Source organism: Silene latifolia, chromosome 3, assembly GCF_048544455.1.
Source record: "Silene latifolia isolate original U9 population chromosome 3, ASM4854445v1, whole genome shotgun sequence".
NCBI classification, from domain to species: Eukaryota; Viridiplantae; Streptophyta; class Magnoliopsida; order Caryophyllales; family Caryophyllaceae; genus Silene; species Silene latifolia.
Genome location: NC_133528.1, coordinates 124,436,542 through 124,508,630, shown reverse-complemented (window position 1 = coordinate 124,508,630; position 72,089 = coordinate 124,436,542). Strand labels below are relative to the sequence as shown.

The 72,089-nt window shown below is 38.3% G+C and overlaps 2 protein-coding genes across 8 annotated transcripts; both read left to right on the top strand.

Annotated features, from left to right (window-relative positions):
- The first annotated feature begins 25,895 nt into the window (after nucleotides 1-25,895).
- LOC141647966 (phospholipase SGR2-like) lies at nucleotides 25,896-32,135 on the top strand. Of its 5 annotated transcripts, none has more exons than XM_074456355.1 (10): nucleotides 25,896-25,981; nucleotides 27,535-27,607; nucleotides 28,211-28,318; nucleotides 30,046-30,198; nucleotides 30,471-30,663; nucleotides 30,765-30,805; nucleotides 31,066-31,107; nucleotides 31,446-31,487; nucleotides 31,582-31,739; nucleotides 31,839-32,135. In XM_074456355.1, the coding sequence occupies exons 2-5, from the start codon at nucleotides 27,602-27,604 to the stop codon at nucleotides 30,585-30,587; spliced, it is 384 nt and encodes a 127-aa protein (XP_074312456.1). In that variant the 5' UTR covers nucleotides 25,896-25,981; nucleotides 27,535-27,601; the 3' UTR covers nucleotides 30,588-30,663; nucleotides 30,765-30,805; nucleotides 31,066-31,107; nucleotides 31,446-31,487; nucleotides 31,582-31,739; nucleotides 31,839-32,135. The 5 variants fall into 5 exon arrangements, with proteins under 5 accessions (XP_074312456.1, XP_074312455.1, XP_074312458.1 ...); XM_074456354.1 differs by having other exon boundaries at nucleotides 25,901-26,015; XM_074456357.1 differs by having other exon boundaries at nucleotides 25,901-26,015; nucleotides 27,535-27,635; nucleotides 28,280-28,318; nucleotides 30,046-30,145; nucleotides 30,471-30,521.
- A 13,604-nt stretch (nucleotides 32,136-45,739) lies between these two features.
- On the top strand, nucleotides 45,740-53,208 carry LOC141647965 (mitogen-activated protein kinase kinase 6-like). 3 transcript variants are annotated; one of them, XM_074456351.1, is made up of 8 exons: nucleotides 45,740-46,071; nucleotides 46,168-46,252; nucleotides 50,078-50,212; nucleotides 50,569-50,793; nucleotides 50,888-51,070; nucleotides 51,207-51,430; nucleotides 52,805-52,850; nucleotides 52,943-53,208. In XM_074456351.1, exons 1-8 carry the CDS (start codon nucleotides 45,998-46,000, stop codon nucleotides 53,033-53,035), a joined length of 1,065 nt encoding a protein of 354 aa, XP_074312452.1. In that variant the 5' UTR covers nucleotides 45,740-45,997; the 3' UTR covers nucleotides 53,036-53,208. The 3 variants fall into 3 exon arrangements, with proteins under 3 accessions (XP_074312452.1, XP_074312453.1, XP_074312454.1); XM_074456352.1 differs by having other exon boundaries at nucleotides 45,895-46,071; nucleotides 50,108-50,212; XM_074456353.1 differs by lacking the exon at nucleotides 50,078-50,212 and having other exon boundaries at nucleotides 45,895-46,071.
- The last annotated feature ends 18,881 nt before the right edge of the window (nucleotides 53,209-72,089 follow it).

Below are 72,089 nucleotides of genomic sequence, written 5' to 3'. Positions count from 1 at the left end.
AAAACTCGCATCTTTGATTAATATGCCAGACGACATGGTGGAAATGCCTTTATGTATCGAACGACGGTCAGAGCCAGCTTATGTCCACCAAATCACCGACGAAGAGGAAATCGCACAGGAACCCTGGTTCCAAGCAATCCTAAATTTCAAGCTCAACAATACCTATCCACCGGATATGGACAAGAGGGGACAACGTGTTATACGCCTACTAGCTTCCCAATACGTTCTCATGCAAGGAGAGTTATACAAAAGAACACCTCTTGGTGTAATCCTACGTTGCCTTGATCATTCACAGGCACGGAAAGTGATGGAAGAAGTCCACGATGGAGAATGCGGTCCTCACATGAGTGGGCCCATGATGGCAAAGAAAATCACACGTTTGGGGTACTATTGGACCACAATGGAATTCGATTGCATCAAATACGTAATACATTGCCACAATTGCCAAATCTTCGGGAATGTACAACATGTCCCTCCTTCATTGCTCTATACAATGACATCTCCTTGGCCTTTTTCTGCCTGGGGAATCGACATAATCGGGAAGATAACTCCAGCCGGAATAGGAGGTCACTGTTTCATCCTAGTGGCAATTGACTATTTCACCAAATGGGTAGAAGCGGCTTCCTACACTAGTCTCACAGCTAAAAACGTGGCAAAGTTCATACAAAAAAATATCATCTGTCGATACGGTTGCCCACATGAGATCATTAGTGATAATGGATCACATTTCCAAGCTGAGACTGAACAATTGCTAGCCAAGTACAAAATTAGACATCACCACTCTTCAACATATAGACCACAGACTAATGACGCGGTGGAGGCAACAAACAAGAACGTTGTCACAATTCTCAAGAAAATGATTGACAACTATCGAGATTGGCCAAGCAAGATACCCTTTGCTTTGTGGGGATATCGCATATCTGTTAGGACGCCCACTAGGGCCACTCCTTTCTATTTGACTTACGGCATGGAAGCTGTACAACCAGTCGAGTTAGAGATACCATCTTTGCGCATCTTACTCGAAAGTCAAATCCCAGAAGCCGACTGGAAGAGGGATAGATATGAAGAACTCATCCTCCTGGATGAACGTAGGCTACGCGCCTTGCACAATGTCCAAACATATCAAGCACGTATCAAACGCGCTTTCAACAAAAGGGTTAGGCTCAGGAACATCAAAGAAGGAGACTTAGTACTCAAATCGGTTAGAGCTCTTTTACCTGTTGATCCACGGGGAAAATTCAAACCTAATTGGGCCGGACCATTTCTAGTCAAATCCATACTTCCAGGGGGTGCGGTTAGAATCACAGACCTAGATGGGAATGAGTTTTCCAACCTGACAAACCTCGACCAATTAAAACGGTACTATGCCTAGAATAGGAACAAAAACGCGCCTCGCGTAACCTCCCGTATCGCTCTTGTGACACTAAATAAACGGCCCCTGGCCAAGCTGAAATAAGCTAATGTCACTCTGTTCTTGCATTTTGACAAATTTGTCATCCTCATATCATCAAATAAACTAAACTCCACCTTCAGAGTAAGCAAAAGCTCATGCTTATTTTCTAAGTTCATTACAAGCTCTTGCTTAGAACAATTATTCTTTTACATTTACTCGAACTACGCGCAAGGGTTTGATTTCATTTTTTTAATGAATACGTAGGCAATCCTTCACGGGATACAACCCATTATTTTAAAATGTAAATAGAAGGACATTTGCATTGCATTTGGAATTCGACAAGAATAATAAATAGAAAGTCACAACGGTTTCATAACCATTTAACCTTTTTATTTCATCCTTTTTAATAATAGTAATACGCTACATAATAAATAAAATAGGCTAGGATTCTAAAAACCCCACCTTTTTATTACAACAACAATAATAATAATAATAATAATAATAATAATAATAATAAAAACTAGGGCTATTCCTCCATCTTCCCCTTGTCCTTGTCATTCTTGTCATATTTCTTGTCACGACCTCGAGTCGGTCGCTCTTGCGCCACTTCAGACCTAATCACCAACGGTCTTTCTCGAGGCCTAGCCTTACCATTCTTGCCCATCACCATCTCCACGGCAGGAGAAGTCTTCGGTTTCTTCGAAGGACGAACAACTCGAAACCCGACTTCTTCCTCTCCTTCGGTCAGATGCTTCTCTTTCTCCTTTTCCACCTCGCGCACCTTGTAGTCAACGGGCTCGCGCTTCCTCCATCCCTCGCGCTCTTCCGGAGTTGTAGCTTTCCTCCATCGCAGATAAGAATCCGACACCTATAAGGCGTTAGCAGAAGAGTTCAAGAACCACATGTTTCTTTGGACCCATTTGATGACCCACTCCCTTCGACTGTCAGTAGTAAGTGCCACAGCGGTCTGCGGGACGGTATCAAGCTTCGAGATCGTTTATTTTAGTCCAACCTGTCTCATCAGCCTTTCCGGGAAGATGCACACCATGAATTCCAAGCCAGGAATGTGCACAGGTCGGGTAGGATCCAAAGAAGACACTCCAGTGACAGATTTGAGGTGCCACCATGGTACAATCCACCTAATCAAGGGGCCATCATCACTCTTCAGTTTATTCTTCCAGTAATCGCAGACTCGAGTGAAGTCCACCATGTAAAGCCTGGTCCTCATTGCAATCGAACGAGCATGATAGGAAGGAACGTGAACTGGGGGCTCGATCAATCGAAGCCGTTCCATAAGCCAGACCTACCAAAAGCGGGTATTAGACATCAAAAAAAACAAAAACGAAAAAAAAAAGAAAAAAAAAACGAAAAAAAAAAGAAAAAAAAGAAAAAGAAGAAGAAAATCTTCTTTTACCTGCAAGATAACGGGACTTCCCAAATACGGTAGGTCACGATTGGCTTTCCTATTATCCAAGCCCAACAAGATCTCTCCTAAGCATAAACAAGCTGGGCTCCTGCGCAGCTCCATTTGCTCAACAAGGCCCAAAAGACGAGGATCACCTCTCAAGTCTTCATCAACATGCCCTTGGAAGACATACACATGCAACAAGCAAAACCCAGAGGCCCTTCACCTAGCAACATAAGAAACGGTGGGGTCGGCCCTATTAATAAATCGATCGATAAAGTCCAACATTCTCACTCCTTTCGAAGTAGAAGGAATAGCGGGCAAGTGTTCAGGGTCCCACCCACCGATCGCAGCAATTTCTTCAGGAAATGGGCAAATATCGCCTCCAGGGAACGCAAAAACATGATAATTCGGGTCCCAGTAATCAAGACAAGCATCCAAGAACGGTTTGACAACCTTGATGAGCTTCAAACTCAACAATGATCCAAGATTATAGGCGCTCATGTCGTGTTTCTCCATGTTGGAAAACTCGTTGGTCCACTCTTTTAGGCGAATCTCCAAAGTATTCATGATGAGTGCTTGTTTTGAGAATTTTATGTAATAAGACGAAGAAGAGACGGAAGAATTGTGTGAATAAAAGCTCTATCGACGTCTCTATTTATACTAATTTCTGTTTCCTAAAATCGCGAGCGGATGCACCTAGAACAGTAGCGCAAAGACTGCGCGCCTCTTGAAAGGGACGCACTCATGCTGCGCCTCTTCCTCACCAAGGTTTCTGTGATTTTCCGCGTTGGATCTTTCCTAATTCCGTGACGAATAATTTCCTATTCCTACGGGTTATTGTTTTGGTAAATACGTGGAAATTACCATATTTCGTGTTTCCTAATTCCGCGGGCACGCATTTCGAGGCGATATCAACATTTTCGTCATTTTAGCACACTTGTACATTTTCATTTTAGGAAATAATTTTCAACTCCAATTTAATTCATTTCAAAGTTTATATATTTATTTCATTTATATATTTATTTCATTTCTTTTTAATCATTTCATTTCTAACTTATAAGGGTTCTTTTTTTTCTTTTTTTAGGGGGTAACCCTCCCTACCGTCCGGTCATTTTCGGCACATTTTTTGCATTTTTGCATTTACTCTTTGCATTTTTTGCATTCTTTTGAGTCATTCATTTTGCGCTAATTTAGGCCATATGTATATACAAATGTCTGTTTTGCGTGATTTCTATGTAAATTTCGGCAGCATGACGGCGTAAACCGTCATCTACCAAACCTGTTCAAAGCTAACCTGCAGGTACAAGCAACACAACCCAGCAGCAAAGGCACTCAGGCCGTCATATATACAATCAAAAAGGGAAATGTACAGCAAACTGGGGGCTCGAGCCCCAAGCAAAGTCCGAAATGTCCAAAATAAAGGTCCAAAATGTACAAAATGTGCAAAATACAAACGAAAACAAAACAAAACTACTGCCGGTCGCCCTCCAGCTCCGCAACCCTTGCCGCGAGAGCAGCAATCTCGGCGTCTCGAACCTCGAGCTCCCTCAACAAGCGAGCTGTCTCCTCCCAAGACTGGGCCAACTCTCGCTCCAGCTCACGGTCTCCCTGTAAACAACCAAATTGGCTCATGTCAATCATTTCAAGCAATTACAAGGAAAATCAAAATTCAAAAAGGAAATAGGCACAAGGTTCATACCTGACGACCTCGACCGCCGACAAGTGCCTCGACGGCAGTAGCTCGCAGCCGGTTGGCCACCCTCCATAACGCCACGAACCGAGAAGGCGCAACCTGCATTTTCAAGAAAGAAGTTCTCAATAATTGAATAAGTTCAATCAAATGTGTTCTTACACAAAATTAATGCAAATTAGAGGCTCACCCTCCGAATCAGATGCTGCCAGTCGTCCAGGCCAGCATCCGTCACAACCACGTAAAAGTCACGTAGCTCGGAGAGCGTCGTCCTCCCAGTCGCGTCAGTGTACTCGAGGGTCTCGGAGTACTCTGGGGGCTCGATGCCCGCCGCCTCAACCTCCTGCAAAGTCAAATATTTCTCATTAATCGGTGATCTTTCATCATAGTTTTAAAATCAAGTAAAGAAGAAGAGTAAAGATACTCACCAGTACCGGCCAGTACGCCAACCTCCCGTAGAGGAACGCCGAGTAGTCCTCGCCAGAAATAAGAAGGGCGTCACCACCAACGTCAGCCAAGTCAGCCTCCCTCTCTGCCTCGGAAGGCTCCCTGAACATCGTCCTAGGAGGATCGATGGGAACCGTCAACACGTCCCGAGAGCACTGACAAGCCAAGCGCTCGCCCAAGTACCACACAGGACCCATTGACGTCCTCAACAGCAGCCGGCTCGAGCTCCTAGGTCGAAGGACCTCAGCCACAAAAAGAGGCGCTCCCGCGTACTCCGCCCAAGGCCTGGGCACCCACTGGGACAAGACAAACAAAGAATCATTCTTATGATCGATTAAAAGCAATGAAGAAGCAAAATGAATATAAGTGAGATGCTCACGCTGTCCAGCTGAAGAGCGTTCACGTCCCGCCGGTAAACACCGTGAGAGGAACGCTTGCTCCTCGTCCTGAACATCACCCAATCCCTCACGACGGGATAGGCCCTCTCCAACGGCTCCGTCCTCTTGGGCGAGAGGCTCGGAAAGTAGGAGTACACCCACGCCTGTAAAACAAGATAGTGAATAACGATCTTTCGTAATTTGATAAAGAAAAGAATTGATTTGATAAGGAAAGGAAAGGAATTGATTTTTAAGTCTCAATGAAGGTTCATACCTCCAACAGCAGTCCAGGTCCGATAGCACCAGGAGAAGTCCCCTTCTCCATCAACTCCGGACGAACCATGGCCCTCATGAAGCGGATGAGGACCGCAAAACCAGCAGTGACCCAGTCCCAACGCCCTAGGGAGCTCAGGTCAGAAAGGAAGGGAAGAAGCTTCGTCGACAGCCTCTCTCCCTTGTCTCCGAGGTAAATCGAAGACAGAAATCACCAAAGCCACAAGCGGGCCCTCTGCTCAGCAGTACAGGGAGGAGAAGCCGTCTCCCTCCCGTCAATCGTCACCAGCGCCGGGATCTTCCCCACAAAGTAGTCTCGAACGTAGGAACTGGGCACCAAGCCCGTCATTGTAACAGCCTTCGGCGACAAGTTCCAGCCGATCAACCTCCTCGCCTCGGCCGAGTCCACCCTCATGGCAGTCTCCGGCCACTCCACCGCCTCAGTCCCACACGACAGACCAGAAATCATGCCGTAGTCCTCCAGAGTGACTCCCACCTCACCAAAAGGCACGTGAAACGTGGAATTCGTGTCCTAGAATCGATCCAAGAAAGCGCGGACCAGGCTAAGGTTAGCCCGCAACTTCCTCTTCGCAATATCCCTCCAGACCTGCATCAAGGCACCGAACGCTCCACGCTCGATCATGGCGCGCTCCTCCGCTGACAGCCGCTCGTAGCACTCCATCGCTGTCATGTAACCCGAGAACGACCTGATGTTTCCGGCCTCCTATTGTGATTTGAAACAAAGCTATCTTTAGTTTTGAATGAAAATTGGAAAAGATATGAACAAATGAAATGAAAGAAGGTGAGTGATGAGTAACGAATTCAAAATTACCAAACTCTTCACCGTCCTGTAGGATAGGTGACCCTCTGCAGCTCAGAGTAGGTGCCTACTCTCCCAGGTCTCAGCCTACGCGGGTGCTCCCCTCAGCTGACGACCTCCTCGTCCAACGTTGGCCCGCCTCGGGGCCTCCTCCTCCTCAACAACCTCATCCTCGTGGACCTCGTCCCCAGCAGCCATCACCGCGGTGGTGAAAGCCTGCTCCAAAGCCTCCTCGATAACAGCAGCGTCTATCTCCATGGGAGCCCTCCCAGAAGTAGAAGCCTCATCACCTGCGACATTAAAGCAAATTTAGGCCGCGTCACGTGACGACGATCCTTGGTTAAGGGATTTTCGAGCCTTCGGAAGCCCTGAGATCGCTCTTTTCTCGCCATCTTTGGCCATATTCTCACAAACCCGATCACTCATGTGGTAGTTAGGGTCAAGTCAAGCCTAATTTGAAGCCTAGTTCCGGGTTCGAGTCGAAATTTCGGCAGCATTTCGTTATAACGGCGATTATGCCCTAGAAAAGTGTCCTGAAAAAGCCGTCACAAAACAAAATTCCGAGATGGCAGGAAGTTTACCCATCATCCAAGGATCCCAAATATCAAGTTTCATCGCAAATGGGCAATCCTAAGGCTATTTTTCGAAGCAATTTACGGTCTAGCTGTGAAACCATCTCAATTTCACTCAAATGCTCAAAACTCAACGAAAATTCGAAACAAATACATGGTTATGTTCCTTATACTACCAATTATCCATTTCTAGTGTCAATTTTACAAGGCAAATGCATTTGGGGGAAAAGCCCCAAATTTTCGAAATAATTGGGTTGAAAATCCTAATTTTTTCGATCCAAATTGAGCAAATATAGAAGTTTAATGCAAGAATGAGACACATACCTCGATTAGTCATGATTAATGCAAGCTTTTGGATCAAACCTTGGCGGAAATGGTTGAGATTTGAGAGAGTATTGTGTGATTTATGTTTCGAAACAAATGAAATAATCCCTCTGTTTATCGCGTTTTTACGCAGAATAAACACCCTTGGGAATAGACGCAGCAAGCGCTGCGCCTATTCCAAGAGACGCAGCTCTTGCTGCGCCTCTTCCTGGTGTTCCCTCCATACGAGTTTTCAAAAATTCGTTATGAGTTCGTTATTTGTGGGCCCATCTTTGGTGCGCCTCTTCCCCAATGCTATTTTATCTTTTTGGTCCGTTTGATGATTATCTTTTGTTCAGGCCCGTGTTTCTAAGCCAACAGCAGACTATCATACGTCATTTATCGCTTCCAAGACCTTGCTTGTTACAACGAGCACTTATTTCTTCACAGGTGTTTCAACACGCCTTCATTATATTTCCCAACAAGAGTAAGCGGATAGACTTTCCCTCTTGAGACATGGAGATTAGTTCCCGATTATGTTCCCCAACGAGAGTACGCGGATAGACTTTCCCTCTCGAGACATGGAGATCAACATCGACCCCGAATTCTTCCGAAGTTTGTTTGAAGCTGAACACAAGCAAATTTCTCCCAGCAGTTTCGGATTGTGTCCTGCTGTCTTTCCTCAGAATCATCGTTTCCTCATATCCTTCAGATGCCCCTTTTTAGGAATAAGCCTTCGTATTTTCAGACACCAAGTTATATTCAGACCCCAAAGAGTTTTGCCGAAGCGCCTTCAGTCCCGTTTCGTCCAGAAGTCTCAGGTATGATCTCTTCTTATGGCTGGCGAGCCTCCTTATGTAGTCTAATGGACTTTAAACGACCCTCCCTGATAGTCGACAGACTCTAAAATGTTCCCGACGACAGGTCCTTGACTCAGACCCCTTGAGTCGCCTCGCGTCGCCATAGTCGTCAGGTTGTAATCTTCGATTATCCTGATGGCTATACTTTGACTTTCGCCTTGTCCAAGCCTAAGTCAAAGTGGGGGCTCTGTAGATACCTCATTTCTGCACCTCTCGCAAACCACCCGATGATGATTGGGCCGCATGTTTGCTACGCGGAACGATTTGTGACAGTTCGTAAGTTTGTCGTCAAGTGATTGCTCAAATATTAATGTCTACCTCTTAGTTGTCATCTACGTGCCGATACGGTCGTTTTGACAGTAATTAGAGTACATTTGGAGTCCGGGCCTAAAACCGTCTTCATTTTCTGATAACCGTTAAATCCCGAGTCAGAATGTTCTGGAATGTTCCAGATATTTCTATTCCATATTTTATAATTATTTCACAATATTTATTCTTTGGTAAACAATTTCCCGTAATATTCATACAATATATGCATCACTGCATCTCATTTTTATTATTTTTTATTTTAAATTTCAGGTCTAGAGATTAGTTCCTTAATTATAATAATGATAATGATAATACTGGTCACAGGAATTGAAAATTTAGATGAAATTGATGTTAAAATAGTTTCTATTAGGTTGATTACGACTATCGTCTATAGTTGGGGAAGTTTAATAAGTTTCTCTTTCTAAATTTCTTTTGTAGGTGCCTGGGATCGAAACTCTAATGATTGTTTAAAAGGTGATAATCCTATCATTCACACTAATAAAAATAGGCTTACTTGACATTAGTGTCCTCAAATAAATTTAGGGCATGTTCTTTTTGTTTGATAGGAACTAAACAGAATTAAATAGAGCTGACTTAAGCTAAAATGAACTAAATGAAGCCGAACTGAATTGAATGGAGTTAAACTAGAATTAATTTGTGAAAAAATGAGATGAACTGAATTGAATAAAGCTGAACTCAATAGAACTGAATTGAACTAAAATGAGTTGAAATTAAGTCAGAAAGAACAAAGTATTACTTGAGATTAGTGTTATTAGTGCTAAATAGACATATCTCGAGGTGTTTTACACCAAAAACTAGTAACCTATGTAACGTGTTTTGATCTTTTACACAATAAGCTTATTGTAAGATATCTAACATGATAAGTAGTTATGAGTACATTTTTATTTTTATTTTTAAGTTTTTATTTTTTTGTTTTTATTAGGTTTGAATTAAATATTTGACTTGCATTTGATTCTTGATGTGGTTGGTATACTCGTGTGTGAGTGGCAATAATTATCACTAAACTAGCAAAAGTGACGAATATTTGAGGTTAATATCATATTAAGGAAAACCAAAGACTCTCCGAAAACCCTAATTCCTTCACGTGATTAGTATAAATAGGAGCCTTCGTTCCTCATATTTCTCACGCGAGTGTCCGCCCTTCTCTTCTCCCTTTGCATTCTAGACCTTTGTTCTTACTTTTTGGCGTCTACGTGCTTGAACATTCGACCACGTAAGCTCGGATCCTTCTGAGTACCAGCCTCGTTTGCATGACCGACCAATTTGACCAACTCCACTAATCAACTTAATTAATCTAATCGCTTTCCTCTTACGAGGGCACTTTCGTCTACATTCGAGTTTAGCATCACTAATCGATAACTTAGTTCTTCTCGTTTCGTCAAACATGTAAGTCTGAGGGTGTAAATCTCTCTTTTATTTATTGTTCTTTATCTTTTTGTATCATCATTAATGTAAGGTTTATGTCGAAAACATCTCTTAAAACCGATTTCTAAAACCGTGCTTCAAAACCCCTTTTTACGGATTTCCAGAAGACAAACCGTCGAGAAAGGACGCAGCAACTGCTGCGCCTATTCGAAGGAGCGCAGTTCCTGCTGCGCCTCTTCGTGAGGCTGCCGCAGTTCCTACTTCCTTTCTTCTTCCTTCGTCCTCTGTAATTCGTTCTTCTTTGTTTGTTTTCGTTTGTTCTCTTTAATTCTTCGATACAATAGTCTAATAATCTCATGTATATTGTTTATCATTCATTCACACGTATAATTCATCACTTAAATCCGACTTAAATCCCTTATAATCCAATATTTGCGGGTTTTCGTCATTAAATTCAGTCCGGGTTGTAGAAGTTCGATTCTTTCATATCGGGTTTCTGGAATTCGATCTTTGACATATTTTTCATCTGTTATTATCATATTAATCATATTCCTCATTAATTCATCTTGTTTAGCCTAATAATTTGTTTAGTTTATTAACTTAATTAATCTTTCATTCATGTAATTAATTCGTTCGTATTCGTCTCATCCATGTTTTATTGCTTTTATGACCATTAATCGCATGTAAATAACCTATTAATCACTTTCATCCGAGTAAGTATATTAATCAACCCTTAAAATCACCAACGAATATTAACGATTTGCAGTTCCGGCTTCACAGCCATAACTCACCCTTGGAACAGACGCAACAACTGTTGCGCCTCTTCCAGAAGGCGCAGTCCTGCTGCGCCTGTTCCAGGTTGAGTTCTGCCTCTGAACTCCGTTGTTGCTTGAACTAGTTTAATTAGCTTACGTATAATTAACTATTAACCGTATTATCACCTACTGTTCTGTTCGTTAATTCTTTCTTTTATTCTTTTTTTCAAATTATCCGTTTTAAAGGTATTTTCGACATAGATCAATGAAATCCGATGTAATTATTGTAATTTTATTTATTGTTTTTATCATTGTATTTCGTATCCATTGTATGTTTTCACATGTAATTGAACCTAAATCTCTACTTTGACCCAATTGTATGCTAAACTAATTGTCAACCGACTTAGTCTAATTCTTCACATGCTAGGATTAAAACTTGGATGTTGCATTACATGCATATAATCGACGATATATCGAGTATAGATGATGTCCCTAATCATTAGTAGAGGCCGCTATCGAGGCGGGCGGGATTAGGTGTTCGCTCAAAAGAGCTTCCTAATACGTACCCTCACCCCTTACTCCAGATCTCTGTGAACATCCGTGTTCATTGGCATCCACGAGAGTCATTATAGACATAGAATGCTAAGGGTAACGATTGATTAGTGTTCATATCTCTACTTTGTGTCTTGACATGACACGAGGTATTCGAACGGTTCCAATTTCCCATAAAAATTGGTGGCGACTCCAACAAATTCAAACGCTTGTTCTCTTCCTCCCAAGCGCCCCCGTGGGCCCCCCGTTATCCACAATACTAACCTCGGGAAACCGAGATGGTAACAGCCTTTCATGCTAGGGTAGTCCTTGGTAAGGTACCTTGGTATGAGGGGATGTTACATTAGTTCTGTTTCACTTTGTTGGTTTATTTGCTTTGGTTAGCTTCTTAGGTGTCCGCACTCACTATCCTTGTAGAATGGCTCAGGATCTGTAATTATTTATTCTTATCTTAATATATTCATCCTAACTTTCTGTAAAAAGAAAAAAAATATATAATTAATATAAACATTTAACATGATCAAAATATTAATTTTAAATATGTTTTATTTTTTAAAAACTATTTTCCTGATTGTGTTAGAAACTATTTTTTGACCTATATTCTGACCCCAACCCGACTCGTGATCCGTACAATCCAACTCGTATTTGACCTGACCCGGGACCCAACTCGTTTGACATGTCTAATAAGGATCCTCTCCATTTCTTTTCATTGGAGATTCGTCACACAAACTCATTTACTAATATTCCCCTCTAATCTCTATTAATCCTTTATTTCATACATAAATGTAGAACCGTTTGATGTCGCCAAGATGCAATCCGAACCATTCAATAGAAAATGACTCTACCTTTTAGGAAATGGAGAGGATCTCTCCTCGTCTGTTCTACCCTAGAAACCTTATTCTTTTTAGAGTTAAAGCAAGCAAGTGACTTCCTTACATTTCAGTTTAAATCTTATATGATCGTTAAATTTAGAAAAGTCTACATCATATAAATCAAGTTCAGGTTCAATAAGTTCAGAAAAGTTCTACTCCTACAAATTTTAATTCAAATCTTATAAGTTCAGTTATGTAAAAGTAAAAAACGTATAAGTTTAATTCCCATCATATAAGTTCGGCTCAAAAAAAATTCACAAACTTTTAGTTAACTTATATTAGATTATATATTTTGTTAAATTTGTTAGCAACTTGTTAAGTAAAATTAACTTAGTTAAATATTATATGATTAATATTATTATTATTTAAATTATTAATCCCTCTATTCTAAATAAATTTCTCTATTTTTTTGTCTCCAATAACTTTCCTATTTCTAATTTTGGTAGGTGTTTTTACCAAAAAAGTAGCTTTGATTATGCACATGTTCATATTTTATATAATGTTAAGATCGGTTTATATACTCTAACACGCCCCTCACATGAATGCCCTTTGGGCTTGAAGTGTGGATGCAACTGCAGGCCACCCCATACCTGGTGCTAATTCAACTTTAGAATTGAGGGGGTGAGATTCAAACCCGTAACCTTTTGGTCACACTAGCTCTAATACCATGTCAAGAAACCATCTCAACCACAAGCTTTAGCTAACGGTTGGTGTAATACCCTATATTTTATATTGTATTTTACGAATTATGTTATAAGACGGAATAATAAAAAGAGATAATTATAACGGTAGTATTTAGTAATAATGGTAATAATAATATACGATAATAATTGACTGAAGACGGTAGTAGTTGGTGACGGTTACTAGAAACTTCTACCCACCATCATATCTACAGACTACATATATAACCCATCAACCATCCTACCACTTATCTTATCTCATAATCACAACACACTACCAATTAAGAGAGAGAACAAGGGAGAGAGTGGAAAGGAGATTTGAAGAGAGTTTTTGTCCTTCCGCCTCGAGATCTTAAGCTAAGGCCGTCTTATATTAGCCCGTATCTACCGTTGACCAGCCTCGACCTTAGCCCACCTTGGACCGTTATTGACCACATCTTTAGCCACGTTGACCGTCCCAAATCTGGGTTTGGCCGTGACTTACATGGTTGTTGATACCGTCTTTGGGCTGGGTTTTGAATCTCATTTTGTGACTGACCTGGTTGGTTGTGGGTGATTCTTGTCGTGGGTAGAGAGGAGAGTTGAGTGGTGATCGTGGGTGGTGGATTGGGTGGCGGTAAGGGATGTTTACGCGGGTTTTTTAAGTGCTGTACGGGGTAGTGTTGGTGGTTGTTGTAGCGTGTCGTTGTGTTAAGGCCATGTTACAGGTGGTTGTCACCGTCATGGTTGCTGCTTGGTCTACCGTGGTTAGGGGAGGCCACGATGGTGGCTGGTGAGGGCTGAACTATATATTACACAAGTTGGTGTTTGTGTTGTTGGTGTCGTGTTTCTGTAGGTCGTGTGGTGTATTGTTGCTGTCACGGGTGGTAGCAGGGGTGGTGTCGGAGGCAAGAGATGTTGGCCGTGTCCACCATGGCTGGTGGTGCTAGTAAAGGAGGGAAGTCGTGGTTGGTGCAAGGAAGGTGTAGTGTTTTGGTTACACGGTTTTGGAACCGTGTATAATGGGCTTTGTGAGTCGGTATCTAATTATGGTATATTGGGTTATGAGTCGGGACTTGAACCATGTGGTTGGCGGGTAATCGAGTAAGGATTTGAATTTAATTATATTAAATTATATAATTGTATTAGTAATTAGATTAGTTAGTCATTACGCGTATTTATTGTATTTATTTAGGTGACGATTTCGTGGAAGAATATTATTAATTGGATTGCTTATGGAGCATGCTAAAAGGTAGGTTAATCCTACTCGGTTTCAATAAGTTTGGATGGTCATGTGAGTCGTTATTAAGTGGTCAATGCATTATAATATATTTGTTGTGAATTATTGAAGAATTGATATTCATATAGTATTTGGGAATATGTATCATGATGAGTCGGTAATTGGCATATTGTGTGCTATCTTGCATTTATTGTGTTGCCGTTCATATTGGAGGACATGACGGTTTATGGTTCGTTACTTATTGAGAAGACATAAGGCGGTTGGGAGGCCGTCTCACGCTCGGGTCGTGTAACACCCCCTTCTTACCCAGCCAAGGTAATTAGAAGATATTACCATCTCGATTTCCCGAGGCGGTAAATCGAAGATACAACCAAAAAACATTTATTAGAAATAACAAGTTTAGTGATTACAGAACATGAGTTAATAAATAAAGAATACAACTCGTGATTACTATCTATGTTATCTATCAACTATCAAAGTACTCGACTCCAAGTCCAAAGCGCGACTCAAATCCCAATCACGTCAACAAGCAAAACCTGTACTTAACCTGCTCCCCATATGATCGGAAATATCATATGGATCGACACAGGCTATCCCGGAAATAGGTGACAATTACACAGACACAACAAACGTCAGTTTCAATAAATAAAGTGTGACAGGACTCGAGTGTGTGAATATGCAACATGACTATGATATGAATGACATGATATCAAACAACCACCACAACGGTACCGGGACACGCCCAGGCGTAACGACAACCACACGACTACCGGGACACGCCTAGACATACCAACAACCACAAACAGGTACCAGGACACGGCCAGATGTAACGGGTCCGGAAGCCAACCAGATCCCCTGCCAGACGTCGCGTCTCAACCACACGAGTCCCTCCGTGACTCAAGACATTAATGTGCACATCCTTCTTGGAGTGGGAAGCTCCAAGAGGCAACTTAAGCGTAAGACGATCTCCCAACCGTTTTACGTCTCCTCAATAACCTAGTAACACCACCAAACAATCACAACCGTCATATTCTCCAATATACATAACAAATACAATAATGCAAGATACCACACAATATGCCAATTACCGACCCATAAAGTCATCTTAACCAATATCATGTTATAATGCAATTCAACCGACATACTTATCTCTTTAATGATGTTATTACCCACTAAACATGTTATAATGCAATTACTCTAATTATGTGGCACTAATTACAACATTAACCACAACATATGTAAGGACTACATTATTGAAATCGAGTAGGATTGACCTACCTTTTTGCATTCTTCATAAGAAATCCGAAACCACCAAGCATCGATAACATAAAACCGTCTCATCCTACATAATTCCATAACAAATATCACAAAGCATCCTACAATAACTAATACTACTAATTAACCTTTCATTATTATCCATTAATTACTCCTAATACTAACTAAAATACTAATTAACACTACCTTTGAAAATTCCCCTAATTCCAGGGTTTAGTCTTAAAATGAATTATCCAAATTAAAGGGAAAAAGGTAGTATAATACTCACTAAGTGATAAGCAACAAGAATATGTGAATGAATCTTCCAAATTCTTCACCCATAGTTGTAGATCTAGGATTTAGAGAATGGGGGATTGTAGAGAGAGGTAGAAGGGGTTTAGAGAGAAGGAATTAGGGATTGGAAATGAGGAAAATCAAAAAATAGGGTATATATGTATCAAGGCCCATCAATAGAAAAGCCCACGCGTGAAAACTCAGCGGTCCCGCAACACTCGTTCGAGTGCTCGGTTATTCGGTCGAGTGACGGCTCCACTCGGTCCAGTGAACCTCAACTCGATCAAGTGACCTACAAATCAGGGGCTTTAACAACTTTATAGGCTCACTCGATCCCTCACTCGGTCGAGTGAGGTTTACTTGGTAGAGTACTCGGCCACTTGACCGAGTACTAGGTTTAGAATTTACGAGGTATTACAATCTTCCCCCCTTAAAAAGAACTTCGTCGCCGAAGGTCACCTCACTCACTCTTTTCCTCCAGTCTCATCACTGATTCTCATGCACTCTCTCTCGTCTCACATGCTCGTTTACCGTATACGTTCCTTTAAACATCTTGCTAATCCCAAGGTTCTTTGTTCAACTCTCATTACTTCCTTACATTCCGTACTTTCTCTTTCCTTAGTTTTCAAATTGTAACATTCACTCCCCCTAAAAGAGAACTTCGTCTAGAAGTTCAATTATTAAACCTCACAGTGTGCTCTCACATGATCATTATTAAATTGTACAAATGACTATGATCCGAGTTCAATACTCTCTCTTACTCATTGAAAATCCGTAATCAAATCTCATATAGTTATAATTCCAATGATATAATCCCCTATCTACAAGCCTCCCTGGTCGGTTCGATTTTGGTTACTTGTCGTTAAGAGTCACCTAGACCAAAACAATATTTATAACTTCACAAACTAATCTACTCTTAGTAAAGAGGTAAGTAAAGGTCGGATCCCAAGGGACGGGTATTGATGTAGGATTTTCGATTGCAAATGGTTGTGTCTAAGGGTGTCACAATTTGGGTTGAGGTAGGAGATCAACTAAACTAAACAACAATGTAAATAAAGTAATGAAAACAAGCAAGATGATTAAAATGAGATGTAAATAATTGATTAAAAGCACTAGGGTGTCATGGGTTCATAGGGGATTCATGGGATTTGATCATACAAATATGTTTCCTACTAGATGCAAACAATTATTGTTATGATGGGATCGAATTAGTGTATATCTTACAATCCCTAGGAAGGTTTGGGTCCCGAAGCCTAATCGATTAGATTGTACAACACCTACAAGTCGACTTACTCCTCCCTATCCAACTATATGCATGGTCTAATGAGACTCGAGTTGGTTTATGTCTTACAAGTCTCATTGAAAAGGTAAGTGATGGGCAAAAAATGCAAGGATTCATAGGCTCGCATTTCATCAAACATAACATGTGCATAAGTTGAAATCATAACAAGGAAGTAAATTAATTATGAAAACATATTAGATTAAGCATGAATCAATCCCCATGTTGGTTTCCCCTAATTCCTCATTAACCCTAGTTAAGGTAACTACTCACTCATTATCAAGTTTAACATGCTAACAAGGTTGTCAATCATACTAGCAAGGCAAAACATGATGAACAAATGAAGATGATTAACAATAATTAAAAAGGATTAAGAGAGAATTATACCTATAAAGATAATTCCAAATAATAAAGAATAATAGAAGAACTTGATGATTGATGGAAGGTTGTCAATCCTCCGAATAAACCCAAATAATCTTCTAATTACCCAAAGTAAATGATGAACAATATAGAAATTAAGGAAATATTAAGAAATGAGATTTATATGAATGCTAAATTAAGAGTTGATTACAAGATTAAGAGAGTATTAGGACTTGATTAAGATAAGATTAAGATGACATGCTAATCTAGGTAGTACCATGGGGTATTTATACTAGAGATTAGGTACAAAGATTATGGTTACTAAGGGCTTAAATGACTATTAAGACCCTTAAGAAACTTTAAGGAAGTGCTCCTCTCCAAGGAGATGCTCATCTCCATTTTGGTGGTCTCCAGAAAATCTACTCGTCCCGAGCGTCTAGGCAGCAGGGACGGTTGGTTCTGCATGGGAATCCGAGCAGATCAGGGGAGAGACGCTCAGATATTTTGGCCTCAAGACGAGCGTCTTTGCATCGGGACGCTCGGATCATAGCAGGGAGACGCTCGTCCTGGGCAGGGAGACGCTCGGATCTCTTGTCAGTCACTTCTCTTCTTTTCTTTCCTCAACAATCCTCGGGGATCTTGTTAGGGATGCATGGATCCTTTCATCATTACCTAATCTACTTTATTATCTACATAGGCCTTCTAGTATCGTCTTCCCTTTGATGCTTGGTCATTGAATTCGATCAATTTAGCTCCATTTTGCCATGAAAATGCAAGATTTGCACTCCTTTTCTACCAAGGGATCAAAACCTCAAAGAATATGCAAAACGGGAAACTAAAGATAGTAAATGACCTCATTATGCACTAAAAAGCATAGGAACGAGGCTAATTCGGGGACTAAATGTGCTCAAATATGAGTCACATCAAATATCCCCAAACCGAACCTTTGCTCGTCTCGAGTAAAAAGGTGACAAAAACTAGGACCCTTATTCAAACTAACTTACTAATATAGCCGATGTGAGACAATTAGCGGGTCTCACTCCATTCCTTCAACTCACAACAAGACAACCATGAGGTAGGATGCCTTCTTGCAAGGCAAGGTGGGGCTTGCCAAAATGGCGACACATCCAAGCATTAAAGCACACAAAACAAGTGAATGGATGCATCTATAAAAATGAATAGTCACTTTTCTCATCTAAGTGGCGGAAATTATCTACAAGGGAAGCAATCTAAGGGTACACATTCCATTATAGATATGATTTCTTCAAACTACTAAGCCTAGAAGGATACCAATAAATCAGCTCCAAGTTGTGTCAAGTTAGGGTACCTTTGTCCTCAATCGTTAAATGCTTTTGTCAAGAGTAGACTCCCTATGGTGTTAGAAACACTGAAGGATCGAGGAATTCCCTTTCTTGCCTAGACAAGAAGGGTCGTCCCCTCTCTACCATGCACAAAAGTGGATACGATGAAAAATGGATCAATAGTATTTGAGTTTCATATGGGAGTTTGATTTGTTGTTGTTTTCCCCCCCAAATTTCTTATGGCATTTGAAATTTTGAGAACATTTCTTTTTGCCACTTCTTTGATGTTTGACATTTCAACACTTGACAATTTTTCAACTTTTCTTTGCATTTCTTTTTGAACATTTTCAAAGTCACCCCATTTATAGTGAGGGTGCTTATATTTGAAGCTTTAGGAGTCTATTTTTTCTCTTCTTTTCTTTTGATGCAATTTGTGCAAACTTTTTCAACTTTCATTTCATTTCTTGAACTCAAAATTTTGAACAATTTTTGTGCCCATTCCCTATGATGACAAAATGTGGTAGAACATGGATGATAGATGGTTGCATGGTTTCAAGGGTCACCTTGGAATAAACAGTAGCCAAGGAGTTATCACACCACAAGGTACTCTTGACTAGGCCTTAATCCATGGGTCAAAGGATACTAGCATGACACATCCTAGGGTATTTTACAAGTATTTTAACAAGCAACGTCTTAAGAAGAAAAGGTATCTACAAGGGCCTTATATACACTTGTCAAGCTTTCCAAATAGATGTTTTCACAAAAATTTTCTAACATGCAAACTACATGCCATGATGCAACTAACATTTATACAACCTAATGCATATGATTCTACCAACTAGTATGCCAAGTAAACTAAATTTAATCCTAAATTCACATTGTTTATACCGCATCAATCAAAATAAAGCCACATGGTCATTAACATAAAGAGTAAAAAGGAGATTTGGAAAGATCATACCATGCGGTCTTTTATATCCTCATGTCTCGGATGTGGCGTAGTCGATCAATGTGAAAAAGGATGGACAAACACAATATATACAAAACAATATATATAAGACTATACTACAAAGGAAATGAACATGTTTTAGGTTTTTTTGAATTTTTTTCAAATTTTTATGGGTTTTTATGGTTATGAAATAAAAAGACACGTTTTTGTATTTTTCAAAATTTTTCAATTTTTATCATTTTTGTTTAAAAAGTCATGTTAGAACTTTTCATCCCCACACTCGTATGTGCATTGTCCTCAATGGCCAATACGATATGAAATTATGCAATCTATATGAAAATGCATGATTTCTAAGCTAAATGCAAACTCTATGACATATAAACAAGTGATGCAACTAAAATATACTATATGATGCATGAGTTTTTGTTATGTTGGAGAGCATAATTTAGATTAGCTCCCAATGCATATGCATAAACTTCCCCATACCAAAATAGACACTATTTCTAATGTCAAAATATTGGGGGAGTTCATGCATAAAGATGCTATGCATGAAACTACAATTGTCATTTTGGATTTTGAAAATGGGAACAATAAAAGAAACACCTCTAATGTTGCCAAGGTGAGATAATAGTCCTTTAATTTTACAAGGACACCATAAAGATAGAACAATAAATTATGAAATAAGTTAGCAAAACATGAAATTCTTGTTATGAAACAGAAAGAAATGAGGGGAATAAGAGAAACTTCACTTTGGCCTTGATGGGTGCCTCGTGCCCGCTCCATCTAGCTCATGAAGTGTTCTTCAAGGGTCGTCATCAACCCCTCCCAAATCACTATCCTAAGCTTCCTTCGATGCATCGCTTCCATGGAAGTCCATGAACTCATCCCCTTCGTTATCTAGCTCCACAGTATCTCCACCATTTGAGTTTCCATTCCCTTCACCTCCTTGACCATGTGCTCCCTCATTAGCTTTCTCTGAATTTGGGAAAAGAATATGCATTTGAGCCCAAGAGGGAAGCATTCCCTCTTCACTAATGATTCCTTGCTGAGCCCTTTGGTGAAATTGTGGATACAAGGCATAGTAATTATCCACATTAGCTTCAAATTATCGGAGATGCATATCTTGAAGGATTCCCGTCACAAAATAATCCATAGGGAGGATGAAAGGATTCGGGTAGTTGTAAGGTTGGTATGGGAAGGGGTAAGGTGGTATTACAATCTTTTCATTGTCATTCTTTTGTTGTTCATGTTGTTGTGTTGGAGGTGGTGCTTGATTTGCTTGATTTGTACTTGTTGGGATGAGATATGATGGTATTGGAGAGAGAGGGACTCGTCTTGGTAAAATTCTTACCAATCCTCCAATGGGTAGGTAAATGGGAGTGTTCTCCTTAGTAAGCCATTTGATCCTCTTTTCATATCCCTCATGGGTCATCCAATGGTGTTGCCTAAGGATTAGCTCTTCATTGATCCTTGTATTGCCCGGAAGGGGTACATACTCATTGTTTTCATTGAATTTGGGGTTGAAAAACTTGGCAAGCCTTGTGATAAGTCCTCCATTGACAATATGTTTTACACCATCATCGTCCCCGTTTCGGAATTTAGCCCATTTCTCTAGAAGAACAAGGGGGGAGTTGAAATGGTACCCGCTCCTTCCTTGAATTAAGAGGTAAGACTCCATGAATACAAGGTCAAGCTCATTCACTATTGAGGGATCTCGACGGCCAAGAAGAGTGCCGGATAGAAGTCGGTATGTGAGTCTAATGATAGGATTTTGAATGTGAAAAGCTAGGCATTCTTTGATGTATGAGAAATCCCGACCCGTCATTGCTCTCCAAAGGGGTGCAACGCTATACTTCTTTGGCCTTGATATTCGGGTAGGCGAAACATCTAGCCCAAGCACATTAGCGAATTCAACAAGAGTCATCATCCTAGTGGTGTTTTCCAATCTAAATTCCACACATATGGTCTTGTTTAAGGTAATGATTTTCAAGAAGCTCAAGAAATCAAGAACTAAAGATTGATATGCATGTGAAATAAGGTTGAAAGACCAAACAATTCAAAGAGAGCTTCGGTTTGATGAAAGATTCCAAGTTTCCTCAAAGTCTTATGGCACATAAATTTAGTGGGTAGAATGTTCTTACCAAGAAGACGATGGAAAACAAGTCTTTGAACATCATTGACGAACTCTATGTTGGAAAACTCATCAAGTTTTGTAAGATCAATTTGTAGATACCTCATTTCTGCACCTCCCGCAAGCCACCCGGTGATGATTGGGCCGCATGTTTGGTTCGCGGAACGATTTATGACAATTCGTAAGTTTATCGTCAAGTTATAGCTCAAATACTTGTGTCTACCCCTTGGTCGTCATCTACGCGCCATTACAGTCGTTTTGACAATAATTAGAGTACATTTGGAGTCCGGGTCAAAAACCATCTTCATTTTCTAATAACCGTTTAAAATACCGAGTCAGAATATTCTGGAATGTTCCGAATATTTCTATTCCATATTTCAATCTTTTTATCTTTTGGTAAATTATATCCCGAAATTATATTTTAAATAATAAGGAAATTGAGATCAACCGCAATTCCATAATAGAAACGCGGAAAATCTTTCTTCCGCAAGAGGAAACCCTTGGGGAAAGGACGCAGCACCTGCTGCACCTCTTCCAAGAGCCGCAGTGGTTGCTGCGCCTCTTCCCCAGCTCCTTTCTGCGTATTTTAAGATCTTTTCGAGATTTACTTCTAAAGTTTTACTGAAACCCTAATTCCTCCGTGTGATTAGTATAAATAGGGACCTTCGTTCCTCATATTTCTCACGCGAGTGTCCGCCCTTCTCTTCTCCCTTTGCATTCTAAGACCACGCTCTTACTTTTTGGCGTCTACGTGCTTGAACTTTCGACCACGTAAGCTCGGATCCTTCTGAGTATCAGTCTCGTTTTGCATGACCGACCAATTTGACCAACTCCACTCAATCAACTTAATCAACTTTGTTTAATTCCTCTTAGAGGGCACTTTTGTCGTACATTCGAGTCGAGCATCACTAAACGTTAACTTAGTTAATCTCGTTTCATCAAACATGTAAGTCTGAGGGTGTAAATCCCATCTTTTATTTTTGTATTAATTATTGTAAGGTTTACGTCAAAAATATACTCAAAACCGATTTATAAAACCTTTATTCAAACCCTTTTTACGGATCAACGTGAGATATATGTCGAGAAGGAACGCAGCAACTGCTGCGCCTCTTCGAAGGGCCGCAGCATCTGTTGCGCCTCTTCCTGAGGCTGCCGCAGTTCCTACTTTCCTTCTTCTTCCTTCGTCTTCTGTCTATTTCGTCTGTATATCTTATTTCGTCTTTGCTTGTTCTTATTTCGTTAGCATAATAATTTTAGCATATAATTTATTAGTAATTTATCACCTTTTAATTCCCGACTTGAATCCCAATTAATTAATATTTGCGGGTTTTCGTTATAAAATCAAATCCGGGTTTTAGAGATTTGATTCAACCATGTCAAGTCTCTGGAATTCGACCTTTGGTATATTTTCATCTGTTTATCGCCATCATCATCAGTAGTTTAACATTAATAACCTAACTAAATTGTTTTAATAAATTTAATTCATATTTAATCTTGTAATTAGTCCTTAATTTGTTCTAATTAATTTGAGTCCTTTTTTATTGTTTTTATGACCCTTTCATATGTATATAATCCATTAAACCACTTCTATCCGAGTCAAATATCGATAATCAATCATTAATTCACCAACGAATATTAACAATATGTAGTTCCGGCTTCACAGCCAGAACTCACCTCAGGAACAGACGTCGTGACTGCTGTGCCTCTTCCAAGGGACGCAGCTCTGTTGCGCCTGTTCCGGGTTGAGTTCTGTCTCTGAACTTCCGATCCTGCTTTGACCTAGCCTATTAGTTTACGTATTAATCTACTATTATCCGTATTATCACTAATAAGTTGTTCTTTAGTTTATTTTCCTTTTTCTTTTCCCAAATCATCCGTTTCAAATGTATTTTCGATGTAAATTAATAAAACCAATGTAATTATTGTAATTTTAATTATTGTATCTTATTGTATTCTTTATTATGGTTTGTTTATATGTTTTCACATGTAATCAACCTTAAATCTCTACTTCGACCTAATATATGCTAAATTACGTGTTCACCGACTTAGTTAATTCTCACATGCTAGGATCAAAATAATGGATGTTGCATTGCATGCATATAATCGACAACATATCGAGTATAGATAATTTCTCTAATCATTAGTAGAGGCCGCTATCGAGGCGGGCGGGATTAGGTGTTCGATCAAAAGAGCTTCCTAATACGTACCCTCACCCCTTACTCCAGATCTCTGTGAACATCCGTGTTCATTGGCATCCACGAGAGTCATTCTAGACATAGAATGTTAAGGGTAACGAGTTCTTAGTGTTCATGTCATTACTTTGTGTCTTGACATAACGCGAAGTATTCGAACGGTTTCTAATTTTCCACAATAAATTGGTGGCGACTCCACAAATGCAAACGCTTGTTCCCTAGCGACCTCGTGGGCCCGCGTCCACAGTTTGGCGACTCTGTTGGGGAGTAATGGACTTACGTGTTGCCAAGGGTGAAACTTGAACAAGGTTAGGGAATAGTTTATATGAGACAGTTGTCGGTTTTCATAACTCGGTCTTCCTAGATCGTTTTATTCGGCCTTCCTAGGCCCAACCCAACCCATTCGGCCAATCGTCCCGTCTAGACGGTCCAAATTCTTATTTAGACCTAAGGATGGATATGGATTGACGTCAACCATACCATGGTGCTTACTCCTGTTTGTATCAAGGGCTTTCACTACTCGAGGAAATGGACTAGGAATCGGCCTTACTCCTATTTGGTACGAGCCTCTCCACAGACCCCGGGTTTGATTGTTCGGTAGTTTTCATCCTAAACAGACGGCCGATTTGTTCAATCTAATTCGTCCAAGTTATTTTACATCAGGCTGTATCAAATCTATAATGTTAATAAGGTATAAGGGATACAATAATTGTATAATATATCCCATATATGTTTTATGTATGCTTAGGTAAAATAGTAGCAGCTGAAGTTGAACTTCTTTCAATTTCAGCGGACGACTGGGAATCTAAAAATATCGTTATATCAAATCCATAATGTTAATAAGGTATTAGCGATACAATAATTGTAAAATGTATCCATATATGTTTTATGTATGCTTAATTATATATAAATAAAATAAAATTGTCAATATTTTAACCATTTAGTAGCTTAAATAACTACACTATAAACAACCGCAAAGAAATAACGTTCGATATCGCGTGCGCAGCACGCGAAATTTCAACTAGTATTTTAAAAATATAAAAACTAATAAGATCGGGTGGTGGAATTTCTTCAACCGACCCATCATCCGTTTCATCCATCGTCCATAAGTCATCCATTTAAATTCGGTTTTCATCCATCTTTTAGAATCGGGTAAATAAGATTTTAATCGAGTTTGCTTCAGACGGGCTATTTTGGTCTGGAGCAATAAGACGAGAATTTGAAACCATTTTACAGCCAATTGTGACCATTATTGAAAACAAGTTATCATAAGTTGTAATAGGAATTATACCATTGTGGTTATATTTAAGGATCAATTAATGAAAACACTCTTTAATGTTGCACTTTATAAAACTCAACACCTTATGAAAAGTTTTTTAAAACTTAATACCTTAATGTGCATTTTATTCACATTTTGGTACCTTAAGTGAATTTAGGCCAAAAAAAAGGAATATTCCGGCCATTTTTTAAATACACGGCGACGTATTTATGATGCACTCCGTTCACATTTTCAACCTCTTCCCTCCCTCTTATAAGTACAAGTCACGGTTGATTCAATCTCGGCAGTATTTCACATTTTTTTTGCCAAAATCCACTTAAGGTACCAAAATGTGAATTAAGTGCACATTAAGGTATTAAGTTTTAAAAATCTCTTCATAAGGTGTTAAGTTTTAAAAAGTGCAACATTAAAGGGTACTTTCATCAATTAATCTTAGCATATATTATATTAAAGTAGAAACCGTCTGTCACGTGTCTTCAACAGTTTACTTCTGCGATGTGTCGAAAGCATCACATTCGTACTTATGACGTGGAGTCCAATAGCCAATACAAAGTAATACACAGTAGAATTAAGGTGGATATACTATACTATTATGCGGCATAAATAAATGGAAACAAAAGGAGTAAATTGTGGTAACTTAATAAAATTGTTATAATTGAGGATAAAAATCAGGAAACAAATCAAATATGCCATAAATGAGGATTATTCAAATAGAATATTAGTGCTATCTTTCACCTTATACTAAATGTCCAAGCAACAAGTTACTATTCATTAATGAATAGTAACTTGGAGAATGAATAGTAATATGCAATGGGTGGGCTGGGTTGCTTTTGGCGGGTTTGGTTTTGTGAACGGTATTGGCCTCACTGATTGGGCCGTTTACATTTGTTTCTCGTTTTTACTTTCTTCACTTCACAGCCACTCCTTTTTTATTCCAACGTACTCTGCTTTTCCTCCCACTCTTTCCTTCACCTCTCTCCCTTTTCCTCCTGTTTGGTCGCCTAAACCCGTTGCTGCGCATACCTCGAGGTGGTCATCGTCCTCTCTGATGGTTATTGTATATGTTGGTTTTCCCTTTACAACTCTTTCTTTTTTTCCGTTTTTCACTATTATTACTGTATTCCTGTGGTTTTTTTGTTGCTACTCGGATCTGTGACTGTTTTTTGGGATGGCCATTGCTGAAAATCTCATGGTTTTGTTGTTGGTTGTAGCCGGTTCGATTTGTTTCTACTGTTATTGTTGTTATTATTGCTATTTTCTTAAGATCGCATTGTTTTGTTATTAGTTATTCTTATTACTGTTAAGTGTTATCATTATCGTTCCTGAATATTTGGTTTTGTCTTAACTGAATATTTTTGTAGTTTAATTACGATCCTTAAAAATTAGGGCTTGTTGATTTCCCCTTCCTTGGTCACATTGGTTAATTGTTATTTACATTGTTGTACTTTAATTAGGCGATCCTTACAAATTAGTGTTTGTTCATTTCCCCTTCCGTAGTCACATAGGTTCTTTATTCAGTATAATCCAATTAATTGTTATTTCCGGTGTTGTAGTTGAATTAGGCGAGAAACTAGATAGAAAAATTGCGTTGTTGGTCTTGTCTTTATAACTCTTTCTTTTTTCAATATTTTATGAACATGATGGGGACAATGGATATTCATTCTCAATCCATCCCACAGCTCAAAACTGTCCAATGAAGATCATAATTTCACATGCTTCATCAACTTGCTTCCCATTTCTTTAATCATTTCCATTTTCCAATAAACCAACCTTTTAAATTTCTGTACATTTCTATCAATTTTCCTTAATAACGAAGAAACACAGCTCAAGTTACTTTGGATATGGCTGCTTTTTTGCAATTTAATCAAAATTCTAATGATTCCCCATTAATATTTCGCAGGTTTGATGATCCGGGTTCTTATTTAATTCCTTTTTTTTGGAATTTTTCTCAATTTGAAGATGACTGTTGTTTACCTGTTTATGCAGAAATTACTATAGAATTAGACCGTCTTATATTGGTTAAACGCTCGTTTATTACGGTTGGTCTTACACAATACTATTGAATAAGATTGTCTTACGGTATAGTGTCGGGCTTTTTATTGGTTAAACATTCATTAATTAAAGCACAAAATCTCACTTTAGACGGACACTATCCGTCTAAAGTTGAGACTAATTGTTATTACAGCCGGTCTTACACAATAACTACTGATTTTATGTGATTGCTGCTTGGTTGATGAGGTGCTGTTAAGTTTAATACAACTGTGCTCTTTCATTTTATGATTAGGAGCAATTGTGGGTTATATTATTATAGGCAATTTAATGGAAATTTAAGTGCTTAAAGTGGAATCTTTTGCTATAGAAGATGTTGTTCTTTCATTTATTTATTAGCTTCAAGTTTCCATTCAATTAATGAAATTGGTCCAGTTATTTCATACTTTATCGTTTTGTGACATGATTTATAAGCAGTTTCTCAATTTTTTATTATACGATTTAGTCGATTTAGTGGAGTTTCACATTTATAATCATGTACGCTATTTCTATGATGATATTTGATCTATATATAGTTTATTTTCTTCTTATAGGGCCTCTTATGGTGAGCAATGGTCATGACTTGATAAGACGTCGACTAAGAGACTAAAAGAAGGGCTGATGCAGGTGCGCTACTGCTTGAGAATAGGTCATTGTGAATTACTCATGTTTTTTAATTTTAGGGGTGTTTAAGTGATTCTTGGTTATAATTTCTCCTCTTCTATATGCTATCTAATTTCAAATTCCACGATTTCCATGTTGAGGTATGTTTAAGTTGTCTTTTCACATCTCTCTCTCTTCTTCATTTTTCTCTTTCTTTTGACTTCAATGACTGGACTCACAAACTTGGTTCAGATATACGCTTTTTCTCTAATCGTTCTTTTGCTTTGTGCTACTGCATAAGTCTTCTTTGGTATTTAGCAGACTTGCAGGCTGCAGATGTAAGGTCCCTTAGTTGTTCTGAGAGTAGTGATATTCATTATCAGGTTCAAAATCCGTCAGGATTCTTTAAGAAGGTGTTACAACAAATGCTCTCTTACTTGGCAAAATGTCTAAACTCCAACAAGGAAAATGACATTTGTCTGCTGCTTTGACTATGTCAATTATGACCATTAATCTATTCAGTTTGTGAATATTAAGTTAAAAAGACAAAGCCTTGATAAGTGTTAAGAGTCATTGTTATGGTCATCGTTTAGTTCAGTTGGTCCGATATCAAGTGTGTCACTGCAGCTCAAGAGGAATGTAGTGCAACCAAAAAGAGGCCCAATATTGATGTTTAAGTACCTCAAAATGTGCAAGAAGGAGATCCAGGGTTTCAAGAACAAGCAAGGAATGCAGGTTAGACATCCAACCTTTAAGTGAACTTCTTGATGAAATCCTTTATTGGTTATTTAAAATACCAGTGCTGCTTGTTTTGGTGGTAAGAATACACCATTTGTTGCAAGACATCCAACCTTTTTGTTGTATATATCCATGAAGGTTAGACATGGCTGAACCACCAACTTTAATGTTGTTTGTTTTTGAAGTTTAGTTTTCGGTTGATGATTTAGTTTCTTTGTAGATGGCAAATTAATTTAGGTTTCGTTGCTACGGGGGTTTAATTTGGCAGGGTGGCGGGATTAACAAGTATAAGAGGTTCCGAGTTGTTGGGAATTGTATTTTCAGAGCACAATGTGGTGATTAGAGATTTCAGAAATAATGGACATTAATTGTTTTATTCCATATAGAAGATGAAGGTTGAATATTAGTGGTATTGAATTAAGAACAAGGTACATCAAGTGATATAGAGTTATTGACAACATAAACTACAGTAGTGACGCTACATAAGTTCGATTTGGTCGAGGTACAAAAGTAGGATATGAGCTTAGTAGGGTTGTTAAGTGAGAAATTGGTTTGGCAGAAACCACCTACATTCTTTGATCAACAACGTAACACTACTTAGCAATTCTTTGATCAACAACACTTGGCAATTTACAAGAAACCACCTACATTCTTCAATCAACAACACAACAAAATCGTTCAACTGATCAATTTATTAGCTTAAACCAACACAGACTCTCATAGTCATATTATAATCCGCTATGTCAAAGAGGTAAATGTGTTGACTACACTTTTTCAAGTCCATACAATACATTACATATGTAGGAAACTAGGGCAGAAAATACACAAATTTCCAAGATATATGTTGGTAGCCAAGTAAATTAATTTACAGAACTCCTCAGGTTTGATTATTTGCTTATTTTCATCTTAGAATCATCATAGTTTTCAGATTTTGTAGTGAACATTTTCTATTATTTCCCGCTGTGCTCTTTACTCTTGGGTGCACCGTTTTCTATTCAATGAACATGTGACACAAGAGTAGCATAAAGATAATCGAAAAGATAGACACACTCCGCCTAAACCTTTAGCCAGGGAAATGAGAAGAGAGCCTTTTTAGACTTGGGTGAGCCTATGTTACTCCGACTCGGCTTGAAGGGTCGGCCACGCGGGCGGATCCAAGTGTCGGACACGACTATTTTATGAAAAAATGTCAAATTTTAAGTCTAAAATGACTTGGCTTTTATTCAACCATTTTTTGAATTTAAATGTCTGTACTCGTGATCCAGGGTATGAATGTACTCTCTCCCTCCGTCTCAATTATTTGTTTTCCTTTGTTTATAATACCCCTCACAAAGAATTAAAGAGGTAAACAAACGATTAGAACAAAGGGAGTATGAGTATGTATATTGCATGGAGTATATCGAGACTAATACTCGTCAATACATTGATCATCGACTCTCACTTGAAAATGGTCACATAAGGCTAAGGTCTAACTTAAGATTACTTTGATTTTTTTACTGCATCTACAGTCCTTAAACACGCATTTCATTACAATTTCGGGACTGACGTGATTGATGTTACTTTTTGGGTTTGGCATCGGAGGACTTTTCAGCCATCGGGCCTCTTTGCTGCTAGAGTAGATTTAGAAGGAACTACACAAGTATGATATTGCACTGCCGGAAGTAGAGATCTTGTATCTTGAGCTTGATAGTATTTTTTTTCCTTGTGTGTACATCTCTATGCAGGTACTTCATGCCCTCTTTACTGGAGAGGATCCTACTTGGGAGGCATGGCTGAATGTTGATACTTCTGGCTTCTCTGGCATTGCTAATTTAGGAGGAAATGGTATTAAGCTTAGGCGAGGATATGCTGCATTTCCGTCTCCAAAGCCAACACAGGTTCATTCCTCTTTAACTCTGTAGTGTGCTTTGACGGACGTTGAAATGATCATCACTTACTGAACAGCATGCCAACATCCCTATATAATATTTGTCATCGTTCTCATAAATACTCCCTGTGTATTTATCTATTATTTGGGACAAAGCCACGTGCATTAAGGAAATCATAATTTGAGAGCAAAATGAATGAATTAGCGGTTTAAGTATCACTTTGTGGCTGCTGTTTTGTTTGCTATTTCTGATCATTTTATGTAACTATTCCTTTTCTGTAGGATGAATTGTGTCAGCAGAAAGAAGAGGAGATGGATGACTACTGCTCACAGGTTCGCCAAATTTCATGCTCACTGTATCCATACTTCATATGCCGTGCTTTGTTGTATGCAGCATGAAAAGAAGTCTGTCGAGGACCGTAATGCACGGAAATCAGCTGACATTATTTTATCTGGAAATTCGCGTTTGGATGAGGTGCTCTACTGAAATTTGATTTTCCATGGAACTCTAATAGGAATGGGTTGATAATTTTAAAGCGCAGCTTTAACGTGAGAAATGCTTTGCTGTGATTACAGGTTGAGGAAGCAAAAGAGATAAAGCTCCAGATGGGACAAATGTATATATTACTTAACCTTTATTTTTTTTAGAATGGACTATGAAAAAATACCACTTTTTGTCTCAACTCAGAAATTCTGAATCATTCACAGAAGGCTACAGATTAAGGAATTGTCAGGCTTTAGCTTAAAAGATCTTTGACAGCTAGAAAAACAATTATCATCTGTGAAGGCAAAGAAGTTGATTGTAACTTGCGCACATCTTAGGTTGTCTTTTTGAGTAGAGAGATACCGACAATAATTTTGGTTTTAACTGATGCAGGACCAGTTATTGATGGAGCAGCTGGAGCTCTCACGCTTACAGGTACGTCATATACTCACTCGTGAGTGCTTCACATGTATGATCACTGGATATTTTTGAAGAAGATACAGGCAACTGAAAATTGAAATTTTCTTACGTAATGGTTAGAAAGGGATAAAATATAGTTGTTCACTGGGAACCAATTCTAGGTTCACCATAGCTACGTATCCACTTGTTTAATATTATGCCACATGATTGCTTGAAGTTCAACTAGGTTATGTGGTTAAGTGGCTGGTCAGTGTTGGAGGTCCAAATGCAGTACATGTACGTTAGATTCGAGCCAGTCATTTATGTTCAGTTTACTAAACGTCGCTCTTTCATGATTACTCTGCTTTATCTAGGAACAAAAGGCATTGCTGGAGAATGAGAGCTTACACAGACAGGTGATGAAGTTCATTTATTATCTCATCTTGCACACAAATTAAGTGTGGTTTAGCGAAATAGATCCAAGTATTTAGAAATTTTGGGGTATTGCAGGTGGCAAAACTTCAAGGCTTTGTGACACCAACTGAGAAATCTGAGGAGATGTATCTAGAATACTATCCCATAAAGAGAAAGGTTTCTCCTGACAAAGTTGTTGCTTTAGCTAGCGGTGAATTTGAGAAAGAAGATTCAGATGTTACGCTCCACCTAGGGTACTGTTCTACCCTCTTATTGCCATGGAAATAGATTTTTATCTGTTGGGACGAGAATTTATCTTTCATGATTCAAATTAAATTGATTCATTCACTCAGGCCACCATGTGGTGAAACGCGGAAAAGGAAGGCATGTGAGAGCAAGTCCGGAAGTCCAACAGTTAGTCCCTGATGTTTCTCTCCGTGTCAATGATGGTCACAGTTTTTGATCATGTTTGATCCAGACATTAGAAAAACCAGTATAGCTTATGTCAAGTATTTTAGTGACATGTTAGCTGCCAAACATTGAGATTATTGTTTTATGGAGAAAATTGTGAGAACTCTAACATGTACAAACAACCGAACTAGATCGTATATTTATGTTCGCAACAAAGTTAGATACGAAATATTTATGAATGTGATCTTGTTTGTAATTGATTCGAACATACAAAAAAAAAACAAGAATTTCATTGTGATCGCCACTCAAAATGTATAGAAAACCAAACCAAATCAAGATTCGCTACTATGCATTTGAAACGTAAACAATTAAAATAACTTGGGGGACGGCGCACATCGCGCGCCGTGCAACCAACTAGTCTATTTTAAAAATGTACATATATACTATTATTATTTTACGTACAAATTTTGTCATTTCAAATACATTTTGAAGAGTAATTTTAGCAATACTTGGTTGTGAAACAAATGATATAAACTGCTCAAACTCATATTCCTCCACATTTTCATAAACTTTCTTCTCTTCGTCTACTCTTCTTATCTTATAAGTGCACGTGTTGTAATTCGAGAAATCTCAACAATGTTCATGTGAACAGATGCAATTATATATATATGTTCTTGCCTCTAAATGAGCTTTATACTTGAAGGATGAAAAATATTCGTGTTTTAAGAATCGGATATGGAGTACAATTTATATATGTTAAGGTCTAAATTAAACAAATCTAAACGTATAAAAAGATGTATAGAATCTAAATTCATAGGAGTACAAATTAAAATGGAACATTTCTACGACTTTCTATAATTACAGATATTATAAATTATATGTTTCAATTTTCTAATTAGGTAGTCAATAATTTTTTTCCTTAAATTTTCCATTTAAAATTATTAATTACTTTAGCATGTACCTTCAATTACAATTTACGGATTACATGGGTTGCTTAGGGGTTTCAAACCAACAATATGTGCAATGTTTATTTTAGCTATAGTAATTTAGAGGCGGCAATCATTGACACGGCCCGAAAACACGACATGAATCCGACACGAAGTTAGTGGGTTAGAGTCAAGACGTTGTGACCCATTTAAGTAATTGGGTTGACACGACGCGATACGAAACATAAATGGGTTGGGTTAGGGTTGATGTCTTTTGACACGAACTCGACACAAATAACCCATTTTATTTAAAATTATCGTAATATATTTGGCTTGAGTCAATAATTCAACAAAACTACTTAAAAATTAGCATTTTGATTCATCATTTTTGGGATAATAGGATTATATATAAAGCTTAGTTTATTGTAATAATTTATTGGGTTAAACGGGTTAAATGAGTTAAAAATGACCTGCTTAAAGATAAATGGGTTAAACAGGTCGGGTTGGGCTATAGAAAAATTAAATGGGTCGGGTTAGGGTTGAGACAAATGACCCGTTTATGTAATTGGGTCAGGTCAGGGTTGGGGTAGTAATGACCCGTTTAATATTGATATGAACACGAACATGAACATAACATGACCTAATCTGTTTTTTAGATATATAGTATTAATAGCATAGAAGTTAGAAAACTACATTGTAACACCCCCATTTATTTAGGAGCCTTTAGCAAGACATTCCCAATAAATAGGACTGTTACCATCTCGGTTGCCCGAGGTAAATGATACAAATTAAAACAAATCAAAGTACTTTAATAACTTTAACTGAAGTAACGATCTTATTACATTACCAACCGATTAAATTTAAACCTTAACATTACAATTTACTACGCAGCGGAAATTACATAAATAAAGTTGTATAAGTCAACTAAGTGATCTAGACAACAACTATGGTCCAAGTCGAGCTCACACCCCAATGCTCCCAAGTCAGCTAATCTTTAGTACCTGTCAAATCTGCTCCCCATTATGGTTCATCACAGGTGTTCACGAATACACTGTCAACCACGAGGTTGAGTAGGATAATCACACAACATTAAATATACAAACTTAATAGATGTAAGCACGTGGAATAAATACCACCACCGATTCCCATCATATCCACACTAGTCGTCCCGGTCCATGACCGAGGCTCCACCACACCGTCGTCTCGCCAACTCCTGGCCCGGGGATAAGCACAATTGTCGTCCTAGTCCGAAACTGAGGATAATCTCATAACTCATTGTCGTCCCAGTCCGAGACTGAGGATAATATCATAACAATCTCATGTCCCGCAATATAAACACAAATGTCGTCTCAGTCCGAGACTGAGGATAACCGATAAAATAGTATGCCAATACGAATAATCCAATCCAATAAAACAACAATAATTTACGCATCCATTCAATCCCACAAAAGAAAACGAATTGAGTAGTTATCCTACCTGACAAGCAAATACTCTAATTACGCACTCCAATAATGCAATCCAATCAACAAATAAAGTTCCTCAATAACACCGTCACCTAATGCAAATAATAATTCACAATTACTAGCTAAACAAATTATAAAATAATTAAACCAATTATAAACTAGTTATATTAATTATACCGTCTCAAACCCAACTTAAATCCCGACACATAACTAAAACTAATTGATAAAACTAATTAACGCATAACTAACTCATAAAATAAAAACTCACTCCCTCACAAACTAACACACTCCTAACTAACTTAATTAACACTAACTGATAAAACAACAAACCCGTACACGACTTAATGAGACACACATACACACCCTCTCGGCAGCCCCCTCCTTGCACGAGCTTCACCGTGAACCACCCAACCACGGTGGCCCCCTGACCAGGACCACCTTCACCCGACACCCCCTGCAACCGTCTCAACAACAATCGGCAGAAGCAACAACAACAGCGGCCTGCACACAGCACACCACACGACACCAACACCAACACCACCACTCACTCACCACCGTTGTGAGCCACTATCACTCCAACCTAGCACCAATGACACTCCCAAACGAGTCCACCAACACGACAAAAATAGCAACCATCGACCCTGACACCATACAACACAACCCAGCCGACAACCATGAACCTTCGCCGAGACGGCGCTAAAACAGAGTACTACCACTCGCCCTCAATGCTCGACATCAAGACCACCCAAGCTTCACCACCGTGGACTAACACCTCACCATGCCCAGACACGGTGGTGCAGCAGCCCAAAACCGCACCTGCGACACTACCAAAACACAAGCAAACCGCAACCCTAACATTACCAAGCAACAACTCGACACCCTTCGAATTTCTGGCCACCACCACGCAAACCACCAGCTTGACAGCGCCCGACTACCCACCGAGGTAGACGCACCACCACGGACCAACCCTAACCCAGGTTTGGTCTTAAAACAGGCGAGGCAAGGTCTAAACCCGTGTATAACCCTCGGTTGCCACCGAAACCGCAACCACAACAATCACCTTATAAAACCCTAACCCCAGCCGGTCAACGGTGGTCAAAATAAGTCCAGGGTCAGTCACGGTGGTCTTGGGTTGAGGTCATGGTCAAGGCAATTCATACGGGTATCTAGGGTGCGTATTATAATTGTTACAAAAATCGATATATTATATAATAAGACGGTCTTACCTTGAGACGATAATAAAAGACGATAACTTCCTTACTATTCACCTTCTTATTCTCTCTCTCTCCTTTGTGAATTATTTTCAGATTTGATGAACATATAAACTAGGTTAGACACAATTAATTTGTATTTATAGGCTAGGTTAAGGACATGTATTTCCTAATTAGGAAACTTACTAATAAATAATATGTATTCTACTATTAATATTGGTATCACTATTATTTTTTTATTATTATTACTATAGCTATAATTATTATATTACTACTCGGAAATCCGAGTACGTATCCGAGGTCCACATGGCTCATAACACATTTCCGACCTAAATTCTTATTTTATTATTTTATTAAATCATTTCGTCTTACTCACAATTATTAATTATAACGTCATAATTAACTATAAAAAAAATGCTCGAAACATAAATATAACTTCCATCAAATTACAGGGTATTACAGTCTTCCCTCCTTAAAAAGAACTTCGTCCTCGAAGTTCACCGAGACTACCCAAAACATTAACTCCATACACTTCAACAGAAATGCTATCATCACACACTCACTTTATAAGGACAATCGCATATGTATAATATATAAAGCATTGATAAAATCCGTATAAAATCACATAAGCAAAATTTATTAACTCAAAATAATTGTACTATCACAATCCACCCTCCTAAAAATAAACTTCGTCCCGAAGTTTCGGAACTACTACTACTTACTAAAACTACCAACAAGTTAAATACTTTTTAAATGATAAAACTCTAAGTCTCTCAACAAATACTAGTTACCCTTCTCCCCATTCCCTTGTACCGTACTAGCTGTTCCAAATGCCTTTCCACCACTACTCTGGTCACCTCTATTGCCTTGTCTATTATCATGGCTTCTCTGGTTACTCCAACCTCCTGACTTTTGATTGCTCCCATAACCTGACATAGGAGTATAGTAACCTCCATCACGATTCCCATTGCCATAGCTTCCTCTTCCATTACTAGACTTTGCCTTCAATCTGCATTCCCTTGCCTTGTGTCCGTATTTGCCACAAGAGTAGCATGCCTGAAACATCGAGTTACCACCTCCACGAACAGCTCCCATGCTCCCACCATACCCAAATCCACCATATGTCTTTTTACTTCCCTCATCACCCACAGCTTCAGTCTTCCTTTTCTCCCCCTTTTCCTTCTTCCCTTCCTTCTCCTTCTTCAACATATCTGCAATCCTCTCCGCATGCCCAGCTCTCTGGTAAACATCATCCATGGTACTTGGCTGACCAGCTGCAAGCCTCTTCTTAATAGTAGTTGTTAATCCTTTCTCAAACCGGAGTACCAACATCTCATCACTAAAATTCAAATCAGCTACATATTCTGATAATTCCATAAAGCTGTTATAATAAGTCTCTACTGTCATCTCCTCAGTCATCTTGAAAGAATCAAATTCAGCTCTCATCTTACTCCTAATATGTTCTGGTACAAATACAGCTCTCATATATAGTCTCCTTAAAACCCTTCCAAGTGATAAAAGGTTCATCACTTTCCCTCCAAGCTTCCCTTAACACCTCCTTACTACGATTCCACCACAAACCCGCTTTTCCCCTCAAATAGTAAGCAGCTTGGTCTACTTGTAGCTCCGTAGGACATCCTAGCAACTCAAAAAAGTTATCAAACTCCCTATGCCAATCTCCTAGTAAGGATGGTTCACCTAATCCATCGTACTTCGTCGGGTTATGTCTTGCAATATTAGCACTTATCTTTGCTGGATCCCGAACTGACCCTTTAGCCTTCAGAGCCACAGTCAAAGCCTCATTCATAGATATCAAACGGTCAATCTCCTCTTGGGACATGGTAGAGGGTGTAGGTGTAGATCTCTTTGGAGGCATGGTTCTATAAAAGTAAAACAAGACAACATAAGTTTCTACCCGAGTAAAGATGGCTTAATATTGTAAATATTCTATACTTACAAAGATAAGGTCTGATCAATTCTATCCTTTATTACCCCCTCTATAGGTCCTCCTATCATCACTCTCACCTCCCAATTATCATAGGTTAATAACCGATAAAACATTTATATTAAACTTTTGGTAAAACTCGCCTTTTCAGAAATCAAAGTCAAGCTGTAACTTTCAAAAATCACCATTAAACAACCGTTACATTTTACATTGAGTTTTTATACTTTCCAGAAAATATAAAGAGTTTTTAAAGCATGAGAAAAAGAATCAAGTCCAAATCTCGAATAATAAATTTATAAAGATTTTTACAATTCGGTGGGTCGAAACAAAACCGATCAGCAAAAAGTTAAAAATTTTAGGTCAACTTGTAAAAATCACTATTAATTGTCAAAAATTATTCACCTTACAACGTGACTTATCAATTTGAAAACATATTTGAGTCCTTTAAATATTGGAGTTGGAATTAGATAAAAATATTAAGTACAAATTAAATGAGAAATTTTACAAAATCGTTTGTCGAAAACTTCACTGTACAGGAACTTTCTGGCCACAGTCCACTAAATTATTTATTTCTCCCAACCCAGAAAACTTTTAAACATGAGACCAATGGCATTGGTAAGTTAACTCACTAGGTTATCACTCATAAAAATATCAACCTTGTATGATAAACAGAGGTGAAATGGAAACTAAATCAAATAGGGGTAAAATTTGACGAAATAAAGTTCAGCTCTAGGTTCTTTTTTACTAGGTCACAAGCTCTTATTAACACCCTCCTACTTCTATATCAACACAACTTGGTCAATAAACTTTCACACACGACTAGTATATACTCTAAAGCATTCATATCACCAGCTTAATCATTTCATAATATATTTTAAATAACATGGCTTTGGGATTCATACAACCGCATATCACTAGACATGATACTACTATCACACAACATCCAACCACATAATCAATACCAATTCGACAATTACTTTCATGCTCATGATCAAAACAATTCAACATCAAAGCCTTATTTCATCCATACCACTCTTCTTAAAAATCAAGGTTACGTCCCGTAACCTCGGTCATCAATGAAAAAAATACATATCCAAGGCAACAACGACTCCTAAGAAAATAAATAACATTCATTTTAAATTTACCCCGCTCTTCAATATCTCTCAAGGTAACCGGTTCAAAATTGGAAGGGTCGGGGTTCGGAGTGAGGGTACCTTCTCATCCTAATATTAAAGGGGCACTTAACAGTTTCTACCCGGGTTCATTTTATAAGACACATCCTAGGCTCATTATTAGGTTCATTGGTTAGGCCTGAGGATCGTTTTGCTCTGATACCACTTTGTAACACCCCCATTTATTTAGGAGCCTTTAGCAAGACATTCCCAATAAATAGGACTTTACCATCTCGGTTGCCCGAGGTAAATGATACAAATTAAAACAAACCAAAGTACTTAATAACTTTAACTGAAGTAACGATCTTATTACATTGCCAACCGATTAAATTTAAACCTTAACATTACAATTTACTACGCAGCGGAAATTACATAAATAAAGTTGTATAAGTCAACTAAGTGATCTAGACAACAACTATGGTCCAAGTCGAGCTCACACCCCAATGCTCCCAAGTCAGCTAATCTTTAGTACCTGTCAAATCTGCTCCCCATTATGGTTCATCACAGGTGTTCACGAATACACTGTCAACCACGGGGTTGAGTAGGATAATCACACAACATTAAATATACAAACTTAATAGATGTAAGCACGTGGAATAAATACCACCACCGATTCCCATCATATCCACACTAGTCGTCCCGGTCCGTGACCGAGGCTCCACCACACCGTCGTCCCGCCAACTCCTGGCCCGGGGATAAGCACAATTGTCGTCCCAGTCCGAGACTGAGGATAATCTCATAACTCATTGTCGTCCCAGTCCGAGACTGAGGATAATCTCATAACAATCTCATGTCCCGCAATATAAACACAAATGTCGTCTCAGTCCGAGACTGAGGATAACCGATAAAATAGTATGCCAATACAAATAATCCAATCCAATAAAACAACAATAATTTACGCATCCATTCAATCCCACAAAAGAAAACGAGTTGAGTAGTTATCCTACCTGACAAGCAAATACACCAATTACGCACTCCAATAATGCAATCCAATCAACAAATAAAGTTCCTCAATAACACCGTCACCTAATGCAAATAATAATTCACAATTACTAGCTAAACAAATTATAAAATAATTAAACCAATTATAAACTAGTTATATTAATTATACCGTCTCAAACCCAACTTAAATCCCAACCCATAACTAAAACTAATTGATAAAACTAATTAACGCATAACTAACTCATAAAATAAAAACTCACTCCCTCACAAACTAACACACTCCTAATTAGGGGGTGTTTGGTTCACGCGTGGGTATGGGTTTGGAATCGGGAATCATACCTGGGTGGTATCGGGTTGGAACTTGATACCTCATACCTTGTGTTTGGTTCAATTTTGGGGGTATGGGGTTAGAAATCAATCAAAGCTAAAAAAATCTTCAAAATATTATTTTTTTAATAATAATTTTTATACTATTAAATCATGTAGATAAAATTTAATCAAATAAAAATATAAAAATATTTTTTTACAATTTTTTTATCACTTTTTAATATCTCTAATTTGATGCCATAGGTATCAATCTCATACCCACCCCCCTCCATGGGTATGAGAAACCCATACCTCGTGGGTTTGAGGTATGGGTATGAAACCTTCATTTCCGTCAAACAAACACATGGTATGGGTTTGGATCATTCCAAACCCATACCTCATACCTATATTGGGTGAACCAAACACCCCCTAACTAACTTAATTAACACTAACTGATAAAACAACAAACCCGTACACGACTTAATGAGACACACATACACACCCTCTCGGCAGCCCCCTCCTTGCACGAGCTTCACCGTGAACCACCCAGCCACGGTGGCCCCCTGACCAGGACCACCTTCACCCGACACCCCCTGCAACCGTCTCAACAACAATCGGCAGAAGCAACAACAACAGCGGCCTGCACACAACACACCACACGACACCAACACCACCACTCACTCACCACCGCCGTGAGCCACCATCACTCCAACCTAGCACCAATGACACTCCCAAACGAGTCCACCAACACGACAAAAATAGCAACCATCGACCCTGACACCATACAACACAACCCAGCCGACACCATGAACCTTCGCCGAGACGGCGCTAAAACATAGTACTACCACTCGCCCTCAATGCTCGACATCAAGACCACCTAAGCTTCACCACCGTGGAATACCACCTCACCATGCTCAGACACGGCGGTGCAGCAGCCCAAAACCGCACCTGCGACACTACCAAAACACAAGCAAACCGCAGCCCTAACATTACCAAGCAACAACTCGACACCCTTCGAATTTCTGGCCACCACCACGCAAACCACCAGCTTGACAACCCCCGACTACCCACCGAGGTAGACGCACCACCACGGACCAACCCCAACCCAGGTTTGGTCTTAAAACAGGCGAGGCAAGGTCAAAACCCGTGTATAACCCTCGGTTGCCACCGAAACCGCAACCACAACAATCACCCAATAAAACCTTAACCCCAGCCGGTCAACGGTGGTCAAAATAAGTCCAGGGTCAGTCACGGTGGTCTTGGGTTGAGGTCATGGTCAAGGCAATTCATACGGGTATCTAAGGTGCGTATTATAATTGTTACAAAAATCGATATATTATATAATAAGACGGTCTTACCTTGAGACGATAATAAAAGACGATAACTTCCTTGCTATTCACCTTCTTATCCTCTCTCTCTTTTGTGAATTATTTTCAGATTTGATGAACTTATAAACTAGGTTAGACACCATTAATTTGTATTTATAGGCTAGGTTAAGGACATGTATTTCCTAATTAGGAAACTTACTAATAAATAATATGTATTCTACTATTAATATTGGTATCACTATTATTTTTTTATTATTATTACTATAGCTATAATTTTTATATTACTACTCGGAAATCCGAGTACGTATCCGAGGTCCACATGGCTCATAACACATTTCCGACCTAAATTCTTATTTTATTATATTATTCTTATTTTATTAAATTATTCCTTCTTACTCACAATTATTAATTATAACGTCATAATTAACTATAAAAAAAATGCCCGAAACATAAATATAACTTCCATCAAATTACAGGGTATTACATACATAAATTAATAATAACAAGACAACCAAGCTTTCCTTACAAGAGCTACTGTCAAAATCGCATCTCATAAACTATTATAACGAGTAAGTTTGCTATTAATCATAAATTCGGATTCCGCGAAAGTGGTAATTAAGCCCTTAACTTTGTTCAATTCTACAATTAGGTCTCATAAATTTCATTTGGGGCAAGCAAGCCCTTAAGTTTTACCAAAAGTGAATGCAACCCTATTTTTAAAATTTTCACAAGAATTTTAATTAAAAATATTTTATATTAATATTAAACAGTTATTAAATACTAAAAATTACTAATTGCAATTTTATAAATTTTTACTTGATTTATTAATCATTGAAGAACACTTTTACATACATATTTTTTTTATATAATTTATATAGTATTCATACATATATAATAAATTGTTTATGTACTATAAAATAAAAAATAAAAAAATCTCAATATTTAATACTCCCTCCTATTCATTCATTTTGTCCCTCTTCTATTTTGCACAAGAATTAAGAAAATGATTTTGGACCACACAAAACACTCTATTCCACTCTACCCCACATGTAATTAAATTTGGACCACACAAAAGTTACCAGAAAAGGAAAGAGTGACAAAAATCCGACTAACTTCGATAAGGAAATAGGGACAAAATGAATGAATAGGAGGGAGTATAATTTATTTATTTTAAAATTATAAAACAAAATATTTTATATTTAATAAATTGTATTAAAAGTGATTTTAATATAAACATTTGGTGAAAATTAAGCAAATGGGATTGAATTTCACTTTTGGTGAAACTTAAGGGTTTTGATTGCTCCAAATGAAACTTATTGAGCCTAATTTCATGATTGATCAAGTTAAGGCAGTTAATAGATTCTACAACCAGTTGTATGCTCTAGAACCCGAGCTATATAATAAAATTTTTAAGTTTTGTTTTAAAGAAGTCGAGTTATACCATAAAATTTCTGAACTCACTCACTATGACATAAAAAAAAAAAAAAAAAAAAAAAAAAACTCTTTAAGAAAGCTCAAAAAAATTACACATAAGCTCGACGAGATATAACTTGGTTGTATAGTGTTATTGTACCACAGGAGGTATAATGTTATTTGTGAAGTTAAGGGGCTTAATTACCACTTTCGCATTTCCGTTCTTTTTCCCAATTACAGTGCGTCATTTAACAAAAAGATTAGAAGACAATATTTCATTACCTTGAAACAATCTTACTTTATTCTGATTAGGGGTGAACAAAAAGTGGTCTGGACCGGCAAACCGGACCGACCCGAACCGTCCGGTCCGGTCCAGGCCGGATACATACCGGTCCGGTCTCCGGGTCCCAAAAAATATGGTGACCGGTCTCCGGTCCGATCCGGTCCGGTCCACATAAAAAAATAAAACTAAATTTGCCTTATAAATTAGTACCGGTCCAGTCCAAACCCGGAAAAAACCGGACCTAAAGGGTTCTGGTCCGGTCCGGTCCGGGTCCCCTTCTAACTGGTCCGGTCCGCGGTCTTGGGATATGTGGTTATCCGGTCCGGTCCGGTTTTGGACCGGTGAACACCCCTAATTCTGATATAGGGTTTAGAAAAAAATAGAAAAAAATATAAAATTGCTAAAAAAATTCAAGAAATTCCATAATATATATGAGGTCATGAGCAATAAATTATATTGAATTATAAAAAAATCAATTTAGATAATTTATTATCGTAATTTATTTTCGCAATACAATTTTTACTCATTACAGTACTTTTTACACTAAATTTTCCATTTGTCTACCCTTGATTAGAAAACATCAAATCTAATTATCCCTTCCTCTCTATTATTGAATCATTAACCATCTCCAACCTCCATCAAATTCTTCAATTATAAATAATTATTCGACCATAGAACATGTATTTAATTCATTAGGACTAATTAAATTGGCTCTTTGCTACAATTTTTTATTTTTTTTATATTTTTTTAGTTAGGGTTTATGTTATAATTAATTAGGGTTAATTGATGTGAGATGGCTTGGGGTCCTTGTATGTTGCCGACGACATAATCAGTGTTCCCAGCAAGGAGGACAGAATTGGTCGACGAAGGCTGTCTAGAGGTGCCTGGTTCTAAAGTTATTAACGAACTACACTAAAAAAAAATTACGTTTACGCACTCAATGATTGATGTAGTACACAAGTGCAGGTGTGCAATCCCCACGCCACCATACAAAATGTAGTGCAAAACATACTACACAACTAACACAATGTAAATAAACTAATGTAGTATGCAGTACACAGTACCACGGTACTTACGAAATCGATATAGTACTATCGGCGACTCTAACACCCAACGGAATCTCAACACACCATCATCCCATGCCACCACCCTGACCCACCCGTGCGAACGTCGACAACAACCGCCAAAAATAGAGTATGTGAAATTAAAGGGGAATGGGTGATTAAAATTAGAGAGAATACATTAGATAGAAATTAAAGAGGAAAAATGAGAGGGGAAATGTAAGGGGTAAAATTGTCAATTATATACTGCGATGAGTAGAATGTGTACTGCGAAAATCAGCACCCTTTATTATTTTCAGTTTATATAAGTTGAAGTGACTTTAAAAAATTATCTAATGCATAATATTGTGACACTGAAAGGTAATGACTAAATAAGGTGTTAGAAAAAAAAAGTTTTATCCATTTTAATTTTATTGTTCAATCTCCCAATTTAAATTAGTCCAAATTAATTAACCGTGTTATATGACAAAATAATTTAAAATTTTGAGAAATAGTGGTAACACGACTCAATAAACAACCAATTAAATTAAAAATGTGAGTCCGTAATATTTGGCGAGTTGAAAAGCGAATGAATGAGCGACGTTAATGGTGGGAAGTCGTGATGGGGAGGGGTCGCGATGTGTGGGTTATGATGGGATGAGGTGTCGCATATGGTTATGAGAAAGGTTAGTGATCACGCATGGGATGGGGTTGGGATGGTGGTTATGTTGGAGGTACAGGACGTAGGAGATGGTGGAGACAAAATGCAAGGGGTTGGTTAGTTGTGGAGGACCGTTGAGATTTCACCTCTCATAAGTTAAAACGCCGAGAAGAAAAAAATAAAAAAAATACTTTTGAGTACAATCAAGCAACATAAACCTATCAAATTGTATGAGTTATGGGTAGGCAAAGTAAATTTTTCTAAATTTAGTTATTTACTAAATCAAAAATACATAAGTTTGTACTTTTAATAATACTTTTCGTTGCCACCCGTGCAGTGCACGGGTTCAAAAACTAGTATTTAATTATAAAATGATCACATATTTGATGAAAAGTGACCGTGTGAAACAATAATCTTATCTTTATTAATTCAGAAGACAATGCTGAATGGAGAATGCGCCACGTCATTTGTACAGTTTTTTTTTTTTTTTTGGAAATTCAGGTTATGGTGGGTCCCATTGGTGTGCAAAGAATTTATTTCTTCAAATCGTTTGCCAATACAAATACAACCATGCGACAATTTTCGTCTTAAAAAAAAATTATGAAATAATTACATACAATCGGGATAAATGAAATTAATAGCATATAATCGGAATGAATTACAAATTGGAATAAATGAATAAATTACATATAATCGGAATGAATTACATAATTAATAATAAAATTATATAATTACGAGAATAAATTACATTTAATTACGGGAATGAATTACATATAATGGGAATATATTACAGAAATTAATGAAATTAATTATTACAAACAATGTGAATAAATTAAATAACTTAAATAATTTTTAAAACTAGATAGTACGATGTTGTTGAGCGCTTAGTGAGAGATCTATGTGCCGAATATGGTAAAACTCTTATTGATGTTAATCCGTCTGTAATTTGAAATGAACATTCACCCGGTAGTTGTGGTTTTAACGCATCCTATTTACGTGGAGAATGTTTATTTCCAGTTAGATCACTGATCTACATTAAACATGTAGATCATTGATATAGAACTATTAGATAATTACAATAAAATTGTAAAAATAAAATATTCATCAAAAAACATTCATACCGTCATAAATACAAACCCGTGCAATTTTGCACGGGTTTAAAACTAGTTCGGGTTTATTTCCAATGTACAAACTTCAAAATTAGGAAGCTTGGAAAGGAGTGTATAAAATAGTCGGTGACTACGGTGAGTCGTGAGCCGTTGATAAAGAAAGTGTAGAACGAAGTGTATATTCCTTTTGGCGCTCGTCCTTATTTGAACACTCGTCGCTCTCCTACTTCCATACTCTCACATTCCCCTCTTTCAAACCCTAACAAAATTCGATCAATTTAAAAATCTAAATCAATCAAATCATGAAGATGAAATCGCCATTGAAGCAGCTCAAGCTTTCTGTTCCTGCTCAACAATCTCCAATCACCAGTTTCCTGTAAGCTCCTCTCTTCTTTTTCTTCAAACCCTAACTTCATGTTTTAAGCGAAAATGTGTTACTCAATCGATGCTCTCTTTTTGAGTTTTAATTTAGGACTGCAAGCGGAACTTTTCAAGATGGTGATTTGATGCTTAATCATAAAGGATCACGGCTTATGTCTCAAGATAATGATTCTTCTGTAAGTGTTGCATTCATTTTCAACTTCTTTTTTTTGGGTATTTTTTGTGTTTTTGTCGTTGTGAAATCAGTAAAAAAGTTAATTTTAGAGTGACGAAATCGAATTGTTGTGTGTTGTGTACAGCAATTTATGTGATAGAGTAAGTTGTTAGTTCCATTGTAAACTATCATTTGAATAACATTGCCGTGTTTCTTAAGTCTTATGGGATTATTATCGGTTTGAGGGGTTACGAAATATCGGGGAGGTTCTGTCGAATGATTTAAAAAGGTCACAGATTTCTGATCGTTTTGACGAAAAAAGGTTATAAGTTTGCTGGTAGTGAATGATGCAATCTAAATTAAGACGGAAATAAAGAAAGATAGAAATGCAGTTGTTCGATCACAAGAATCGATAGGCTACCCCAATAATAGAATTGCGGTGAATTAATCACCTAGATTCCATTATAACAAATGAGATAAATCTCACAAGTTCATTCATAAAATTCATTGGTTGTTTATTACAAAGTGACTAATGCCCTTATATATGCTACTAATGACTTGGGAAATAAGAAACAAAAGGGTAAATGACTAAGCTACCCTTAGCTCATTTTTGATGTGTATCAATACCCGCCCCTTGAAACGATCCTTGTCCTCAAGGATCAAAGACAAGTTATAGTTCAAGTGAGGCATAACATGACACCTTCTACCCAGATCAAAAACCTCTTCATGTTTAGCGACTTGTATCCGCCATAACCCTCCTGGATCAAAGACATAACACTGATTGTTTTCATAGGTTTGTTCTCCAAGTTGGCTGCCTTCACATTCATATTCTTGCAGATCCGTCATCACAGGCCAACAGTCATAACTTCCACTTGGATAAAAAATAAAGGAACTAATTGCCATGGTCCTTAGAAAATAGCAGTTGATTATTGCACATTCCTTCCCCCATCTTGAATTCTCTTTGAAGTACTTGAAGGTTGATAGCATGTTGCGGCTTAAACCTGCAGCACCATTAGGATTGACTACCCAAAATTGTTTCATCCCATGTACTAATGGACCTGCCTCTACTGGAGGGAAAAATGACATCATGATCTCAGTACCACCTCCGGGATCAAACACATAGTTGAGTGGCAAACTCCTCTGACTTATCTGTTTAAGAAGTGTAAGCATAAGCAACGAAAATCCTTTTCGTATAAAATTCCCCAAGGTTATGAGATGACCATGGTGGTATAGGCCAACATCCAACTTGTATGCAAAAGCTCTTACTAGACTGGCATGTGGAAGGATTACCATTTCCACACGAGCAATATCATGTTCACTGTTTGAATCTTCAGCCGGTAACAATAATGCACCATCGAAGATAATATAAGAGCCAATTTGCAGCCAAAAGAGATTGTAGCTGATAAGAACCTTGATAGCTTTCTCACACACCCTAACATTAGAATCTACGGGACAATGTGTGTTTATTTTAAACTTGCCTCCATCAATATTCTTCTGGACATAATGACATATTTGGTATTCCATATTAGTTTCAGGTAAGTAACAATGGTTGTCCCGTAAACCATATTGCCACCACAAACCTCCCGGGTCAAAAACGTAGGTAAGGAACACAATACTCTCATATGTCCTGATAGTGATGTAGTTGGACCATGAGGTCAGAGGGTTGAATAGTTCCCAAGTACATTCCGTAGTAGTACCTTCCTCACCCCTAAAATCATCCTTGTCCTCAAGGGTGTAAGGGCAAACCAAAGTTGATGTATTGCTTACTAGAATGCCAGGATCATATGGCATGGAGATCCAAGTACGACAAAGGTCAACACCATGCTGAAATATTACAACTCTAATGCCATTAATCAATATTGACATTCCATGGTCACAACGAAATGAATGCTTATCCCAACTACATAATTCCTTAATATTTGGAACTGACCTCAAATCATACTCTACTCCTAATTCCTTTGGTTTGTATACATTTACACCTATGATCCTTGATATGGTTGAGCTCTTAAACCAATCCATATCGCTCGACAATAGAGGCAACACGACATTTTCAACAAGGTTGGTGGAGTGAAATGTATATAACATGATAACAGACTTGAAACTCACCTCAGAACATAGACGTTCACAGTGCAGATTTCGATCATCAAACTCGTCAGAATCATGAGTTATCTGATCAGAGAGCTGACGGTTGACACAAAACAAAGCCGAGAGTCTAGAGAAACGTAGTCTGTTTGCACATATAATGATCAAATCCCGAAATTGTGAGTTATCTAATGCACCCAATCTGGCAAACACCCATCGCTTGTACTCCAAAGACTCATCCCATTTGTCATTAATTTCATCCGATCCAGACTCATCGTGTACAATATGTGCAGTTTGGGGAATTTCCAAAGTTGCGCCTGGTTGTGGCATCTCACCAAACATGTATCCAACACTTGGCTCAACGAAATCACTGTCAGTAGATGGAGTATTATGGTCATCACAAACCGTGTCTAACACAAGCTCGTAATCACCTCGGGTGGAGTCAAGTTCAGCAACTTTGGCAGCTTGAGCCATTTCTAAAATAAAAGTTGGAATTGGCAATTTATCGAACACCTTGTGTGCAGATTGTAATTGAGCGTTTGGTATTAAATAGCATTTGGACATAGGCTGAACCACATCATGTAGTTTATCATCCAATCCAAAATTTTGTACTACACATTGGAAGTCAGCTTGTACAAAACCATTAGCATACCGTTGATTACCTTCACCGTGAATGGTTGCCTCTTGAGATACCTTTGATGTTGCAGGTGGTGTCACCAATATGAGTTCAGCCTCTTTATCACAAGGTATATTAGTTGAATTTGTACCGATGAGAGTTACCACTTTTTGTGGCTGATTTGAGAAAGTATTTGGTTCAGGAATTTTATCAAACACCTTATGTGTGCCCGTTGTGGTATTGCTTTCCTGGGAAATAGATGGCAACTTGCTACCATTCACGTTCCCTTGGGCAGCCAATTTTAAAGCGAATCCTTCTAAAGCTACCGCCAATTTCTGCACTTCTACTTTGAGCGACGCAATATCATCAGACGACACCATTATTCTTTTTTTTTTTTTTTTTTTTTTTTTGGATAGAGTGGCAGTCACTAGTCCGAGGATGGACTAACTCTGGTACCAAATGATGCGATCTAAATTAAGACGGAAATAAAGAAAGATAGAAATGCAGCTGTTCGATCACAAGAATCGATAGGCTACCCCAATAATAGAATTGTGGTGAATTAATCACCTAGATTCCATTATAACAAATGAGATAAATCTCACAAGTTCATTCATAAAATTCATTGGTTGTTTATTACAAAGTGACTAATGCCCTTATATATGCTACTAATGACTTGGGAAATAAGAAACAAAAGGGTAAATGACTACCCTTAGCTCATTTTTGATGTGTATCAGTGAATAAGTGAATATGTTCAATTCTATAATATGGAAGTCTGTTTATTGGTGTTTGACGAAATTAGGAACTGATTGTATTAGTGAGTAGTGACTAGTGACTAGTGACTATTAATTGAAAAGCTTTGTGATATATTCATGACATGTTTATAGCTGCCTCGAAGACCTGTGACGAGTATTGGGTTTTTAAACATCGAAAATTCAATATGATGTGTTACTGTGTCATTCTGATTAACCTTTATTGCTTGTACAACATATTCATAAACAGAAACTCCTATGCCGATCTTTGGCTGTGTGAGTCAACTTCAGTTGGCTTGTGTTTGTGTAGTTCAATATTAATATCGTAGGCAGTTGTTTGACTTGTTTCAATGTTTTCCTTTATAGTTTCTGAATAAGCTTTGTTTGACTTCTTTTAAAGCATTCAGATTCTAGGGAACTTGACTTTCAGGTTTCACTGGAAGACCTGGAGACAGTCAAGGTCATTGGCAAAGGAAGTGGTGGAGTAGTGCAACTTGTTCATCATAAGTGGGTCGGAAAGTTGTTTGCTTTAAAGGTAATTGTGTTTGTAGCTATAAGTATTATGAGTTGAAAATAAACGTTGCTACAACGAATGAGGTTAATCTAGTTGCCTTACACATGTGTGAGTTGAGATTCTTTGTAGTTATTTTCAGTGTCATTCATAGGATATTTTTTGTTCATCTTTGCTGTGTTTGTTAGTAAGAATTAACAATTTCATTTTTGTAACCCTTCTAGTTTTTTGCATAACAAATTACGATGATAGCCATGGCTCAATTCACAGTTTTGCAAACTTCAAAACTCGAGAAAAATTGTGTAGCTTCTGTCGCATTTTATCTTTGAACATGATTTAGGCCATTTGGATCTCTAAGGGACTGGTTTGACACGTTGTAGGTTATCCAAATGAACATACAAGAGGAGGTCCGTAAACAAATTGTACAGGAGTTGAAAATCAACCAATCATCTCAATGTCCTCATGTTGTTATATGCTACCATTCATTTTATCATAATGGTGCGTTTTCCCTTGTTCTGGAGTACATGGATCGCGGATCTCTTGTAGATGTAATTAAACAAGTCAAGACTATCCTTGAACCTTACCTTGCAGTTCTATGCAAGCAGGTACAATTAAGTGTCCTTCATTTTGACACATCAATCCAAGACCTTTTGCTTTCCTGTTTCTTGGTGAAGTTCTCACTTTGTTTCCTATGCATAGGTGTTGCAAGGCCTTGTATATCTGCATAACGAGAGGCATGTCATACACAGAGACCTAAAGCCTTCAAATCTCTTGGTAAACCACAAAGGTGAGGTGAAGATTACCGATTTCGGAGTTAGTGCCATGTTAGCTAGCTCTATGGGCCAACGTGATACATTTGTCGGAACCTATAATTACATGTCGGTAAGTTAACAGTTATTTATTTTTATGGATTTAAGCAATTTCTTGATAGACGATCTATTATAAATGCTTGTAACAGCTTTATTGCCATGTGTTTCATCTTTACGGCATGAATTGACGGCCGCTGTTGTCATTTCAGCCAGAGAGAATTAGCGGTAGTTCATATGATTATAGCTGTGATATATGGAGCTTGGGTATGGTGATGTTAGAGTGTGCAATTGGACGTTTTCCTTATCTGCATTCCGAAGATCAACAAAGTGGGCCAAGCTATTTTGAGCTTTTAGCGGCAATTGTGGAAAGTCCTGCTCCTGCTGCCCCATCAGATCAGTTTTCTCCTGAGTTCTGTTCCTTTATATCTGCTTGGTAAGAACCTATAACTATCAACTACTTTCTGGGCAGACAAACTCCATGCAAGTGATGAACTCGTATGTTATGCATTTGTAATATAGAATTAACGGCCAGGTTCCTCAGAGCCAAGAATAAAACAGTCCAATGTGTGTGCTAGGGTTGGGCCAATGTTACGGGTCTAGGTTTCGGTAACAAATCTGTATTCTCATTATAAACAAGAGGAAACAAATTCTTACAAAGACCACCCCTACAGTCCATCAAATCCATCTTACTAAAATCTCAATTATCTCTTCATTTACACCCCCTTTAAACCAAGTATAATATAATGCATACATTGAATTTAACCAGAAAGATTACTTGGTCCAGCGTACGCGTTTTGTTTATTAAAGTTCCAGCCTTCCTCTCTTTCCAGCTCATATAAACTACAGCAGAAATTGAGCAGCACGCCCTCCATCCCTTCCCCTTGTATCTGGATGATTTGTAGTGATACTTCAAGCCAAGAGATCGTTATTTAATTTCTGGCTAAATATTAAAAGTTCTGCAGCAGACCACTAGAAAAAAAAAGGCATATCAGAGAATAGAGGGCAGATCAGTTTCCATAGTTCACACCTGCTTACAACACAAAACCCCCTTCTGCACAGATTGCCTAGCCTATGGTAGGCAGGGTACTATGAACATCTAAAGTAAAAATGATAGCATGCCTTGGCATCACAACAACATCCACTATTAATTTTGCCCATTTAAGGGTTGGACAGTCACGATGGAACACCTTATAAACAGATTTTAGACTAAGCTTTCCTGAAAAGCTTTAGATTGTGAGCAACAAAGTAGATAATAAAGAATGTGTTTATTCCCTTGACATTTTTATTACAAGTTGAGCTGCTTTCTTTTAGTCTTGAGTCATTCTGGGCAAATTTTGAGTTGTTTGAGATCCTCTTTAAATTGGTGGCTATACAAGTGGTTGCCTGTTATACTGTCAAGATATGTAGCATGAGAGAACAATTGTGTAACAGTTAACAGTTGCGAAATATTTGAATATGGGCCTCTGATAATCAACGTACCAACGATAGCTCCGTCAAAACATGCATCTGTTCATTTCAATTATGTCTCTACTGTTGGATCTTTTCAGGACACAGGGAGGGCTAGGGCCCCTATTATTTTTAACTTAATGTACTTCGTAGTACATACATAACCTCTGGGTTTCAATTGTTGAGTGTTGAATATAAAACATGAGGTCAAGGGTTCATATCTTGACCTCCTATGTTATGCTCTAAGACCCCTTACTGCTTGCTGAATGCTATTACCTGTTATGTGTCACGCCTAACATTTGCAAAAGACATAGCAGACTGAAGTTACTTGTTTTAGCTTAACATGTGGTATCTTCTGCAGCATACAGAAGAATCCGAGTGAGAGATGTACATCGTCAGACCTCCTGGTTTGTATATTTATTAAAAGTTGATATTGCTTTTGTTTTCCGTTATAAATTGATAATATCATTGTCTTTACTTAGTACTCTTTTGGCTGCAGACTCATCCATTCATCAAAAAATTCGAGGACAAGGACATCGATCTGGGAATTTTGGTAGGCAGCTTAGAACCTCCGGTAAATTTTCCAAGATAGTTTCCTTTCAGTCCACATGTAACTGTAAAATGTACTACCATCAGGACTTCTAATTTCGTAAGGTTATTTAAAGAGCAAGTGAGACTTTTAAGTCATAGTGATCATTTTAATGTATCATTCTGAGGACAGTGCCTGTTTCTACACTCTAAAGTTAACAGTGCTTGTTTTTCCCCTCAGTACACCTTTACAAGTGATTCATTCCAATTCCATTGGAATCAAAGTGTCGTTGCATTTTTATTCGTGATTACGATGGAATAAAACAAAGTGGTTCACTAAACTGGTTGTGCTTTATATTGTGAAAAATCAGTTAATGCATTTCTTTACTCAATATTCTTCTTGAGTCATTCGGAAATGGCCTCTTTGTGTTTCTAACACAAGGGTAGGCCGCTTACGTTCCCCCTTACCCCGTAATTTGCAGAGGCCCTTGAGGTACTGCGGTGAAATGTTGTACACTACTTGTACACGTTTGAAAGTGATTTTATATCGTGCATTACACGTCGTCTGTTACGATAATGATAGCCTTGCCATTCAATGTAACCTTATACCAAAACGGTAATACTCTTATCAGTTTGACGGCTCGAATTAAGATCCGCTAATTTTATTTCAACCTCATATCCTTCTATTTGGGTACCTATGATATTTGGGTACCTATAATGCTCACAACCTTATATCCTTCTATTTTTCAAAATTGTGAGTTCTAACTTGTAACAACCGTTGACATACCAGAAACATATTATCAACTTAAAATATATTTGGTTGAAATTTTAAAAAACACAACCAATTACCAAACAAAACCAAGCTTGTTATTATTTGAGCATTTACTAGTTGTTGCACCGCGCCCTATCCCCAATTTGTTGAAATGTTAGGCAGAATTGAGTTGAGATTGAGCGTGTATTAATTGTAAACAATTAATGTATGGCTCGACTTAGGCGCAGGCTAGAATTACAAGGCGAATAACACTAACAGCGCAAAATCATGCCACATGTTTTGCATTACAGTGTCAGGAATGTAACACATAAGTAGCCACGATTCATTGGGAAAAGCAAAAAACGTTTTAAGTATTTAGACAGTGTTCCCAAAACACTAACTTTTGTCTAGATGATACAACGTGCCTGAAGTGGGTATTACGCAAAAGTATTTGTTTGGTTACTACGACCCAAAAGGAAACTAAGATTTAGAGTAGTTCATAATATACATGTGACCTACATAGAGATAATGGTCGTTGGGGTTGTCGTGGGTATGTCGTTCTAATCACGACGCTGGTTTGTGCTCCATCTTTGATAATGAATAGGTGTCGTCATTTGGCAAAGACTGAATTTGTGCAGAGGTGGAGATTGGAGTTTTTTTGGAGTTGCCCTTGCTGCAGCTAGTGTTTCACCCAACTCTTTGGTTCTGAAATTAAGTTCCGATGACACTTTTGTAGCACTACTCTCTGCTGTTCTGGGATAGTTTCGGTAGCAGGTACCCCTACTTGGAGTCTATACAGCGTCGCCGTCCACCTTTTTTAATCCCCATTTGAGGCCATTACTTATGGCATGTGTTGTAGTTGGGCCCACTTTGATTGAGAATGCTGAAGTCCGAAGTAGATTTTGCACCGCTTTAAATGCTTTTAGTGTCCTACTGCACATTTTCCAAACAGTTCTAGTTAATTTTGGTTTATCTATTTAGGTCTTTCACCTGTTACTTTTGATGCTGTTAATTTGTATAGTTGTATTTTCAAGAAACCATAAAGTAAATTTGAAACTTACTGACTACTGAGTGCTTCATCCTATAAATGTCAGGGGCCAGCATCATAGAATCTTCTCCGCATCAGTAGTAAATGTTGTTATTTGTAAATTTCCAGTGCCATCAGAAACTTCGCAGTTGAACGTCACGGTCACCCTGTATTTTAAGAGTTTAAAGTAGTAGAGTTGATAGAAGAGCGTAATAATTTGACGACGTCTAACTATTTTTACTGGAGCAGACTTTATAACATGTTTCTCCCTCCGGAACTAAAAATTGACAAGGCAAAAATGTACTCAAGGAAGGTGTCCGCAAAAGTGAAAAGAAAATCCCAGGATATACAACCAACAAACCAACAAGAGTTTCTCTCCCCTTCCCATGCTTATCTTCCTCCTCCCCTCTCTTTTCCTCCCTCTTACTGACAATGGGCAACATCAAAATCAAGAAGTTAATAAAGGTAAAGATACAGGATGAAATAACATTACATTATTAGCTCATTTGGGTCATCACATAAATTTTAATGGATGGGAGTAAATATACATGCATTATCTACACAATAGCTAAATTATCTTTCCACTTTCATCGAACAAACACCCGGTCCGAAACTGCTTCCTTCTTCCCCTCCTTTTCTCTCCTCCTCATTCACCCTCTCCTTTCCCGCCCCTTCTAGCAAGACAACTAATCAAACCTCAATTTGATGATCGAGACTTTACAAAATATAAGAAAAATACCATATTCAAATCAATCAGTGATCGTCTAGTGGTCAAGCTAAAAACCTCGCCAAATAATATAATCGATTAAAGTTCAGTGCTTTTACATAAGGAGTATTATGGCTTAACACGGAGAAACTAAACTTAAAATGAGTTTAATAGCAACTTATATCATCAAGCTACAACGCAATACAATGATTAAACTAAAACAACCACTTAATATAAAACCCAATAAGCTATAATAACATAATCGTGTTTGGGTAATGGTATTAGCAGAACAAGTCATTGATTTTTCACACAGCTATGTAAATGAATCATCCCTTAGACAGGTCTCACCTTTTAGAGATTGTTTTGAGAAGATCACGACTTCTTAATCATGGAAAGAACTAAATGTCCATTCAAAATGGTAATAGACTAACAACTAATACCAAGAGAAATTATGCCAAGTAAAGGCACGTGCTAACAAGACGACCTCAACCACTATAACGAAGTTAAAAGACCAACAATTCTTGAGTTGTGATAAAAGTGCTAACCATCTCAATTGGCGGGCCAGTGCAAATAGCCATGAATCTTGTCGTAAGACTTGAAAAAAGATGGGTCGCAACATTGTCTACAAATCGACGTAACTTTAGATGTGCCTGCACCATAGAGTAAGCATGAAATGTTGAATGTGCTACTTACAATGCGGGATAAAGATAATATGATGTTCTTCAACCTGAAAAACATGGTCCTATTAAGTACACATGGAATAGGGCACTGACTTACCAAATGCACGTTCAGCTATATCTATCAGTTCCGTAAAACCCCTCTCTCTTATATCTCCTAAGGAATTGAACTTAGAACCTCAAAGTGCAGAGGTAGGACTCTAGCCACATGGTAATAATGACCATGCCAAAATATCTTGATACTTCATTCTATCTTTTGACAATTCCTCGTTTTCTTTTTTTGGCTATTCAATGGAGTCACCCATGCCTAAATATCTTGATACTTCATTCTATTTAGAATACTCATAGATGAGTCTAAATAATATAGACTGTGGGTTAAAACATCACAGTCGGTGGTCTAAAAACAAAATGAACATGATACCGTAGTGGTATATAACCATATAAATTACCCATATTTCACACAGTCGGGTGAAATCAGATTGCAATTGGTAATCAAATTAGATTTTCTGTCAAGTTCCATCCTGACCTTCGGCAACATTATTTGTATAATTAAGGATAAATCAAGCTGAATAGATAGATTAGTAGAACGATAATTGAGACCTAATGTATATAAACTGAAAATTCCATGTCCAAGTTACCCCCCAATTTCGGTGCTCTTTAAATGCAAATTCCGCTATCTACAGCAGTTCCGAGTAGACCTTTAAACCTCATGAGTAGTAGGCCATCATCCTTAACATAGATTCTGAAGTCTAGCGGTAGAAGCGGCTTGTTAGCTCCAACAGCAGAAAATAAATCAAAATGCAAAAGAACCTGTAACATTTTTGAAGTTCAAGGAGTCATTATCAGTATACCACAATTCCTTAGAAATTCAGTGATTTATTTAGGACAGAAAACTGGACCATTTCTTCTTCATACTTTGCCTTTCTAGATCCCTACGGTTCATTACTGCTTATCCTTTTTTACTTTGCCTTGCTTTCTGTCTACTGTGTGTGCTTTCTGGTCTGTAAAAAGGCTTTGTCACATTGGTTATTATAGTCTTTCGAGCTTAGTTTTAAAGCCAGTGCACTTCCCCATGTTTATTCTTATGTTTTATTGTCCTAAATTAATCCATGTTTACTTTTGGACTCTGATATAGCCTCTTAAACATAACTAAATTGCTCAGTCTCTTGCTTAATCTTGTTTTGCAACTGAACCTATTACAATAACCTTGTTAAGCAATAATATCTTATCTTGTATATAACTTTATGAAAAGCTATAGAAGACTGCATCAAACCTTTTGGGACTTGATAAGTTGTATCTCATCCTACAACCTTTTTGCTGCCTCGTCAGTTTTCTGTCTTTGCCTCAAAACTTGAGCGTAAGCTTCTCGTTTCTATTTGAAAGCTGAAACCTGTAGACTGAAGGACTTCAATAAAAGTAAGACTGTTTAAATCTCAACACGATTTTGTTTAGAATATTGACATGTGATAGAACATTCAGCTTTTATAGGTAGTTTTCCTTGAGTTTTTGAGCACCGTCGTCAGAGGTTGATGAAATGTTACCAAGCTTCTGGCTTTAGAACCTCAATTTTTTCAAGTCAGTTGGTGAGACGAAGTTAAGTCAGTTTTCCAATTCAAGACCAAGTACTACCTATTTGCAAAAGCTTCATCACCTTTTTGGGACAACCGGCTGTGGCTAAAATGGTCATCAGTCCATCACTGTTTTTCGTCTTATCTTGTGCAATACCCTACCATCCTAGCAGGATAAGTAACAAATCACCCATAAATCACTAACATTAACACTCTAGCATTATAATCCTCCATTTTCTCCACGGTCAACAGCCTTATCAATCAAGTTCATCAAATGTGAAAGACGATACCCGAATAAAATACGAATAAAAATTTAACATGCTCGATTTCAAAAATCCATCACGCACTAATTTTTTCACACCATAGTGGAAAAATGGGGCCACCTTTTTAGTTACAGTTTCCGATCTTTTTTTTCCAAGAAATTATTTTGCCACCTAAAGTTTTCAATTCATGAAAGCCCCCCTCAGTTCAAATATCATTGACAATTCCCGAATCATGCCAACAAGAAATAACCAATATTCAAACCATTACAAACATAAATCATTCATAATCTACCGTTCTACACCATAAATTAACCAAATAGACAACCACACACAACAACAAACCAAAAGCAACATAGTTTAACAAATAATCACCGAAGGTAAAGCGACATATCAGGAAGAAAAAGAAAATACAGCAGGATCGGAAACTAAATGAAAAAAATGGAGGAAAATAAGCAAGTATCCCTTCATTAAAAGCCTGAGGCACGTCCTATATCCTCTGGATCACCAAAAGCAACATAATTTGCCTTGTACTATTGTTTCCTACTAATTCGGCATGTTTGTTTGATTAGGCTACTTATAAATGGTCCGGTTTTGAAAACGCAGTCGTGCCCTTAGACCATAAAAAAGACTACTTGTCAAAGAAATATCCCTCCTGTTACAAAAAGGGGGGTGGGAGAACAAAGGAAAGACTACTCATAATCCTTAAGTAGAAGTCGTGTTAATGTGCAGTGATCAAAGCAGGTCAGCTGTCATAAATGTTTGTGCAGTATCAAGGCCAATATCACAAATTAAGAAAGGAAATAAAGTATGACTCATTCCCCGGGGACCTTACAAATAGCTTCTCTTGATTCCACAAGAATAATTTTAGCACTTGGATTTCTGCAGGCTAAAGGGTTACAGCCTAAACCCTAATTTAATTCTTACTGCCCCACTTGGATTTTGGAGGAAAAAAAAGGAAAAAGGTGGAGGCAACCTCAAATTTCAAAGAACAAAAACAAAAAATAAGAAAAAAAGTTAAGAACAAGTAAAATTACTGCAGCAAGAGTCGAACACACCACACATGCCAGAATTAAATGCAAGTGAGGAAGAATATATGTGAACACCGCTCGTTCCGGAATCAAAAAGAGACAGCGGCTGAAGTCAGGAGCAGGCATAGCCATCAAAAGCTGCATAACAAGAAGAAGAAAAGAGGGTCACCATGAAGAAAGAAGCACACTTATCAATCATCGGAATAAATCAGAATTATCTGTTTATTTCAAATAGAAAATTGAACTAAAAAAACAGAAGAAAAGAAGACCTTGATCAAGATGCGGGCAATAATCTGAGTGTTCATCCTCTCCGGTTCAAACTACACAAAAGGAAAAAAAAAAATTAGCTTAGGTCTTAAGATAAGAGGACGAAGGGAGTATGTTCAAACTACATGTGTTCCAACTAATCGTAATGAGAGGTTACCCAAGCAAATATCCAACATTGTGAACTAACTATAAAGTCCATGAACACCAGCTTTGACAAGCTATCTTTCCGAGCTTTTTATTATACTCCTTTACCCTTAACTTGCCCGTGTATAGTGTACCGCAAGCATGAACTGAAGGTTTCATTTCCTTACCTTTTCTCCGTATTCTTTTGTTCTTTGGGGTAAACTGATTCTCATTGACGTTGATCGCTTATGCTTACAGGTAATTTTCAACTTTTTATACTTTCCTCTATCGGTTCCTGCATGGAGTGTATTAATGTTTAGGAAGCTCGTTTTATCGCTTAGGAAGCTCGTTTTAGTGAATGCCTCAAATAAACTCGAAATTTTGATAATGCTTGAATTGTAAACCAGGGTAATCTTACCCGCTTTTCCCTCTAGCAAATGATGGGCCATATCGTTTGGATTTTCCATATTAACATTTGATTAAATTCTATGCAACAAATATTCTACTAAGTACTTATAGGCAGTATCCGTGTTACAGATCTGTATTTGGCCCACTAAAAATTTGGCTACACTATTGTGTAAACTACAATACTCTTTAATTCCTCAGCTTGTTTGTATCTCCCAAGTCAAATGAGTAACGGGATCTTGAATTCGGAATAAAACGAATTTCTTATAACGTCGCTTATTTACTTATGCTCCTCTGCTTAAGCTAGCAGGGTAAACTTCTAGCTCAGTCAGACGACAATGTTGTTGCTGCCAGTACGTTTCAGAAAATTCTAGAATCATGGTATGTATGTGAAACCTTGGGGTTTGTTTATTCTTGTTGTAATGTTTAAACTGAATGAATACATGTGAGTACACTAAAAATTAGACTTGATACATATAGTTAGGGACCTCAGTCATTCGAGAGGTTAGACGCTTACCTTTTAGGACTGATTGGAACCAATTTAAAATGAAGCTTTTAAAGCAAAACCAGTATTAGCATCTCCGCAACTCTGTCAAGAATAATTTGAGTGAGTTGTTGAGAAGAGTTTGCTCTAAGCAAAGAACTTTGAGAATTAATGGATGAGGAAGTGTAAAGAAAAAAAGAGATGTATTGACGGCAGTTTGGAAAAGAAAACGAGAAAAAAGCACGCAGAAGAAAGACTAAAAGAGAGAGGATTTATAAATTTGTGCAATGCATTAGAATAGGACCAATTGTGTAAAAGTTAATTTTTACATGTTTTGTAGGTTAAAATCTAATTAGATGCAAAATAGAAGACCATTTTCAAAATCTGTATCCACTGTTCTTTTTTTTTTTTTTTCTTTTTTTTTTTTTGCTAAAAATAGGTACATTAGGGTTGAGATTGCTGCTCCATTGTCCAATGTTTATCTGACACTCGTTCGAGTGGAGTGTTGTAGCTATAGCAAAACCTGTTTAAAAAACGCTTCTTAAACTAAGCTCAGATTGTTGGTATAGGTATGTAGTCACAAATTACCTTAGGTACGCTAACGACATAATGAGATAAAATCAACAAAGTGATGGAATCATTCACGACTTACATAGGCAAATAAGCATTCAGCTTTAAATCTGGGATGTTGTTATGCAGAAAATAACAGTTATTAGAAAAGCAGCAGCATAGAAGTTGCAAAATCTGTTAGGAAAAATAACTTTTTATTATGTTTATACATTGGCAATAGTATAGTGACAAAGTTGTTTCGGTGTGTTGATGACATAATACAAAAAATTATACAATGTAAAGGAGTTATTCATCACTTACAGAGGCTTGGATATATGAACTCGCAAATCTGAAATTGCTTCGGGTATATGCAAGCTAGTCAGTGATATATAAACAAACAAAAAAAATTAGACAAGTATTAATGTGCGATACTATTGAATAATAAAGTAGGGAAAGAGACATATATATTTTGATGCTTACATATTTGTAGAGGTAGGTGATGCTATGTAATTATATCTGCAAGACGCAGCACGTCGTAGGATACTACATTCCTTACGCAATTGTTTGGAAGAAATTCAGGTGGTGTGCTTGAGATTACTGTTACTTGCTTAGCCGTCCTTGCACGAGACAATGCTACATAAAGTTGACCATGAGAAATTTCAAATTCTTGTCCAGTTTTAAGAGACATAAAATAGCCCATTCCCCCTATAAATATCTAAAATCTAAACATCTATATCAAGTAGAAGTAATATTTATACATACATACTCCCATCAATCTCTTCCTAAATCCAAAAACAATCACAAAACATCCTACTTCCTTCGTGGCTATCAGATGGCCAGGAACGCGCTAGTAATTCTACAAATTCAGGAGAAAATTGACAGAATAGTGCAAGAAGCACGTAAATTTTTCAGTCGTTTAGATGTGGTCATGGTACCAACTGCCATCTGGGATCTTTTAAGTAACTCACAGCCTACTCTAGAAGTTCTCAGACGAATCAGAGCAAACAACTACCAATAAATACCTGTAGCAAATAGCAATGCAAAATGACCTGGTTTCTAACGGTAATGCACAAATGGCAAGAGGTAAGATATTAATAGCAACGTTCACCTTGAAAAAATTATCTAACCAACAACTATTTTAAATTAATGCAGAAGCAGTTAGCAAGAAATATCAGGAACTTTATTATTCCTAAATCTCCTTATTAATTATGCTAGGTTTCATCACCGCGTCGTCGACACCCTAAGACCACAGTCACTTGCGCCCAAATGCTTCTAACGGAAATAATAAACCACGAATAAAAGGGGTAAAGAGGACTATCGATTTGATGGTCTGGAAAGGTGGCGCCGGCGTCTATGCGGTGGATGTGGGCATTGGCAGTGGTAGAATGTAGTGGTGATTGAGAAAATAGGTGGAGAGACGAAAAGAGAACAGAAAATGCATAGGAGGATCAGTTTGGAAAAAAAAAAAGAGATGAAGGGAAAGGCAGAGTAAAAATTCTTAGTACTCGTATTATTCTAGCACACGTGAGGGGCACGGGAAACACTGTTCTTGGAACAGTACCACACGTGAGGGGCACGGGAAACACTGGAGTATAGATATAGATATAGATATAGAAAACGTTTTGGGTCATGCATAAATGATCTAGAAGAGATAGTACACATTATATAGACCATGTAATCTAGCACACTTGGACCAATTAGTAGAACAACAAAAGATGAGGAAACGCAATGCCATAAGATTAGTTAGGTAGGAGACAAGTCTCATTTTGGTTAGACATTGAAGAATTAAACACACACCACATAATTTTCAAAAGTTCTTATTTTTATGGATAAGATTTGCTATGTGTGTGTGACTTAGCTTAATATTTGAGATTGTCAACGTGGAGGTTTACCTTATATTTATTTATAATCAATTCTTTTGAAAATTAAGTTTGCTGTTAATAATTTGTAATTAACGCCGTTTGGCGATTAACCCACACTTTAGTACAAAATGTCTTCAACTCTCTTTTATTGAGAGTGACAGGTTTAGGACCATGGATCCTATGCTTTATTCCATTTTCTTTGATATCCTCGTCAATGGTGTCCTTTAGTGAGAGTGACAAGTTTAGGACTATGGCCCTTGTTCTGCACAGAGGCTCGCGCCTCAATGGGGTGTCCAGGTCAGAACTCAACCGTGTTTGTTCTCGTCTTTTCCCTTTAATCTATTTTCATATTTGTAATCGGTTTTTACCATTTCGAATATTTTCAAACCTTTTTATTTATTTTCACAAGTTTTAACCATAAAACATTTTTCAGGTATTTTAAAATCTTTTATTTCATTTCTTTACATTTTCAAAACAAACATATTAGTCACCAACACAAAGTCATCCTTGGTTCTATATACCATGCCGGATTTTAACCCGGGTACGATGATGAGTATCGACTAATTATATTCAAATGAACTTAAAACAATTAGTTCATGATCATTCTCTAAACTATCCATGTCAAGTCGAACCCGACACCGAGTATCATCAAAATAATGATGATTATTCGAGTCTCGTTCCTCAAATCAACAAATGCGGTCTAAACGGCCCTTTCAAACCAAATCGGGTCAAATACCCATTTTTCAATACGTTTTATAAACGTTTTTCAAATGGTCAGAGCACGGCATATAACCGTTGGCTGACCCGCGCCTAAACAGGCCTTTTCTTTCTTATTTTCAAAACCAGGGGAGGCCCCCTTACACCGCCGGCATGCTCGCGCCTCATGTGGCTGCCTGGCACAGGGCTTGTTTTCCTTCCAGCATTAGTCTAGGACGATCCCGACTCCGGCTAACCCGGATATAGGACGGATCAGATGACTATTCGTTCATTCAAAAATCACATTTGCAAAATGCCCTACTAAGACAAATGGATCACGTTATGCACCATAAACCTAATATGGTAAATGAATGTTTAATTTCTGTCTTGCATGCAAATCAACCATAAATCCAACTCGACATCTTATACTTGATACTTGGATTAAATCAACCGACTTAGAAAGCTCTCACATGTTAGGTTTAAATTATTGGATGCGCATTCATGCATTTAAACCGTTTTATCAACTTTTGCATTCAACCAACCAAGATCGATCAATAGAGGCCGCTACTGGGGGCGGGATTGGGTGTCTGATTAAAGGGCTTCCCAATACGTACTTTCACCTCTTACTCAGAAACTTTGGATAGTGGACGACCTTATCCAGGGCGTACGAGAGTCATTCTAGAGATAGGATGCTAAAGAGGGACGATTCCTTATCTTTAGTACCTATGTCAAACACTGCTTTGTGCTTTTTTTGACCGAGGTATAAAGTGGATTCGAACGGGTTCCAAGCATCCCACAAATTCTTGGTGGCGACTCCGAACATCTCTAATCGTTTCGAGACCCTTATCGAGACGAAACCGACCGATCTAAAACGATCTGGTCGAAAGCATTTTTACGCCACCGAACGTTGCTTTCAAAAGACCGCTGCCATTGTCCACAGATCGGCTGGGCATACGCAAGTGGGCCATGTCCACACATAGCAATATTTTATAATTTAGTTAATTGTAGTCAAAGAAGATACCTAATTGTTTACACTTTTTATGTCCTGTACGACCAAAATATTAATACTAAATCCGTTGGTCTTTGAATTTGTGATAGTGAATAGAGTTTGAGTTGGAGTTTGATTTAGAGTCCAAATTTTTTACATTCAAGGTTAACATGTATTTTCCTATATTTATGAAGTATTTCATACTCCTAGTAAAGTAGTACAATTTCGTTAAGTCAAGAGGTGGGGTAAGACTTTCTCTATAAATATAATAAAAAAGCAAAACTAAAAAATACACGCGGCAGTGTAATATTTGGCTATATGCCTATATGTCTATATAAGCTCTCCCCATAATCCACGCTTAAGCTGTTAACCAACACACAATTAAAAAATCATAATCATCATGAATGAATTCCAAAAGCTCAAAACGCCTACCTCTCTACCTACTTTCGCCCTTTCCTCTTCCAGCCTTCCTCCATCCCGAACTCTCAGATTTCTCTGACTCTACTTTCCTATCTTCTCACCTTCACATCCTTAATTACAAATTGAAAAACGTTTACATTAATTGAGGTTAATAATACGGAGTATTTAATAAATTTAATTGTTCATAAATCATAATAATGCCAAGTCATTATGCCAGTATAAGACTAGCATCCTCACAAGTGTGCCATATTACTATGATATTTATTGGCGCCAACCGTCCATACCCAGCCACCACTACCGTGCTGCCAAGGTGAGGCTTACATTCCGGTTACGGGATTTTTTTAAAGTATTTGATTCGATTCTTATTATTAAATTGACTGTAGTATTAGCATCTGATTTCAATTTGATGACATCTGACTGCTCTTTGAGGAATGAAGTAGTAGTTTCAGATTTTCAATTGCGCTGAAGTAGCTACTTAGAGTGTTTATATAGTTAATTTTCTCTCAGTTATGTTCAGTTTAATTGGTATTTCGTCTCAGGCTCTCACTATTTGATTATGGGTATTGGACTATGCGTGGTTTGTAGCTTCGTTTCCAACAAGTTACTCAAAGGTCAAAGGTTGAGGCATGGTATTATACTATTATGATTTATGATATGTGAACATAGTTTTCCTCTTCTCCTTCAATACATTACATGCACTCTTTTCATATCACTTTTTGTGTTATTGAGCTTTTTTTTTTGTATAATTATTATTTTTCCATGTGCATTTGATGATTTTAATATTAATTTCCGGTTAAAACAGATTAATTTTTCCTTTATAAAAGATTTTACTGAAACTCATCTTTGTTATTGGTAGATTGATTTTCTCCAGATGCACGCTCGAAAGGTAGAAATCGTCAAACAATTACTCATCTCTTCTATACGGGACCATGATTATCGAGCTTTCTTCTGGTAGTAATGTCATATTATAATTTCGGTTAGTTAATATTTCGGAAGGTGACAATATGATGCGCCATTCTTGATTGTCAATGTTGCCTTTGAATTTGATAATAGCATATAATGGGATTGTTGCTGGTAGTGGAGTATACAAGATGGCCTTTACTCTGTTTTTACTCCTTTTATTTCCAGCCATGAGTCCATGATCCAATGAGTGCAGAAAGTAGATTAACCTTAGCAAATTGTTGTACATGACGGAACATTTGACTTTTGTTTGATTTGATAAAATTTGATTGTATCTGTTTAGGCTAAAAATTACATAATAAGAAAGGCCCACTTAGTAAATAGTGGATCATAGGAGAAAGATGAGCCCGCGGATGGAGAAAGCACAAGAAAGGAAGAATGGGCCGGCACACGCGTGGGAAGAAGGCCAAAGCCCATTAAAGGAACCGTATGAGTTTAGGAAAGGGAAGTCAGGGAGAAGTCAGGGAGATTAGGGAGAACCGAGGGAGACGGCCGAACATGGAAAGAGTTATTATGGACGTTGTATTCCTTTCTATAATCGAGGTAGGATACATCTAGGGTTCTTACCCTATAAATAGCCAAAGAAGCAATCAAAGAAGGACATTCAACCATTCATTCAAGATCTCACACACACAATACCTCGTGTTAGCAAGATTTACATTACGCCTCAATTGTATTCATCCTCCTATACAAGAATAGTGCAATATTTGGCAGGGTATCGTCCCTCCCGCGGTTGTTCCCACATTGGGTTTTCCGCGTCACCAAATCTTACGTATCAATTTACTTTACGCACTTTATTTCCTTATTTACGCATCGAATACAGACAATCAATCAAATAGTCAACGAGTAAGACCGCATTGACCTGATACAATCAGCTTGGTAAAAATCACCTAAACAGTTTGGCGCCCACCGTGGGGCATTGTGGTCGTCAATCGTTGATAACCTAAGTACGCAATGGATACGCAAGCATCGGAAGCCATGTCAGGGAGCAGTCAAACGTCGCTACCACCAACCCCTACTCAAAATCCAGCATCGACAATGGCAACGCAGGCTCCCGGACATACACTACTACAGATACAGGCTATAACAACGGTCAAAAACCGTTGTTATATAAAAAAGCGGACGTTGTTAAAGCGTCCGTTGTAGAAGGTTTTAACAACGGTTGGTTTACTTAAGGAAACCGTTGTTAAAACTATTAACTACGGTTTTATGTATAAAAACCCGTTGTGGAAAGTGTGACTCAATTTTGGGGGGGAAGTTATAACAACGGGTTGTAATATACAAAACCGTTGTTATAACTAAAGACAACGGGTTGTTTTAAAATAACCGTTGTTGTTTGTTCTTAAAAAAAAAAAAAAAAAAAAAATTAAATATTACTAGATGCATGCATAATTACGGCTGTTAGAATTCCAATGCATGCATTATTACCGACATTCACTTGTACATATGAACGGATAATATGGAATGAGAAGGGTTAGTAATAGGATTTGAAGCAGCATTATTGAGAGAGATGATGATGATTATGGCACAACTTCCTAACATATATATTAATTAAAAAGCAATTAACTCAACCCACACATTGCTTAGTATAAATACATTGCATATCTCAACTAACATTTCCATTATCTCATATATTCATCTCCAAACTCTAACTGTTAAAACAAACTCTACTTAATCTTTCAAATCAAACTCAAAAAACTCTAAGAAAATGAATGATTTCATCCTAAAGACTCTTACCATGATCGAGAACAACAACAACTTCATCCGCCGGTTCCTCCATATTGAGGAAAGTTTCAGAGCTACCTTGCGGAAGCTCGATCCGCATCAAGCACGCCAAAGAAGATGGCTTGATGGGCAAAGAAGATTTGCGGCTATATGACGATATAGCAACTGCTGAACGGAACCTCCAAATAGCCAAGGAGGAGAGGATGGATACGATAGAGCACAATAAGATCCTCCATGAAAATATAAGAATTGCATTTTTACATATGTAATTTTTTTTTAAATTTATGTATTTATAAATATATATATATATATTAATTATGTTTATCTTACTTCTTCATCTTGCTTCTTCATTGTTTTAGTAACTAATTATGCGAACAATACTTAAACAAATAACATAATGGTCGATAAAAACACATATATGCAAAAGAAATAAATAGAAAAAGAAAATAATGACGATGACAAGACGGCGAGATTTACCTGATAAATACAGAACGTAATAGACGATGAAATCACAATGACGGCGAGAAGATAAAGCGACGATGAGAAAGAGAGAAATAGAGAAAGAGAGAAAGAGAGTGTGTATGTGTTTTGTGTTTGTTTGTCTGCTGTGTTTGTGTTTGTGTATTAAGGGTTGTGTTTTGTGGGCTCGCAGAGACTTCTGTTTGTGTGGTTTATAGTATGGAAGGTATTGACAACGGTTATTAAACAACAACCGTTGTGAAATATGTTTTAACAACGGTTGTAAAAAACACCCGTTGTCAAATATGTTTTAACAACGGGTTTCAAAAGTAACCGTTGTGATTACTTTTCACTAACTTTGCGCCAATTTTGCGCCAAATTATTAACAACGGTTCCGCATGTGTGACCCGTTGTTAAAAATAATAACAACGGTTTTTATAACTATACCCGTTGTAATTGATTTTAGTAAAATTCGCGCCATACATTCTACAACGTCTATTGTGATTTTCGTGAATAATCGTTGTTAAAGGGGCGTTGTAGTTGCCTAAATTTGTAGTAGTGATACCTCAAGAACCACACCAATGGCAAAAACCTCTTTGCCTCCTAGAGCTCCTGCTGTCACAACCCAAGCCAGATCAGATAAAGGAACAACAAGCTCGGGCCTCGCCCCGCCACCCAGTCCCACACAAATCTTGCTCGCTGGCGTAGAGAACCTTCAAAAGGACATGGAAAACATGAGAGAATACCAGAAGAAAGCTGAAGCTGAGGCAAGGAAGAGAGACAGAGAGCTCTGGGCGCAGATAGATATCCTAAAACAGCAGACTGTCACCCCGGCAAGCAGGATAAGTGAAGGAAGATCCCCGGTAGTGGATCTGACACAAGGAGCATCTGGCAGCAGGAATTCGCTTCGGCAGATACCAGCTGAACTGGTAACAAGGTTGGATCTAGCCACAGTACCATCAGATGGAAGAATAACCCCACAAGGGCTGGGATACCTCACACCGGATAACTGGCCGCCAGCCAGCCGTATGGAAGCATGAACAGGTGGCACCCCTGTTAGCAATTTCGCAGTAATCGGCCAGACACCTGGAGCAGGATCCGAGGTGAACCAGCAAGCGAACTGGCAGCAGGGAACTATCGTCACCTCAACCCCTCTAGCTGCTGAGACACATCAGCACCTTCAAGAGTTCGGGTCAGGAGGCAGTATATTGAATCAGCAAGCAGCTGACAGGCGGACACAGACTCAGGTAGCATAACAAATTAGCAGTACTTGGAGCTAAGAGAGATACTAAGCAGAGTCCCAGGACTGCCACCCCCACTTGAGAAGGCAGCACCGGACAGTTATGCCGACTCGCCATTCGTGGACGCCATATCCATCACAACTATGCCAAAGGGATTCAAAAATCCAAATATGCCTCTCTTTGACGGCACAGCAGATCCCTTTGACCATATAAGCCAGTACAAGCAGAAGACGATGACAGTAACAGCCGTAGGGCAGGTCAAGGAGGCTTGCATGTGTAAAGGATTTGGATCCACCTTAACGGGGCCGGCACTCCGATGGTTTGTAAGTCTGCCCAACAGGTCGATATCCACATTTGCTGAATTAGTAAACGCTTTCATCCAGCAATTTGCAAGCAGCAGGAAACCGCAAAAGCATGCAGGAGACTTATACAGAATCGTCCAGGGGGCAGGAGAGACCATTGGAGAGTACAATACTAGATTCAACAATGAAAAGGTGGCAGTACGGGAATGTGATGTCTCGACAGTAGTAGAAGCTTTCAAGAGAGGCCTCTACCATGACTCTGACCTATACAAGCAGCTGACTATGCATCCCTGCCACAGCTTCGAAGCAGTGCAAGAAAAGACAGCTGCCGCAATCAGACTAGAGGAAGACATCCTAGCCAGAGCAAGCCTACCTAATACACCAAGCGTTTCCAGTACATCAGCCGTAGAGAAATCAGGAAGAAAGCAAACTACCAGCAAAAAAGATGAGAGATATAGGCCATATGGGAGGGGAGTCCACAGAATCGAAGAAAATCAGCAACTCCCTACTCTGGCAGAATATGGATTCACTACAGGTATCGGGGGAATCCTGAAGGCACTCAGGGAGATGGGAGATGGAGTAAGGTGGCCCAAGTCACCAGTAGAAGGACATGCATAGCGAAAATATAGCAAAAAGAAGTGTGAATTCCATCGTGACATTGGGCACAACACTGAAGATTGCTACACACTACGAAGGGAGATCAAGCGCCTGTATGAGCAAGGGGAGATGAGCCACCTATTACCACGTGGGGGCAAGCAGCAGGATAAGGTAGGCTCTACGAAGCCTGCAACCCCACCCACATGCACCAAAATCATAAACGTGATAACATGCGGCTCAGACCTGAGTGGACTGACATACTCAGCAGCTAAAAGGCATGCCACCGAGACCAAAAGAGATAGACCAGCAAATTCTTGCAGAATTTCTCATGGCGATTTGCCAGCTGTCACCTTTGATGAAGGAGATACATATGACGAACGAGAACATCATGACGCACTCATTATCACCCTGTCAATGGCTAACTGCACAGTTAGAAAGGTCTTGGTAGATACAGGCATCTCGGTCAATCTGAGCATGCTGAAAACTATAGAAAACATGGGGTTCAGCGAAAAGGATTTACAGAAGAAAACTATCCCGCTGGTAGGCTTCAGCGGGGAGACAGCCAACTCACTGGGCGAGATACTCATCCCAACCTACGTGGGAGGAGTCAACAAGCAGATCAGGTACCTGGTCATAGACGGACCCTCTACCTACAACGTCATCCTGGGAAGGCCGTGGCTACACTAGATGAAAGCAGTCCCTTCAACGTACCATTAGTGCATAAAATTCCCCACGCCATGGGGAGTAGAGACAATACGAGGAGATCAGGAGGAAGTTAGAGGCTGCTACAAGAAGGCACTAAAGTGCACTGCCAGCCCTCCAGCATAGCAACTACAGAAGCAGCCTGTCCAGGACGAGTACATTGAGCCCCCAGCGGAAGAACTAGATCAAATTAACCTGGACAAGTTGCACCCAGAGAGAACTGTGCTAATTGAAGCTGGATGCACAAGAAGCTTGAGACAACAACTAGTCAAATTTCTGCAAGATAACATAGACTGTATCGCATGGTCACACGACGCCAAAGATAGCAACAGGCCAAACACCCTTCAGCCTGGTGTTTGGCGCGGAAGCGGTCATTCCGTCAGAGGTTCTAGTTCCCACTCACAGGTATGGATGTATGACGTGGGAACTGAACAATGCAGAGATGGTCAGGAGCCTGGACACAATAGACGAGCTGCGAGCAAGTGCAAAAATACGTCTAGCTGTCTACAAGCAGTCAGTGGCCAGGAGTTACAACAAGAATGTGAAAGTCAAGCTCCTGGAGGTAGGAGACCTGGTTCTCCGAGAAGTGTTCCAAAACACTAAAAATCGAAAGGCAGGCAAATTCGCCTACAAATGGGAAGGACCATACCAAGTAGAAGGAGTTGTTGGCCATGACGCATACAGACTGATGACTATGGACGGTCAAATCATACAACGCCCATGGAACATACTTCATCTGAAGAGATATTATTTTTAATAATAAGTAGATTTTAGCCTACAGAGGTAATGTACTATGAAAAGCCAAATTATTTTAAATGAAAAGAAAGTCCGGTAGTAGGCATACTACAAATTTCATTCCCATCTCTGATGTCTCTGACTCTTTCAAACTTTAAACTACTATTGTATGGTGTGGTCTGACAGCATCCTGGGACCACAATTGCTCTGGTACCCCATGAGATAGCGTCAGGTACTTCACATCATTCCAATAGACTTTTCTGTTTTCAGGCTTCTCTAAGTACATCACCCTGAATCCTAATGCCTATGGTACGTTGAAAGTGTATCTAGCAGGACTGTCAACTGCCAACGCGGGGTGACAAGGCACATGGCACACCAACATGCCTAACCTACTTTCTCCATCAGGAGCACCCTCACCAGGCGGACTGTGGAACATACGAAAAGGAGTCTGGTTGACAGCTAAACACGCTTACCCAGCTACCCCTGATACCACCCCCTGGACGTAGCTCGCACTAATCGCAATTAATCAGGGCCCCAGCATGCATGCACACATATATGGAACGTAGGGATCTCTGCGCTACCA

Bases quoted from the DNA above. Each gene is read 5' to 3' on its own strand.
- LOC141647966 (XM_074456355.1), top strand. The intron at 28,319-30,045 runs GTTAGACATCCA...ATCTCTATGCAG, and splicing joins AGAACAAGCAAGGAATGCAG to GTACTTCATGCCCTCTTTAC. The intron at 30,199-30,470 runs GTTCATTCCTCT...CCTTTTCTGTAG, and splicing joins CGTCTCCAAAGCCAACACAG to GATGAATTGTGTCAGCAGAA.
- LOC141647965 (XM_074456351.1), top strand. From the start codon at position 45,998: ATGAAGATGAAATCGCCATTGAAGCAGCTCAAGCTTTCTGTTCCTGCT. The intron at 50,794-50,887 runs GTACAATTAAGT...TCCTATGCATAG, and splicing joins TTGCAGTTCTATGCAAGCAG to GTGTTGCAAGGCCTTGTATA. The intron at 52,851-52,942 runs GTTTGTATATTT...TTTTGGCTGCAG, and splicing joins GTACATCGTCAGACCTCCTG to ACTCATCCATTCATCAAAAA.